This window comes from Aristolochia californica, unplaced genomic scaffold (genome assembly GCF_029961685.1).
Source record: "Aristolochia californica isolate CCGP_79_NKW_82.1479 unplaced genomic scaffold, dmAriCali1.0.hap1 SCAF_2, whole genome shotgun sequence".
Lineage (NCBI taxonomy): Eukaryota > Viridiplantae > Streptophyta > Magnoliopsida > Piperales > Aristolochiaceae > Aristolochia > Aristolochia californica.
Window position 1 is genome coordinate 5,984,052 of NW_027181881.1, and position 58,428 is coordinate 6,042,479.

The 58,428-nt window shown below is 37.6% G+C and overlaps 5 protein-coding genes and 1 pseudogene across 5 annotated transcripts; 5 read left to right on the top strand and 1 right to left on the bottom strand.

The window, feature by feature from the left end:
* Positions 1–1,046: 1,046 nt before the first annotated feature.
* Positions 1,047–2,339, top strand: LOC137957224 (probable aspartic proteinase GIP2). The gene has a single exon (XM_068804970.1). It carries the CDS (start codon positions 1,047–1,049, stop codon positions 2,337–2,339), a length of 1,293 nt encoding a protein of 430 aa, XP_068661071.1.
* Positions 2,340–15,799: 13,460 nt separating this feature from the next.
* Positions 15,800–17,133, top strand: LOC137954826 (probable aspartic proteinase GIP2; annotated as a pseudogene).
* Positions 17,134–28,017: 10,884 nt separating this feature from the next.
* Positions 28,018–29,408, top strand: LOC137957047 (probable aspartic proteinase GIP2). The gene has a single exon (XM_068804750.1). The coding sequence runs from the start codon at positions 28,018–28,020 to the stop codon at positions 29,350–29,352; it is 1,335 nt and encodes a 444-aa protein (XP_068660851.1). The 3' UTR covers positions 29,353–29,408.
* Positions 29,409–35,002: 5,594 nt separating this feature from the next.
* Positions 35,003–36,494, top strand: LOC137957092 (probable aspartic proteinase GIP2). The gene has a single exon (XM_068804801.1). It carries the CDS (start codon positions 35,003–35,005, stop codon positions 36,296–36,298), a length of 1,296 nt encoding a protein of 431 aa, XP_068660902.1. The 3' UTR covers positions 36,299–36,494.
* A 9,892-nt stretch (positions 36,495–46,386) lies between these two features.
* On the bottom strand, positions 46,387–47,649 carry LOC137954827 (chitinase CLP-like). The gene has a single exon (XM_068801731.1). The coding sequence runs from the start codon at positions 47,647–47,649 to the stop codon at positions 46,387–46,389; it is 1,263 nt and encodes a 420-aa protein (XP_068657832.1).
* A 5,373-nt stretch (positions 47,650–53,022) lies between these two features.
* On the top strand, positions 53,023–54,296 carry LOC137954828 (probable aquaporin NIP7-1). Its single transcript, XM_068801732.1, has 5 exons — positions 53,023–53,175; positions 53,318–53,542; positions 53,615–53,809; positions 53,904–53,965; positions 54,038–54,296. The coding sequence occupies exons 1-5, from the start codon at positions 53,023–53,025 to the stop codon at positions 54,294–54,296; spliced, it is 894 nt and encodes a 297-aa protein (XP_068657833.1).
* The last annotated feature ends 4,132 nt before the right edge of the window (positions 54,297–58,428 follow it).

Below are 58,428 nucleotides of genomic sequence, written 5' to 3' on the forward strand. Positions count from 1 at the left end.
AGGCATGGGGTAGAGCATCAAGCTTCTCCTCTTCTCACTCATGTTCCTAATCTATTCTATCATTTCCCACAAGCTCTCTCTCTCTCTCTCTTGTCAACTAGTCATCCCTATCTTGTTCCTCTCTTCTTCTTTCTTCTTCCTTTATTCTCTTCTTCTTCCTCCTCTCTTTTTCATCCACCTTGATCGAGGTTTTCCACTATGGAATCCTACATTCTACAATAACTAAATTTGTAGTCGTCAATAATAACTAACTAGACACCTAGATTTGCAACTTGTGTACAAATAATAATTTTATACAATTGAACAACCAACTCTCAAGTATGCTACATATGCATAAAGAAGGTTGCTACCAAAACGGAAAGAACATGATGTCAAAGTAAAACAAACAAGAACTTGTAATTACTTGTTGTAGTGCTGCTCATTCAATCCCACTATCTTGTACTTGGTACTTATATAAAAATTATCTTCACCCTAATTTAGACGTGAGCCTTTTGGAAAAACCTCAAACTGAGGAAAATCAATCTGCAGGTGAGCTTGGAAGAAAAAGCTAGGGTATCAAGATTTAATGGTAGGTGATAGCAAGGAAGATGGATGTTGTTGAAGAACGGGTCTCAAGGGCCGAGAGAGCTAATGGATTTTTTTTTATCAATAAAAGACTAACATGGACCATGGAAGGGTATGGAAGGGCAAACAGAAAATGACTAGTTTATTCAAAGGACAAAAATAAAGGGAAAAAAAAATAAAAGGGTGTACTAAGTGCTCTATTGTGGCTATTGTTTCCCACCTCTTCCTCAACAGTTAAAAGTGTTGATAATTTGATAAGATGATATACATAATCGGTTTTCTAGAAAAATTGTGAGCCGCTTCTCTGTCAATGGAGTTTAGCTGCCTAAAGACATTTGCTTTAGGGTCACTTTGGCTGAACGAAGAGTTCATCCATTCGGACAAACCGTTATAGCTGCCTGTCATCTTGCACATGCTGCGTGCAAAGTTTAAAAACCAGAGAGCTCGTCATCTTCGCAGTCCCGACCATGATCAAAGCAATCATGTCTTCCTCAGCTTCCTCAATTGCCTCCTTCCTCTTAATCATCCTTTTGTCAATGGTGAGTGCAGCTCCGCTTCTCAGTTCCCTCGCAAAGGATCCGAAGACAAACCAATACACGGCGACGGTTTACGTAAGAACACCTCCCAGACCCAAAACTCTGGTTCTTGACCTCGGCTTCTTCTTCTCGTGGGTAGACTGCGAAAATGGCTATGGCTTCTCTTTCGTCCCCATCTTCTGCAACTCCTCCCTCTGCGCCTCCCTTAACTCCATCGCCTGTTCCAAATGCTTTTCCCGTTCGAAGCCAGCCTGTGCCAATGATTCCTGCGCTGTTTTCCCCGAGAATCCCTTTACTCGCCGCAGAGCCATGGCCAGCGGCATCATCGACTCCCTTGCGCTCCCTCAAACCGATGGATATAACCCTGGTCCCCTTTCAATTCTTCCGCGGTTCTTCCACTCCTGTTCACCCACCTTCCTTCTCAAGGGCCTCGCCAAGGGCTCGTCGGGCGTACTGGCTCTGGGAAGGTCAAATTTTTCTCTTCCAGCGCAGGTTAGTACAGCCCTCTCCCTGCCAAACGTCTTTGCTCTCTGCCTCTCTGGTTCCCCATCAGCTCCAGGCGTCGCTTTCTACGGCACGAGGGGACCCTACTATTTCCTACCTGGAACCGATGCGTCTCTCTCCCTGACGTACACACCGCTCCTACTCAGTTCCTCCGGCGACCCCGATATGATGATTCTCGGCCAACCCTCCCATGAATACTTTATAAATGTCACATCCATCAAGGTTAATGGAAAGCCGGTGAGAGTGAATTCGACGCCTCCGGCGGTCGACAACCAGGGCTTTGGCGGGTGCAAGATCAGCACCGTCACGACTTACACTGTCATGGAAACTTCCATCTTCCAGTCTTTTGCGGCCGCTTTTATCGAAGAAGCGGCACCGATGAACCTGACAGTAGTCAAGCGCGTGAAGCCGTTCGGAGCTTGTTTCAGCACTGAGGGCATCCCGAGCGCAAAAGCAGGACCGGTCGTGCCCACCATTGACCTCGTACTGAAGGGCGAGAACGTGTACTGGAGGATTTACGGCGCTAATTCGATGGTGGTCGTCAAGGACAACGTGATGTGCCTTGCTTTCGTGGATGGAGGAAAGAACACAAGAACTTCGATCATCATAGGAGGTTATCAAATGGAAGATAATTTACTGCAGTTTGATTTAGAAAAGGAGACAATTGGGTTTAGTTCTTCCCTTCTGTTAAGGGAAACTACCTGCTCTAATTTTAATTTTACTTCAAATTTCTAGTATATGATCAGATGTTTTTCCTGGAACTGTAATGTGCATTTGTGTGTGAATGTGATTAATCTTAATTTCTGCTCGATCACTATAATTGCTCTGTCATTGCTTCATGATCCGTAAACAATAAAACATTAGGCAAAGCTGTTGATAAGAAAACTGTAGCCTTCGTGTTCAGTCTGCCACCGCGAGGAACTCGTCTGCTTCGAAGGAGACCACACGAAATCTGGTCTTGGAGTCTTCCTTGCTTAGATGGAAACAAAAGAAACCGTCAAAGCACGGAGTTGACCGGATGAAAAAAATGTGACGTGACATATATATGATACATGCGCCTGTAATTTTCGAAAAATCCCGTTGAAGTGTTACCTGGATTCCGTCTCTTAGCGGCAGATGGTCCCATAAATTCCGGCTCGCACATCTTCCGTTACGAAAGGCAGATAAGTCATTCTGTGGGGATCAGATTTTCAGCAACAGGGCAGTTTTCGTAATTTTCTCTTCTAATGGGTAAAAATGAGGAAGCGGGGTTCAAATCAATTTTCCAAAGTTTGGATATTTAAATATAGGCACAACTCAATGTCCTCAAGATATTTGGAGGTGTATACATAAGTTTCCCACATACATCACATTGATCGATCAATATAAAGTGAGTGATCCATGAATTGAGTGTATTCACTATATTTTTGTTAGAAATGCCTTATTTATCAATTGGTATGATCAATCAATATTTTTTAGTGGCCTCACAAGTTAGTTGAAGGATTAGTGTACACAAACTGGTCAATCATGACTTGAAGTTACTAGCTGAGCAATAAATATATGATTGATCAATGTCTAGGCAATGATTGATCATGCATTGAGTCCTCGCTGGCATGATTTTGTTCGATCATTAAGTCTAATAGGGTGATCGATCACGCTTTATAAATTTTTTATGCCTCGACATGTAGGGTGGATAAGTCCACAATAAATTATCGATCATGCTTTATAGCATATTTTGGTCAATTTTGGTTGATTGATCAATGTTGACATATTGATCAGTCATGCTTTAAATTTCTTGCCAATGCATATTCTAGTTGATTGATCGTTGAAAGATGATGATAGATCAATCAAAAGCCAGTTTGCTATGATTGACTTCAAAGCAAGATAATTTTTATTCCTAAGGTGTTCTTGCAAGTTTTAGTCATATGTATGCATCAACTAAACACAATTTTGAAAAAAAATTACTCTAAAGCTCCATACCATACATGTGTTTAAATAATTGGAGTTTAGTGGTTGTCTACTTACAAGCTAGAGTTCTTGAGATGTTTATACGACTTAAACTCTAATCTTTAATTTTCTGCTCTGGTTCTTTTTATAAGTTATTCTTCTCAACAACAATCTTTGACGTCGGTTTGCTTCAGGTCTTGACCTGACAACTTGATGGAACAACCTTTTTGTCTTGAGTTTGGTATAGACCACATAATGTCCGTGTTGGAAGGAACGTGTCTAACTACACAAATAACACCATTAGTAGCACACTTCAAAGCTACCCTATATGTTATCATCAAAATAATGGAGATCAATATGATTCTACTCTAGGTCTAACAATGTTTTCCATGTAAGTTAGATCTCTACTTCAAATATTTCTTTCAACAAAGAATTTTTCAAATCTCTTACCAATGATTTATGGTCAAACAGAACCAATCAATTGAATCATTTGATTTTAAAGTGAATCCTTTTTTTGCTTAATAAGAAGTGAAAAAAGTTCGATTTCAGTTTAACCTAGTTAAATTGGTCATTTTTGTCCATTTTCTTATAAAATTGATTTAAACAAACTAGAACCAAAAAGTGTTTGCCTCAAAATCTCCATTCAATGATGTTTTTATGATGACAAACAAGTAGAACAATTATGTGCCGTGAAAGAATTTTTGTTCAATCAAATCCAAGTGAAGAGCATTAATTGTATCAAATGTTCGAACAAGAAAGATCCTTTGAACAAAGCTACCACAATAGAAAAGTTAAAGATGAGGCATTGCTCGAACAAGAGTATAATATTCAAACAACACACATTGGTAGGGGTGGTATAGAGTCGAGCCTAGTTCGAGCCTGCCTATGCTCGAGTTGGGCTTGATTTAAATATTTCAAATTCAAGCTCGAGTTGAGCCCAGCCTCGAGCCGAAAATTGTAATCGAGCTCGAGCCCAATAATTTTAACCGAGTTCGAGCCAAGTATGAGCTCCAACCTATATTTAAAACTTTGAATAAAATACATGTCAAATAAACGTTATATAAAATTATGCATAAAATTTACTTAAAATTGGGCATGACCTCTACAAATCTTAAGAAATATGAAAAATACAACTATGAAAAGAACACATACAGTGGATAACCTTGGACAAGGGACATAAATATAATGCCTATTGCAATCTATATCATATGGAACAGGAAATCCATGCTCTTGCAAAGCCTGCATCACATAGACGTCACAGAGAGAAATCAAGAGTTGATTCTTGTTAATAACATTAAAACAAGACAAAAAAGAAAGAAAGAAGAAGAGTAACAAACCTTCAAAAAAGCATATTCTTTGAGTGCAGCAAGCCATAACAAGTACAACCAGTTATAGCTTTGCCGGTGCAATAGATAATCACACTTGGATTTGACAGCTCTGAAAGAGATTCTACCAAGCCTGTGCAACTTCATTGCCAAAGTTGTACCATCTTTTGTTGCAATCTCAAAAATGTCTTCAAAGAGAAAAAAAAAAAAGGTCAAGGTTATGCAAGAGATAAAAACATAGGAATTATTTTGAGCAGAAGAGAAATTGAATGAATGGAAAGAAACATGACAACATCAATAAGACCTTCTGTCAAGGAAGGTCACCTAACTCTTTGACAACACCTATTTGATGACCAATAGCTGCAAATATGCCCCTATTAATCAATTTTTTTATTACAAAAAAATCATATCCTAGATAGGTCAACTGAAATCCATCATTTGTAGATATACCAAAAGTATAGTCATGAGATAATAGAATTAAGCTTCTAAAAATACAATTAAGTACCCAAACAAATGTAGAGAACCACATTTTGATGAGTCATGATGCATCAGCTTGTGTTTGAGTAAATTCTTCAACACCTTGTATCTGCCTCCATGCCTGAATTCAAAAAGAGTTAGTATCAACATAGATTAAAAAAATGTGCTTGTTTGTGTGTATGTGCACACTTGTATTTTAAGTGGGAATCCATGTAAACTAAACACATAACTAGAGAGCCAAAAGAGTGTTTTAAGAAGGAATCCATGTTATCTAACAAAAAACTAAGAGACAAAAGAATGAAACATCGTGGCATATAGTAGGCTAGTTAGAATGAGCAAATCACCATACTGAAATGGTGCAATATGAGCCACCAATCAGTATGTAATCTAACTGATTTAATAATGATGACAATGATCATGGACATATGGTCTTTCATGAAATTAGATAAGTGAATTTAAAGATTCACAACATAAGTCCAAATGCTAGTTATTTATAGAACAACTTCCATACCCTCTATCCATCCCTCAGTGCAAGTCCTATATACTTTCAAGGAGAGTAGAACTCCAGATCTTTGGTGAAATAAAGGGAAGGTAAAATTTTATAAAATCAATGGAGTTGGTTAGACAGCAAAATCAGTCTTTTTTAAAGTCCTAGACCCATTCACTGTTTTCTTTGTTCTATTATCTTTTCATCTCTGTTTTGTTTCGAGAAAACTGGTCGACTTAGAAAGGCTTTCACTGCCCTTTCCCCAAAGAAAAAGAGAGTATAAATTACTCCTTAGACTAGGCATAAGTTACCCAACTTCTTCCAAGATAATTGCCACTAGCTCTCTTAACAGAGAACAGATCAATCGAGTTCCCGTTTGGTCTCAAGGGGGGAATATTTTGAAGGCAATGTCAGTGACTAACGAGCTCCCGAATAAAAATAAAAATAAATAATATAAAAAATAAAATAAGAAGAAAGGAAGAAGGACTGACTGAATTACTGAATTTAATTTAGTCCAGTGATGTGATCAACCAGCATGGCAGGAATAATTAATGCAACAATTCAAAGAACAAACGGTGAAGAAACGAGTAAAACGCATAAATTCAAAAACATCAATCTAGATAATAGTACGATGGCACCTTACTGTTAAGGTTACCCAACATACAAACTATGAAAAAGGTAAAATTTTCCCACACATAAATTTCTCAATCCCATCTCAACCGAGGTTAGAACACTAAAATAATCCTTCAAAAAATATCTGAGAGTGTTACACACGATATGGAAGCGTTCCTGTGGAAGCAGCATATGAAAACAGTAGGTTTGAAGATGAAGATGAGTGAAGAGGATGTGAATCATGATTCTTCCGGGGTTCAGGTTTCATCCCATAGATGAAAACATTCGTGTCTTTGTGCTGGAAGCCGGGAACGAAAGGGTGAGAAATGAGATTCAAGCGATTGCGATCCTAGCTCCCGCACTCTCTTTGGATTATGTAAATGAGTAGGCTTGTGAGCTCATGAACTGAACCAGCGTGAGTTCAAGTTTGGCTCATTTGATTAAACGAATTGCAACCTGATCTCAAATTCGATTTGAGATCGAAAAAACTCGAACCGAGCCAAGCCGATGTCAAATCGAGCTCAAGCTACTCGTGAACCGGCTCGGTTTGATGCCACCCATATACATTGGCAACAACTTCTAGAGAAAGAAGAATTTTTGAACAAAGGGATTGTTCAAATAATGAAGACCGAAAAAAAATTCTGTTGAAATGAAGATTGTTCAAACAAGAGCAATGTTTGAACTATGTGAAGCAACAAAAATTGTACTAAAGAGGATGTTTGAACAAGGGCATTGTTCGAACACTGTGAATTAAAAGAGATTTGGTGAAAATGAGATGTTAGAACAACAACAAAGTTCAAACAAAGGCTCATGATTTGAGGATTTGGAGATTAAGGGATGTCCAAAAAAGGTTGAGTGTTTGCACAGACGCACAATGATAAGGCCTCATTGCACATGAATGCTTGAATAGTCAAGTATGTTTGATTAGTGGAAGTCCATAACGTTGCAAGGGGATATTCTGAGCCTCAATTTAGCCACTATATGTAGGTCATTGGTATCTGTAAGTGACCTACCATTAGGATCGATAGCTCAAACCAAAATTTTTAAGTATTTACTCATATTTTTACCTATGATTTGGCAGATGTTATAAAAGGATAAAAAATCTATTTCTAAGCCAAATAACTCCACTTTAGACTATTAAAGACTGGTTTTAAGTTGATTTTCCAAATCAAAACAAGAAGAGCATGCCACATTGACTAGGAAGCTATCCAAAGCGACCAAGAGTGCCTTTAAACCATCTTTGGTTATGAATTTTGGATAGAAACAACTAAATCTTTCGGCCTTTCAAAAATAGCTAAATGCATTGATCTTATACTATGAAATTAAGTTTGTACTAATTGTTTTGACTGCTGATTCCATGCACTATTCTTTAAAATCAAATCTATACTTGTACCATATTATATTGTTTCCCAAAAAAAGTATTTGATTTTGCTTCCCCATTGAGTTGGCTTTGGCATGCTCAAAAGCACACTAAGCTATTTAATTTGAATTCGTTATGTGCACATGTATAACTTTAATGATCATTTATGCATCCATTTTGAAATCAATCTAGGTTCAAAAAATCTCATGAAGGCTTAAATTTATCACCATTCTCCATTTGATGCATTTTACAAGGGCTGCATTTTCTCTTATGTTTTAAATTTTTCCTGTAAGAGCTTAGCACTTTCAAATCAACTTGTTTGAAAATTAAATTGAGTTGTTCTCATAAAACAAAATGCCTCGTAGCGGAGTGGTATGTTTATGCGTGGCTATGTGAAATTAACCTACTTGAAATTTGTATTTGGACTTAATTGTAAGCAAGTAACCCTTGCAATGTGATTGGTCAAATCTCGTCAAGGTAGGACTAACCTTCAACTCAATCTCTTGAGAAAGTTGTTGCTACTAAAGTTGATGTGCAAAAGCCCTAATTGTAGGTATAGACTGTCAAGTCTATTTATTGTTGATAAACCTTATGCATGTCTAGGCTTGACTGCCTACTTCGATGCTATAATCTGTGTTAAAGTCTAGGCTAAAAGCCTAGTGTTTTGTAACCAATGTGAAGGTGTACTGTGCGAATTGTTGTTGTGGTCAATTGCATAAATCCCTATGTGGGTGACATTATAATTTGACCATTGTGGCAATATGTTCTAGATATCATTTGACTTTTTTACATAGTGAATTCAATCCCAAAGTGCAATCGCAGTAGGAGTAGATATAGCAACTTGAGTTTGGGTTCTAAACCCTTAAGTATCAATTGTGTGATTGTTACTATTTTCATTGGACTTATTTTACAATCTAATTGAAAATAGATCCATCATAAAAATGGAAGATCACACATAGCTAAACCTTCAAACTTAAGGTACAATGAAAACTTTTGGAGCTTTAGGACAAAATTGCATAGTCTACTTGTTTTATCGATGCATATATGTTTTAAATTTGTTAGAATCTTTTAAGATAAATAATCATGCTTTGAAAACACACTTAGATATCTAACATTGGATTGATTGATTAACATTTACCAATGATCGATCAACTAGAATGCGCATAGCCAAAATATAAAGCATGATTGATGATCCCTTGTAAATTGATCAATCAATGATGCCCAAGCAATGTCAAATTATGAAGAATGATGGATCAACCACTTGACATTGATCAATCATATAAAATTTTTCCAACAAGAGATACAAAGCATGATTGATTATAGGAGCATTGTTGATCAATCATAATTGCAATATCAAACCAGTAAGAATTTTGATTGATAGATCAGTCCTTAGACAATGATCGGTCAACTTAACTTGTCAGACTCAATGAAAAGATATTAATCAATCATACCATCGATCAATAAACCTTTTTTAGACAAAAATATAATCGTTACACTCGATTGATAGATCAATACTTTGCAATCATTGATCAATGACATGTCAACTTTTTGTAACCGGACATTTAACAGCTAGCTTGGCTTGGGGAACTTATAAATACCCTACAAATGTTCTTTTTGAGAAGTGTTCAGCATTTATTGGCATACCTACTACAATCTTATCATTCAATCTTGAAATTTCGTCTAAGTTAATACTTAAGAGATAGAGATCCTTGTTTTGCAAAACCAATCAATTTCTCTCAATTTTTTCATGTGCATTCATTTAGTCAAGCTCCAAATCATCATCGTTATGCATCAAAGGAAGGGAGAAGGGGTGTCTCTCCAAGTTTATAAAGGGTGTAAGTTTTTCTTTGTCCTTGTAATTTTTTTATTTTATTTGAGAGGTTCATTTAGAACCTTGAATCTAGATTGAAGAGCTTGTTAGAGCTAGAATTTAGCTCAATCTCAATGGAGATTACTTGTAATCGTATATTTGAGCATACAAGTGGCATAAATGAGAGCCGAAATCTCTTTTGCATAGATCCAAGTTAATAGAACTCATATTAATAGAATTTTCTACACAAAGGTTCTTGGGTGGTGAATACCATTAAGGGAACATCAATAACAAAAAATCTGGTGTTATTATAGTGTGTGCACGCTTTACCTTTACTTTCATTTGTATTTATTTTAAATTGTAGACACTTGCTTATAATTGTAAACACTAAATTCCCTCCCACACCCCCCCCCCCTCTCTTGAGAAGCCACTTGGACCAACACCTTGTGGTTGTTTTATTCTCTAATTAAGCTACAACTACCAATATCATTGTTAGTTTAATTTATGTTTCATGGCATATCGTCATTTGACATTGGATTTATGGACTCAAAGTAGATTAACCTCCATAGATCATTTGTATAATCCTTGGAACAATAATCAAAAAAGTTCTTCTTGTTTCTTCACATACCCTATGATGTATGTGCCTGGAAACTGAGTCAATTGCCATCTCAATCTTTTAAAAATACAAGTCATTGTGCTCAAACTTCTTTTTCTATCATCGTCGTCATACAAATAATTACTTGAAAAAGGCAAATGTTGAGTGAGTGGTTTCTTGATTTGATCCTCTTTAATAGATCCCATCCACTCTGTTAGTGATTTTGTCCAAGCTTTTGATTATTCTCTTCGTTCATAAACTAGTTGCATTAACTTCAATCTTACCTTGTCAATCATATGAAGTTTAACAATGCATGTGGTTGTAGCATCCAATTATTAAAACTCTCAACCACAACAGATTTCATTTGTCCATATTGCCTTCCATAAAAAACATTTTAACCCAATGTTAAGGCTCAAAATTGGCTAACCAATCATATGCATTAAAATAATTTCTCTAATAGTTTTCATGTGAAGGCTAAATTCATCAATACTAGTTGAACATGCAACATCACAAAATAGTCCTTCAATCAACCTTTTTGCATCTTGCATAATATAACTTCTTAGAAAATTCATTAAACCTCCCTAATTTAATACAGTAATAAATAAATAAATAAATATATTAATTTATCAATAACAAAATATATAATTTTACGTATTATTAATTAATAATATATTGACACAAAATGTAAAACCATTGGTTTAATTAATTATAGCAATGGGATAATTAAACCAATTAATTATTACAGTTTATTATAAATTAATATACTAATTACATGTGACTACAATAAAATTTTAAAAAAATTAAAAAAGTAAAAATAATTCAAAGTGAATATAATAAATAAATAAATTATTTAATTGAACTGAATAAATAAAAACAATTTTTTAATTAATAACATACCATGAATTGTTTACATAATTAATAATATATTTTTATAAAACTAAAATTGGATTTGTTTAAATAATTATAAAAATGATTAGTTTAAATAAATTAATAATATATATATATATATATATATATATATAAAAAATTAAAACTGAAAAAAAACATGCTTCAAAATGAACCGAGTTATTCGTAATGCCTTGGAATATAACAACGAGTTCGTGCATAAAAGCAAACGTTTATGCCTTGGAATATAACAACGAATTCGTGCATTTAAAATCATCAACTTACTAGTTTAGTACATACGAACGATAACATACATGTTCACTCCACATGCTAGTCGCTATGTCATCTCAAAATTGTGTGGCTCTAGTGGATTCTAATGCACGCCGCCTCCACATGGTTGTTGATAGGTTGTCTTCATCCCCAAGACCATCGCTATCATTGCCATCTTCATCCTCATTTCACCTGCAAATTAGACCTCATCACCTCCTCTACCAAGCTCATCATCTGAATCATCATCTTCCAATTCAAACATATCATTGTAATCCTTTTTACGTATAATTGTGTAATATGCAACAAGCCATTAAAATTTTCATCTCGATCTTATAAAATGGAGGAGCGCCTTTCAACATTTGGAATCGAGCTTTTAAAGCAACAAAAGTTTGTTCAATAGTATTCCTCAGATATGAGTGATTTCGGTTGAATAACTCTTTATCATTTCTAGAAAGGTTGTCTCCAAATTCTTGTAGATGATAACGAGTTCCTTGATATGGGGCCAAAAATTCTGGCATATTTGCATAACCAGCATCAACAAGATAATATTTACCTACAATACAAAATATATTCCACCTAAGATAATTGAAGATAAAATAGAACAAAATTACTACTTAAAAATATATTATTTACCTTTAGGTAAAAGGACTCTATCTCGACAAGTCAATGTGTCCTTCAGTACACAGGAATCGATTGCTGATCCCTCCCATCCAACATGTACATAAGCGAATTGCATATCAAATGTACATGATGCCATCACATTTTGTGAGAGATATCCCTTTCTGTTTCAGAAGCTTTGTTGTTCTTTAAGTGGGATGTTTGCTTTGATATGAGTTCCATCAATAGCCCCAATAAAATCCTAATTATATCATTTTAATTAATACAAAATAACTCTAAATATTAATCTAAAATTGTTCATTAGATGTCAAATGATGTTACCTTAAAATACGGAGAAAACATTAGATTGTTTAAAATCTTCGAGTGAGTGTGTTTTGAAGGACGTTCAATGTAATCAGACTGAAGTTTGATAATAGCATTCAACACCTTATTGAAATACCTACTTATGGTCCAGTTTGATCGATCAAACATCTCTACTATGACACTATAAGTTTGTTGTTGACCAACAGTTATCTTTATGGGTGATATAAATCATTTACTATAAAGTAACTCTGCCAATTTATGAAACACAATTTGATTCATCCTATAAATTTTTTAAAATTTAACAGATGATTTCGCTAATGCCTTTTGCAAATAAATCGGACCACCAATCCCACGAGGACGTAGTGTACGTCTATTCCTATAGCTGAAATAATATCTTCACATCATGTACCTAAGACATGTGAATGCTATCATACATACAATCTTTTTTTTTGTTTTTCTTAATATCCATGGAAACCTGCAAATACAATCACCATAAGCACAACGACAACTATAAAAATAATTCATGTTTCTTCCTAAATGTCATAAACACAAAAACATACCCTTATCATCAATCATAGCCTATTTTCAATCACACCTATATACAATCATATCCAATCACACATCCACAATATTCATCCACACAATAAGAATACAACAATCATGAAAACCCAAATCTTATCCATATTGACATTCATAATCTATTAACGATAAGTCTCATAATGTCATAATTAAAAAATATAATTAAAATTCAAAACAATCATCCCAAAGTAGCTCGTTACTAAATTTCATGAGAACAATATTTAAGCCACTGGAGTCACTCTTCCACTGTCATATCCGTCAACATGTTCCTCTTAATTTTCGTATCCAACCATTCAGGAGCTCGAAACCTCCACTCTATTGGAATGCCGGGGATTTCTGCTAGGGCTGTAATCCATTTCTTTTCGTCGACTTTATCATCATCCGGTTTTACAACATCACACAATACCGCAACAATTTCTTTCATTGTATCAAGGAATATGAAACTGTCATCAGTGGACATTTCAGGTCGCTTTCTATGATGACTTGAAGTTGACGGGTTACCACTTCGAGACTGATCAAGTGTCAACTCATTTTTTGTAAAGAATGGTGATGGAGTATTTCTATCTAAATCAACATCCTCGAGCATGTCCAAACATGAATTTTTTCCTCGTGTCGGACATCATTGGACATGTCTACGTTAGTTTGACTTACTGTCCCCATGGCTATTGAGTTTCCCACAACCAAAACCAATTTGTCATAAAGGGCAGACTTGTTGTCTATACTTTTCAGCATCTTTATGCTCCTACAAGAATAAAACATCATTTAGACGGCTTATAATAGAGTTTTAGTAATGCGGAAAATGTACAAAATATTTTATAGTACATCATAATTTATTGACCTTAATGTAGTCTTGCCATACAAAATCACATGCAGTAACTCGATGTGTGGTTGCATCCCAGCCGAACTCAATAGTGTTGAGATAGCTCATTACTGTTTGGTAAGTTTTCTTCCATGATTTTGTTCGATTCTTGAGCTGCTCAACAATTTTTTTATTAGTTGTGTCTTCATTGAACCTATTGACACAGTCCAAATACACCTCATGCTTCCAAACCCCATTGGGCATCTTGTTCCCCATATTGATTTGCTCAACCAAGAGATCGAGCATTTTGTTGTCATCCTCGAAGGTCCAAATGTCAGATGATCGAGGAGTTTATTGTCTTCTTCTAGCCATTTATAATCTAAATCTGAGATGGTCCTCATGGACAAATTTTTTATCAGACAACCATTACCCGTCGTAGCAACTAGGGACACATGGAAACACAATAAAAAACAAAACAAAATACCATGTGGTGGATATTTATAACATCCAAATCTCCTCACCACATGGCAAGAGAATTCCATAGCACTTCAAACATATTCAACAACATTCTAAAACACTTCAAAATTAATCGAACTAATTTCATTGCAGATGACTAGAACAATGCAAAAACACACTCATCAAGTCCAAATTCATCGGACACCCCTAGTAGATCTCCATATGACTTCGGAATCACTACGAACAGTACATCGTCAGTGATGGAGGTTGGGTTTCATTGGTTAATGGACGCCCGTGTGGGCACCTCAGCCTTGTTAGAACTGGACTAGACACCCTAAATCCTAAACCCTAATCGCCCTAACAAATTAAAATAAAATCGAGACCTTAAAACCCCTAAAGCCCCAAACCCTAAACACTAGACCTTAACAGCCCTAAAATCCGCAAACCCTAAACCCTAGACCTTAAAACCCCTTAAATCCCCAAACCCTAAACTCTAGACCTTAAAACCCCTAAAAGTCCCAAACCCTAAACCCTAGCCGAGTAAACTAAAAAATCAAAATAAACCCTAAACCCTAGACCTTAAAACCCCTAAAAGCCCCAAACACTAAACCCTAAGCCCTTAAAACACTATCACCCCAAAAATCGAGTACCCTAATTTTTTTTTGAAAAAACCATAAACCCTAATTACAGATCTAAAGACCTTAAAAACCCTAAAAGTTCCAACCCCCAACTCTAATCCCGAAATTAAACCCTATCACGATGAAATTGAACCCAAAATCGCATAAACCCTAACCCTAAATCCCACAATTAGGCCACAATCAAGATATATTACGCACAAAAATTAAAATTAAATCAAATACATCACTAAATTAGTTGAAAAAAAATTAGGGTTTCAGCTTACCTTTTGAAATTTTGGGAAAACCACTACCAAATAGGGAAATCTAAGCCAAATTGAAGAAATCGATGCATAAATGTCGAAAATCGACGAAAATCAGGGAGGGGGGGAGGGACGCTTCAAGTGATTGATTCGGAAAATAGGTTTGAATCCAAATTTTTCAATTTTTGCCTGAGAAAATGAATTGACGTGATTAACTTGAAGTGTAATTCATTCTACACTAACCCCTTAATCTAATGAACTACGTAATGCGGGAATAATTCATCTCACTTCGTGTTAGACTAACCCCCCTCACTTAATACCTGCATAAAACTTGAGTACGGATATTGTATAATGAAATTGTGTTTTTCAATATTAGATGGTATTTTTTAGGCTAACACCTAACAGATGTCCTAGTGCTAGGATGACCGTTTGACTTGATCGAAAAGTACGTTCATGGTCGCAAGCACATCTTGCCAGCTACAGAAAAGAGCCATATCATGGAAGTGCGTAATGTGGTTACAATCTTACAAAAACGAGCCATATCATGGCTCAGGTGTCGCTCGGCCGGACTCTTCCCCGAATTTTTTTCACTATCATCTTTTGTAACGATACAATAACTGGAAGCTTGAAGCCTCCAGGTACTAACATGGCGCCGTACAACGTCAAAAACCCTAAACCGTCTTTTATCTCTTCCTGAAGGAGCTGACGGACAAAGGCCATCGTAGAAGCGGTAGCACAATTTCTGCAGTATAAGAGGTCAGAACCATTGCGAGTACGTCTCGTCTTCTCATCCGATCACTGTCATCTCTCGTCGCCATGGTTTCTTCCCTCCATTTCCTTGTTCTCTCTCTTTCATTGCTCCTGTTTGTGCCCTTATCCCATGCTCGATCACTTGCCGGGCGACCCAGGCCTTACTTTCGACCTCATCAACTCGTAATTCCAGTACGCAAAGACACAGCCACCTCCCAGTATGTGACAAACCTCAGCCACAGGGATCCCCCGGTTCCCACAACGCTCGTGGTAGACGTCGGTGGCCGTTTCCAGTGGGTCGACTGCGAAAGGGGCTATTTTTCGCGCGGCTACCGTCCGGTCAGATGCTTGTCGCCGGAATGCGCACTCGCAGGTTCCGCCGGGTGTCACAGCTGCCTTGCCCGTCCCAAGCCAGGATGCAACAACAACACGTGCAGCCTCTTTCCTGAGAACACGGTTATCAACTTAAACGCCGCCGGGGAGCTGGCTCAGGACCAGGTAGCTCTCATGTCTTATAACGGGTCCCACGCAGGCCCGCCTGTCGTCATCCCTGACAGCCTCTTCTCCTGTGCCCCCCTCTCCTGACGAGAGGACTCGCATCTGGTGCGAAAGGAATGCTGGGACTCGGGCGCTCGCGAATTGCTCTGCCGACTCAGTTGACGACTTCCCTGGGAATTCCTCCCATATTTGCCATGTGCTTGTCGCCTTCCAGGAGTTCCCCGGGTGTGGTGTTCTTCGGCGCTGGCCCCTACAGTTTCGTCCCCGGCGAGGAGCTCTCCAAGTCGTTTAGCTACACACCACTAGTTATCAACCCAGTTAGCACGGTCGGGGGTCCGACTCAAGGGGAGCCCTCCGACGAGTACTTCATCGGAGTTCAATCGATAATGATCAGCGGGAGACGCGTTCCGTTCAATGAATCCCTGCTATCGATCGATCGCCAAGGTCGTGGTGGAACAAAATTAAGCACCGTTACTCACTACACTTCTCTGGAGAGTTCCATCTATCATCGCTTCGTGAGGGACTTTCGTAGAGAGGCTACATCGATGGGTCTTACTCGAGTGAGATCTGTGTTACCTTTCGGAGCCTGTTTCGGCACCAGAAACGTAACCTCGCACAGGACTGGACCTTCTGTGCCGACCATTGACCTCGTGTTAGATGGAGAGAATACAACATGGAGAATTTTCGGGGCGAACTCGATGGTGCAAGTGAGCAGAGAGGTTCTGTGTCTGGCATTTGTTGATGGCGGGACAAATCTGAGAACTTCATTGGTGATAGGCGGATATCAATTGGAGGATAATCTTCTCCAGTTTGATCTGGTTAACTCCAGGATGGGGTTCACCTCGTCTCTGCTCTTCGCTCAAACCAACTGTGCTAATTTCAACTTCACAACCAATGTCTAAAGGGATCTTATGGTACGTATCGAAGGGCGCCTTAGCCTCTTAAACATGTATGAAAAACTAAATAAAAATCCATGCACGGTTTGTTGGTATCAGTGGCACTCGAGGAATTTTAAGAAACCTCTCTAAGCTGATTAACAATTAAGGCCATTTATGAGTATACATTTGTTAGACAGAATTCCATCCAAGGGGCTGGTTTCCACTAATCACATAAAAAGTGTTGATGGGGCCTATCTCTATATAAATGGGTTTTATTTAGGGAATTTTATTATATTATCCATTTTTTTTACAAATATTAATACAATAACCAACTTCCAAACTTAATATAAAAAATACCCCCTTTGACCGATCGGTCAACTACACATGTGTATAGTCCAAGGTGAAACGTCAACTTTGACACATCATCATATCACATCAGCAACTGAAGGTTCAGTGCCATGTCATCACACATGGCATCATCCATGTAAGATGACATTTCATCATAATGCCATGTAAGCCCTCTTTCAACCCTCGGATTTTTCTTTCATTCGCTCAAGTGGGAGAAATTACATCTGAGTTTGGGAAAAATGGAAACTCAGATCGAGGAGAGGGACAAAAATTCAGAGAAAGTGAGCAATGATCAACTCCATTTTGGTTCCTCTAATGTAAGAATTCGGTCCAAATATCTTTTCTGAGGGAGAAGAGAATGTGAAGGATTTTTCATGGGTTGTGACATTCATTGGTTGCTGGTTTCTTCTTTCTCCTGGCATTTTAGTTTCTTTCCTCTTGCATTTGTTTTTCTAAAAACCCTTTTTGTATAAACACATGGGTAGTGCAATCTCGAGTGGAGGTAATTCTGGGGCTGTTAGTTCTTAACTGCACATTTGTATGACGACTAGTGATATTTGTTTCTTGAGGGTTTGTTTGAACTATGGACTTGAATTCGACCATAGCTGGTGGAAGCTCTTAGTATCTTCATTTGAATTTCTTTCTTTTGTTATTATTTCTTCTCTTCAAATCCTGACTTCCCCATAAGATTTTTTTTTTCCATTCCGTTATCCATAGGAATCTTGGAGCCTCCTTTATTACTGTTTTTACCTTAATCCTGTCTCAAGAGAATCGCCATGGACTACACATCTAGCTTAAATTCAGAAAGTTCCCTTAGCACGAGCAATACTTTCAGTGAGGATAATTATCATTTTTATGGCAGAGCAACTAAGTGGTAATATGTATCTTTTATATGTGAGAATAATTGGTTAAATCTCTTCATAGCTTGTTTAAGATCCGAACATAACGAGTCTTACAATCCGAGAATAATTTGTCATATGATCCGATAATAACGGATCTTTAATTTCAATTTCAAACGGGATTCGTTCCCTTATATGTAGATATAATTTGAATGTATTCCTTATTCGGAAATAAAGAAATTAACAAGGTATGAGAGCGACGATCCTGAGATTGTTGTTTCTATTTTTTTCTCGTCTGTCTCGTTGCAACTTCCAATTCCGACGACATTTCCGGTGAGGTCCAAACCCCCGTTCGACGGATGGAGATAAACCTATGCTAATCGTCAAGAGATGTAACTGGAGCTCTTTTATTCCCAACCAAAGGCCTTTCCCAGATCCGGCCGCTGAACTGTCCCAGCCACCTCACTTTCCGGCCTTCCTCTGTTGTACAAACGATGCTCATAAACCGTGCTCCGACACCTTGCATCGTCCTGCCACTGCGCCTTCCGACAGCCATTTTATTTTCCCTTGCGCTTTGTCTGAAGAGAAAAAAAGAGAAGACAAAATATTTACGGCACCACCTAGGTGCTAATACGTTGAATTAAATCAGCGTTTTTCATAAGGTCCGAGCCAAGCCAAAATTAATTGACCCGAAACCCTGAGCTGAGCCGTGCCAAAATCATTTGAGCCGAAACACTGAGCCGAGTCAAAATCATTTGAGCCGAAACACTCAAGCCGAGACGAAACATTGAGCCAACCCACATCAATTTTCTGCCGAATCAACTCAGTCCTAAGGAGTCTAGCTCGAAATCCCGAGCCGCAGTCTACGCACACCAGCTTCCAACATGGATATCGCTAGTATTACATCCAACTTTGCCAATCTCAATCACCCACTATATCTTCATCATTCATATCAACCTGGGTTGGTTCTCGTACCACAACTTCTCACTGAGGATAATTATAGCACATGGCGTCATTCCATGACTATGGCCCTCACAGTCAAAAACAAATTTAGTTTTGTTGATGGATCTCTCTAGCGACCAGACAGCAATACCGACAATGAATTACAACAATGGATTCATTGTGATAACCTTGTCAAAACTTGGTTATTGAGTTCAATCTTTACAGATATTGCAGCAAGTATATTCTATTTTGATGGAGCACAAGCAGTTTGGAATGAATTGTACGACCGTTTTTCTTAGGTAAACAGCGTCCAATTATTTCACGTTAAAAATGAAATACATGATTGTGTACAGAATAATATGTATGTTAGTTCATATTTCAAAAAACTCAAAGGACTATGGGATGAGAGAGCTTCTCTTTGTCATATCTCACACTATCGTGGTAGCTCTATGAAAGAGGAACTATCCTATCGAGAAACATAGAAAATCATAAAGTTTCTCATGGGATTAAGTGAATCCTTTACTACCGTACGTGGAAAAATATTGACAATGGACCATTTGCCTAAGATTGGCAAGGTTTATTCCCTAGTACTCAAACATCAACGACAGAAAAATGTACCTGATAAACGGATCATCATTCAACCTGAGGCAGCAACTTTCGCTATCAGAAATTCATGCAAGAAAGGTGGCTCCTCCACCTGTACAAAATGTCATAAAGACGGTCACCATGCTGGAAATTGTCGGGCACATTTGAAATGCACTTATTGTTGTTTGAAGGGTTTCACCGTTGATTCATGTAGAAGACTCAAGTTTGCATAATCCACTAAGCCCATAGAGAAGAAGAACATATCCAACTCCTTTCCTTTTACTTAGGAACAATGTCAACAAATATTACAAATGCTCAGTCATAACAAGTCATCAAAGACAAATCATGTGGGTAACTCCTCTGCTCATGACAAACTTTCAGGTAAAACACTTTACTTCTCCTCTCCCAATAAGCAAGCCACATCAATCCTAGATAGTGGAGCCACTGGCCATATTGTTTGTTGTCATACATTGCTTACGTCTTGGTGAGCTGTTATGAACAAAACAATGGAATTACCAGATGGTTTTTAGGCTAATGTTACACATGTTGGTCAAGTCGTTTTCTCTTCTAGTTTGGTTATTCACAATGTTTTATGTGTCCCAATTGTCCCATTAAACCTCATTTCCATTAGCAAGCTTCTTCATCATTCTCTTTGCATCACCATGTTCCTTACCCATTTTTGTGTCATACAGGACCTACACTCAGGGAAGATGATTGGGACAGGAACTGAACGGTAGGATTTCTACTACCTTGATCATCCAAAACCATCATCATGTTATTCCGTACATTCTCCATTTGGTATTTGGCATCAATGTGTCGGGCATCCATCACCTCAAGTATCTGTCTCATTTCTGTTTTTAAATAAAAATTCTTGTAGTTCAAACAATTGTCTAGTTTGCCCCCTTGGCTAAACAAACTAGATTGTCATTTGTAAAGGTCATGAATTCACTCTTGCCACTTATTACTTATCCAAAGGCATTATCCACCAAACCAGTTGTATTCACACCCTGCAACAAAACATGGTAGCCGAACGCAAACATCGACACCTGCTAAACATGGCCCGAACCTTACTTTTTCAAGCCCATCTTCCTAAACGATTTTGGTGGGATGCCATTTTAATGGCTGCTTATCTCATAAATTGGACACCTACCCCAGTCTTGCAAGGTAAAACACCTTATGAACAATTATTTCATATTATCCCCACTTACTCTCATTTACGACTTTTTGGATGTTTATGTTTTGCCTCTTCTCACGCCCACAAACCATCCAAATTTGATGCACGTGACATCCATTGCATTTTTCTTGGGTACCCTTATGGACAGAAGGAATATAGGGTTTATGATCTCCAACTCAATAAAGTATTTATCTCTCGAGATGCTACTTTTTTTTAAAAGAAATTCCCTCTTAAACATTTCTCCGCTGCAAAGAAGAGTCTCATGTTTCCTCCTCCTATAATGTCTACTATTTATGATGGCCCTCTACCAAACATACCCTTTCTTAACTCTCTATCAGACACACCTGCTCAGTCACCCAAGTCCTGACATTCCCAATGTTGATCATACTTCTTCCCCCAAAATACCTTCTCCAACTACAATGCCACCTCCTACTCGTCGCCCCTCTAACAAGCCCATTAAGCGACCTAGTTTTCTTCAGGATTTTCATGTGGAAGCGACCCTACCGTCCCGACTTGAACAATCTTCTGCCTCCAACGTGATCACCACATCAGGTACACCTTATGACCTCTCTCACGTTCTTTCTTATGCTCGGTTATCCCCATCTCATAAAGTTTTTACCACTTCATTAACCGTTACAAAAGAACTCATAAGTTTCTTATAGGCCATGAAGGATCCTAAATGATGTCAGACAATGCATGATGAAATTCAAGCCCTCCAGGCTAACCACACATGGACGCTCATCTCTCTTACACCTGACAAGAAACTCATTGGATGTAAATAGGTATACAAAGTCAAGCTCAAATCTAATGGCACCGTTGAGCGTTACAAAGCTAGCCAAGTGCCCAAAGGATACAACCAAATTGAAGGACTTGACTATGAAGAGACGTTCGCCCCAGTTTACAAGTTGGTTATTGTACGTGTCCTACCGAGTGTTTCTGCTATTCAAGGATGACATCTTCACCAACTCAATGTCAACAATGTGTTCATACATGGTGGATCTTGATGAAGATGTCTACATGTCACTACCCCTGGTTTTGGGGAGACTTAAGTGTGCAAACAAAACTAGTCCTTATACGGCTTGAAACAAGCTTCTAGACACTGGTTTTTGAAGTTTTTCACAGCCCTCAAGATTGTTGGGTTTCATCATTCATAAGCAGATTATTCTTTATTTGTCCAATCCTACAAAGATAGTTTTATAGTAATACTTGTGTACGTTGATGATATGATTTTGGCAGGTAATAATCTGCAACATTTTAAAGATGTAAAACAGTTATTATCTAAGCAGTTCAAACTTAAGGATCTTGGTCAACTCAAATAGTTCTTAGGCATAGAAGTAGCAAGGTATTCAAAAGGGATTTCCCTCTTCCAAAAGAAATATGCCTTGAAGATATTAGAACACGGTAGATTTCTAGGAGCAAAACCTACGAGGTTCCCAATGGAACAAAACTTGGCTCTTACACAATTCGATGGTGAACTCCTAAATGATCCTTCGTCATACAGGTGTTTTGTGGAAAGATTGATCTACTTGACCATCACTTGACCAGATATGGTCTATGTCGTCCATATTTTAAGCCAATTTATGGAAAAAACCACGTACACGACACTTTAAGGCAGCACATAGAGTTCTTTAATACCTGAAACAAACTCCAAGACAGGGCATTTTATTATCCTCTACAAGTATACTCCAATTAAATGCATTTTGCTATGCAGATTGGTCTCGTTGCAGGGACACAAGAAGGTCAGTAACAAGGTATTATATATGTCTTAGACAATCTCCCATTTCGTGAAAAACAAAGAAGCAAACAACAGTGGCTCGATCAACTGTCGAGGCAGAGTATCGTTCCATGACTACTACATATTGCGAAATTAGCTGGTTGAAGAACGTTTTGAAAGACTTGAAAATCGTACATACTCAACCAGCCATGTTGTATTGTGACAACCAAGCTGCTCTACACATCGCTTCAAATCCGATCTTTCATGAGCAAACCAAGCACATCAAAATTGATTGTTACTTAGTCCGTGAAAAGATTCAAGCAGGGATGATTAAGACAGCCCACATACGAACCAACGACCAAACTATAGACTTATTTACAAAGGCATTGAGTTCGTCCCAATTTGAGGCATTACTCGACAAATTGGGTATCATTAACATATATTCCAACTTGAGGGGGAGTGTTGAAGATCTGAACATAACGGCTCTTATAATTCGAGAATAACTGGTCATATGATTCAACAATAATGGATCTGAAATTTTAATTTCAAACGGGATTCGTTCCCTTATATGTAGATGTAATCTGAATGTATTCCTTAATAGAAAATAAAGAAATTAACATAGCACAGAAATAGATTTAGTTCCTGATGTCATTTGCCACTTCAGTCTTGGAGGTGTTGGTCTCATTGATTCTAATAAGGTGTTCAGCACTGGAGCAATTGTTACATATACTATGTTTGAAGGTTATATAGAGCAGGTTTAGAGGTATGGGAACAAGAACTCATAAAAGCTAGACGTAGAGTTCTTTAATTTGTCATGAGATCAATTATATTACGAAAGCCCTTTTTAGTAGGCTCAGATCAACTTTTTATCTTAGCATTTCTAGTCTTTTGTCTTCTTTTTGTTTGGCTGAATTAGGGAAAGGTTTTACCTTTCTTTGAACTAAACGTCATCTTGTAGAAATCACTAGGGCTTTTTAAACTTCTCATCAAGTGGTAGGATATATGGGAACCTGAAATTTGTACTGAAATTGAACCTCTCTCTCTCTCTATTTCTCTATCTCGCTTTCTCTCCTTATATTTATACTATTTGGTCTAGATATGGATTTATTTCTACAAAATCCTTTTTTCTCTTTTTATGTCGATGGCAGTTTGAAAGCATTTGTGAGAATACAGTTATTGCGGATGGTACACAAAACTAGTCATTTGACTTCGTTCGGGTTCTTTGATCTAGAGAATGGTCTGATATTGGAGGCCGTCAGAACATGGAAATACTCATGTCTACATTGCTGACCTAGCTAAAAAATTTGGACTTCATTTCCTTCAAGCAGATGTTGTTTCATTTTATGGAGTAATTTCTTTCGTCTGATATATTGCAGCATGTTTAACTTTAGATGCCTCATTGATGCTGCTTTGTAAGCAAGATTCTTCTTAAACAGTTAACCCTTGGTTTTATCTCCACATTTCTTTGACAATGATTCGACGCTCCTCTCTGCTTCCCTCTCGTCACTCGCTCTCTCAATGCTCCTCTCGCCGACGTGTGCTTCCCTCTCGACACTTCAGAGCCTCAACGCCTTCATGTAGCCCTCTCGTTGTGCCTAGTTCCCTCTTGCTCAGCCACTACTCCCCTGCTGCCGCCTTGCCCTCGACGACCACCTCTCAGCTGACCTCTCTTCCTCTCAACCCAGTCTTCGTCTCAATCATGTCTCTCACTCTTGTTTTCTGTTCCCCTCTGTTCATCCACTCATCGCCCCCTCTCTCAAAACCGAAACTTATCATTTCATCCTTTTGTTGCGCCCTCTCCCAAAATCGAAGCCGTATTGAACTTCTCTCACCCTCCAAACCCGAATTTCAGAAGCCGATTGAGTATGGCAATTTTTAGGGTTTCGGTTAATTGAATCTAATTTCTGAATTTAATTATTTTATAAATTTTAATTTAGGTATATAATTACTATAAATATTATACGTATTGATTTTTCATATGATTTACAATTTAATTTCAGAATTTTTGTTAATAATTTTTTTGTCAATAATAGATAAATTATATTGTGATTTAAATTGAAGTTATTACTAAGTTTAATTGAAACTTTATTGAATTGATCTCTGTATTTATTAATTTTTTTATTTTGATTTATAGATTTCTATGCCATTGAATGTTGAATATGATTTCGATAAATTGAGCAGATTATTCAATAATGATGATTTTGAAAGTTGTATTTTATTTTTGTTAATTAAATGATAATTTTATTCTCATGGATAATTTATTAAAGTTGATTTCTGTTTTTAATACAAATTTTAATTTTGTGTGTTTAGGTTCTTCCAATATTTTAGGGATTAGGGTTTGAAACCGTAAACCCTCAACCCTCAACCCTATTCTCTAAACCCTTTTACTTGTGATGATCATTTTCATTTTTTTTATGGTTGGTTGATTGGAGAGTTATCGGATTTTCATTATGCATTTAAGATCTTTTTAAGTATTCCCTAAACTTGAACTTACATTATCAGAACACAAATTCTTCGAATTTTTTTTCCACATATATTGGGTGATTGTGTCAATCTTTGTAGAAATGAATTCCTAAGCTAAGACAGAGGGGCAGGGGTAAAGATAGAAGAAGAGCAGCATTGAGGGAAGGGATAGGGGATTGACTAACAATCTAGATTTGGATAGGTGATCACCATGATCGTTTTGTATTGTAGTAATTTTTTTTTCTTTTTAGTTTTGGCTTATATGTTACAATTTGAAAATGTCCAACGTATGATCTGTCTTGTTCAAATGATAGAACACAACTGTCTTATGAAAAAGAAAAAACGGAATCTCATTTTGATCTCTATCAAGCCGATAAATTTTGTTACCTCTGATCTTTTTCAAGGATTTATATAGTTGTAACAAATATTAGTTCCTAAATCACAAATATTTATTTGGATTATGGTTGACCAAATGTTTTGGATCCTTTATTGGTATTATGTAATAAGAAGTTAAACTTTATGCAATTTATGTTTCATGTCAGTTGTTGTAGGTTTTCCATCTCTACCAATGATAGTTTTGTATAGTTTGTTTGGATTATAGTCAGTGGTGCTGTAAAGGACTCTCTCTCATGGTATGTTTAAAATAGGATGTTGTTAGAATTGATAGGGTTTCTTATCCAAATGCATTTCTTCACAAAGAATAGCACACTAATGAATACATGTAATGGCTGCAATGATTTATCCATGGCCCAATTTTATCTTCAGTTTAAATACTTCCTTACCTATGTGTTTTCTGGATCTTCATAATAAACACAGTGGATAGCTTTCACATGAGCAACTTCATGTGCCACTAATGATCAAGAGTCACGTCTCCGAGTTCCATGAGCATAACACCAGTGAAAATTTTGCTTTTATTTGTAAAATTATTTGATTAGTGAAAAACTCTCTCTCTCTCCCTCTGTCTCATTTCATAAAATAGATTGAATGAAGAAAGCTGAACAATTATTGAATGAAATGTGTTTTTTCTTGTGAAACGTGAACTTTTATGCGTATACTAGGGTATTGTTCTTTGCATTTTGTACATACTTTAGATGAAAGAAATATTTGTAAAATCCAATATGCTAAGTTTCTTATTGTTGAAGATTTTACAAAATCGTTACATGTTTCTGAGATTTTATGAAAGCCTTGGGTATTTTTGTGATATCCGAAAAAATTTTAGATCTTCTTGAACCTTGCATTAAGTTCACTTTAATACAAAAAGCAAATATTCAAAGAGCACACTTTAACACAAAAAATCCCGCCTTTGACACAAAACAAATATTCATGAGTCTTATATTACATATTATTTATATATTAAATATTTTAATTAAACATATTTTAAATCGATCATGCAAGGTGAATTTTAGAAGAAATTTTTAATTAATTAATATATAAATTTTACATTTTCCTATAATAAATATAAGATAACAAAACGTGCAGTAACAAGTAAGATTTTTATATACTAAAATAATTTGTTTGAAAATATTTTTAAAATTTGAAAATGTGTTAATCAGATTTGAAGATGCTTTTTTAATAACTAATATATATTTTATATTTTATTTCAATAAATCAAAGGTAACGAAACGTGTTCCAAAACATCGGTTTTTTATACAACTTTTTTTAAAATTATTTTTAAAATTATAAAATATCTTAATTCAATAATTAAAATGTAAAACATTGTAGAAGAATATTTTTTTAATTAAGTAATACTGTAATTTTTATATTTAATTATTATACATAACATGTAATAAAACATGTACTGACAAATAATATTTTTGAAAACATAAATAATATTTTATTATATAGATTTCAATAATAAAAAATCTTAAATTGATAATAAAATGACTTAATTACAATATTTTTTTAAATTAATTTATAAAAAAATTGATATATTTATTACAATGAATAGAATGAAATGAAATTTGGTTCAACAAAAAACAATTAAACACTAAAATAATTTTTTAGATGTTTTTAATAAGAATAATATTGATAATTAAAGGTGTTAATCCAATCAAAATTAATTTTTACAACTTCATTTTATTTCATTAAAAAGAAGCAAATGAAACGTGAGACCTCGTCTTTCGCCAACCTTATATTGTCTACGACCGAGTCAATTTCATGCATTTAGATTTATCATTTTCAACTTCGAACTTTGACAGGTTTGTCGTCGTTTTAATGATCTTCTTCTCCATAATCTTTTCGTGTCTCACCTTTGATCATGAAAAATTTTCTAAGGGCACCGTTGGAATACAAATTATTACTCAATTTCGCTGTTTATACACCGACGTAAAATCAGAGTTACTTCCCTTCCGAGCTTCAATGGCCGCCGCCCTACAGAAGGCCCACTGATTATCGTAACCATTTAAGAAATTTATCTTGTTGCCTGACATCAAAACTTTCACGTACACGGTTTTCCATCCTCGAGAAAAAATAACGTTTAACAGGGAAGATTTCGTCACTCGTTCCATATTAAAATCCATCATCTGGAATAATCTTCTTCCTGGTTTTGAAATTGAGAGAGGAATGCACCTAGAAAAGATTGTCTACATCTCTGGGCGTTAACGAGCGTGTGTATTATAGTTTATTGACCCGTAATTGGTAAACAAGTCTCTTCGTTCAAAGTCAAACCATCAGAAAAAGGGTTACCCCTGTTCTTCTTTAGTGGCCTCCAACAAATAATTCTCCCTAGGCTGCTCGCCGTCGTTGAATGGAAAAAGGGGCACGAATCCGTACCTGGAACTGACTATATAAGGATCGTCACGGCACCTTCCTCTTCCATCGTTAGCTATAATTAATCTATATCCATGGCTTCCTTCTCTCATCGTCTTCTTCTCTTTAGTTCTCTCTTTGTCTTTTTGGTTTCTCTTTCTTTCGCTCAAACGTCCTTCCGGCCGAGTGCACTTGTCCTTCCGGTTACCAAAGATAATGCTACAAGACAGTACGTGACGAGCCTCAACCAGAGGACACCACTTGTTCCCGTAAGGCTCACTCTCGATATCGGTGGCCGCTTTTTGTGGGTCGACTGTGATTCTGGCTATGTTTCCTCCACTTACCGACCGGCTCGCTGCCGCTCCTCGCAGTGTTCCCTCGCGAACACCTCTTCTTGCGGCAACTGCTTTGGCGCCCCCCGCCCTGGTTGTAACAATAACACTTGCGGCCTCTTCCCTGAAAACACCGTTACCCGGACCAGCACTGGCGGGGAGCTGACCGCGGACGTTGTGTCTGTTTCGTCGACGAATGGGTCGAACCCTGGACGCGTTGCCACGGTCTCTGACTTCCTCTTCAGTTGCGCCCCCACTTCCCTCTTGCAAGGCCTTGCCAGAGGGGTCACAGGCATAGCCGGCCTTGGCCGCACCAGGATTGCACTGCCTTCCCAATTCGCCTCAGCTTTCAATTTCAGCCGCAAATTCGCCCTCTGCTTGTCTTCGTCCAACTCATTCAGCGGTGTTTTATTCTTCGGTGACGGTTCCTATACATTTCTCCCAGGCATTGACGCCAGCTCATCACTTACCTACACTCCTCTCATCATCAACCCAGTCAGCAATGCGGGCGCTACGGGACCCGGAGAAGCTTCCGACGAGTACTTCATCGGAGTAACATTTATCCAGATAAATGGTAAGACCATCCCTTTGAACTCTTCCTTGCTCACCATCAACAACGAAGGAGTGGGCGGAACAAAAGTCAGTACCATCGATCCTTACACCGTCCTGGAGACATCTATCTACAACGCCGTCGTCTCTGCATTTGTCAGCGAGTTCGAATCGATGAACATCACGCGGGTGGCGTCCGTGGCTCCATTTGGGGCGTGCTTCAGCTCGGAGAATATCGGTAGCACCCGAGTAGGGCCGGCAGTGCCACTCATTGATCTCGTGCTACACAATTCGAGCATCTCCTGGAGGATCTTTGGCGCCAATTCAATGGTGGCGGTCAATTCAACGGAGGCGATCAACAACGATGTCTTATGTTTGGCTTTCGTTGACGGAGGATCGAGCCCGAGAACCTCCATAGTCATAGGTGGATACCAGTTGGAAGATAATCTTCTCGAAATCGATCTGGCTTCCTCCAGACTGGGTTTCACCTCCTCTCTCCTCTACAAGCAAACCACTTGCGCTAATTTCAACTTTACATCCAACGCATAGACGAGAGTTGGTCCCTTCCTGCTTCCTGCTTCCTGCTTCCTGTATTGTAGACACGTTACAGCGAATAAATGTCACCACCTCCTGGATGTGGCTTGACAAATATATGAAGTTTGTTCTGTAATTCATATTTAATTCCATATTTTATCTTAAATTCAATATTTCTTAACAAGTCATCTTCAGTATTTTCAATTTTTAATCGTATTTAATAAGATATAGTAGAAAATCTTTAGTCTGAATACTAAGTTCAAATCAAAATATTAGATTTTGTAAGAAATAAATAGTACTCTACCTTGATTGTTTCTTTTAAGATTATCATATGCTGGAAATTTCTTACCTGGAAAATCATCGGCTTCTAATATGTTCCACGCCTCGATCTAATTCTTTCCTGCAATGCCGTCTCCCTCTTTGGATTTCTCCCTGACGCTCTCTCCTCTTTCAACCCTCTCTTCCTTCCTCGATCTACAGGAAATACTCGTTCCCTCTCCTCTCCCTCTCCCTCTCCCTCTGTCTCTCCTCTCCACCGGTTTCCCCCCTACGAGAGAGAGCCGTGGCTTGGACTACGGGAAGACGATCTTTGTGACCGTCGATCCCGATGTTTTGGATTGCTCAATCTGCTTTGAGCCTTTAGTTCAACACTTCCACCCACCTTTCAGGTCTGCCCCTTCATGTCCTTTTAAAAGGCGACTGGTCTATATACTCAACAAACTCTTCGCCAGTCCCTCTTAGAAACCAAGGTAGATTAACTTCAAAATTGGCCGATTCTAGTCACCCTCTGCGGTGAGTCTTCCCCCACTTCTTCTTTTCATCATATTCTTGTCCTACTTATTTTCTATAGAAAATATGTATGCAACTTCTTTGTTTTCTCCAATAAGCAAATTATTTTCTCGTACTTCTATCTATGGAAGATATGTATGTCCCCTCACTAGATTTTTTTTTAGTTAATTTGTTCAAGGAATCTATTCTTATTTGTCCTCGCATCTTATGCCATAACCAAGATTCATCATTTTTTCACCCAAATAGATGACACTAGTTGAGGGCATATCAACTATATTCACAACATAGAGATTTCTATTTGGGAATTTTACCAAAATATCGATTTAAAAAAACTTATTTATGAAAATACCGATGATTCCAACTTATTTGCAAAACTACCGAACTTTGACCGGTCCACTATACATGTGGACATTCAAAGGCGACACATAAGTTTTGACTGCTTACATGTCGACACGTCATCGGTGTAGTATGGTGTTGAACACATGGGGCTGCCACGTTAGTATAGTTGACACATATAATGCCACATCATTACTTGATAAAATTTTGAATAAATTTTTAAAAAATGAAATACATTTTTTATTACCTTATATTTAAAATAATAAATTATTAAAAAATTAACTCTAACTTATTTAACACCATTTAATATCAATTAAAATATTTATTAATTAAAAAAATCGTTACACTTTTTATTTCTTCATATTTTAAAAAATAAAATAAAATAAGTAAATTAATTAGATTTAAAATATTTATAAATTAAAAAATTACAAAAAAGTTATTTTAGAGTTTAAAAATACAATTTACTTGTATACTTTTTATCACCTTATTTACAAAATAATAATATTTAAAAATTTTAAATATTTATAAATAGAAAAAATCTTATACCCATATATTATAGATTTAAAATATTTAAAATTTTAAAAAAATATATAAAAAAGTTATTTTATAGTTTAAAAATACAATTTATTTGTATACTTTTTATCACCTTATCTAAAAAATTTAAATATTTATAAATAAAAATAATCTAACTCTTACCCATTTACTATGGATTTAAAATATTTATAAATAATTTTTTTTTACTTTTAAGTCTTACCCATATATTATCCATATAAAATATTTATAAAAAAAAATTTACTCTTAAGTCTTACTCATATATTATCCATTTAAAATATTTATAAATTAAAAAAATACAAAAAAGTTATTTTAGTGTTTAAAAATATAATTTATTTGTATACTTTTATCACCTTATTTAAAAAATAATAAATTATTAAAAAATATATTATTTAATTTAAAATCTTACAAAACTTTACAATAATTTTAATTTGGCAGAAATTTCATTAACATAAAATCAGAAATTAAATAGTAAATCACAAAAAAATCAATACAGTAATTAAACACCTAAATTCAAATCAACATTATAATTAAATAAAATAATTATATTCAATTAACCAAAACCCTAAAAAATCACCCTCCTAAATCGGATTTGGAGGGTGAGTAGAGCTTCAGTTCAGAGAGAAGGGCGGCCAGAGGATGAATAGAGGGAACGGAGAAGAAGAACGAGAGAGGGGGGGCGTCGAGGGCGAGGCCGAGCGGCGGCAGCAGGGGAGCGGTCGTGGCCTAGCGGCGGCAGCAGGGGAACGGCCAAGGTCGAGAGGCGGCAGCAGGGGAGCAGTCGTGGCCTAGCGGTGGCAGCAGGGGAGCGACCGAGACCGAGAGGCAGCAGCAGGGGAACGGTCGTGGCCGAGCGAGCAGCCGAGGCCGAGCGGAGAGGCGGCAGCAGGAGCGAGGGCGAGAGGAGACGAGAAAGACCGAGGAAGAAACAAAACGAAAAAATTAAAACGAAGGGCTTACGTGGAATGAGCTGACGTGGCGAGAGATGACGGGGCAATAAAGGAAATTGATAATGACGTGTCAAATGACACGCATGTAAAATAATGATGTGGCAGCCCATGTGTTTAACTATCTTACTGCACCGATGATGTGTCGACACGTAAGCAGTCAATACTTACGTGTCGCCTATGTACAGTGGACCGGTCAAAGTTCGGTAGTTTTGCAAATAAGTTGGAATCGTCGGTATTTTCATAAATAAGTTTTTTTAAATCGGTATTTTGGTAAAATTCCCTTTCTATTTCTATGTCCCTCTAGAGCTAGTTCATCATTTTCGTTCTTTACTAAGCATTTGTCCTTTTTCAAATGAGAATTTGTTTCCTTTGTCATCAAATTGACTAATTTTAAGTAAATCTTACATTAACCTATCTACATAATAGATACTGGGTATGAAAGAGGTTGAGGTACTGATTTTACAATTCCCTTGGTGGTACATTTTCTATTGTCTCCAAAAGTTACATGACCATTGTCTTTTGGTTTGAGTTCTACGAACTTCTTCGTATCACTGGTCATGTGCCTCGAGCACCCGCTATCCAAAATCCATACATTTTTCAGTGCTTTAGCTCAAAAACCAACCTACATCACAAGAAATTTAACCCTTAAAGATCCATTTTTAAGTTGGGTCCCTTTGGTATAGCAATTGAAACACTAGGTGATTTTGGCATCCAAACTTATTTGCCCGATGTTTTGTGGGTTACCACAACCCTTTTGGTTGTTTTGGGAACCTAACATTGTTTGATGCCATTTGTATTTTTTATTTGGAAAATGTGGGCATTGTTTCTCACTTTATTGCAATAGTGGCATCAAACGTGAGCAATGGGAACAAACTTCCGATTTTGTTTTTTCTTGTTTTTCCCAACTTTCCTCATTGATGTAGGTTTTTGTGATAGAGCTTTGACTTGTTGTTCTATGTTAGATTTAGGATCCCATGATAAGGTATTCGACTAAGAGGGTGAGAGGGAAGCGAGAAGAAGAGAAGAAGAAAAGGAGAGGAAGAAGGAAGAGAGGTGAAAGATGAGAGAGTGATGGCTAAGGAGATGGGAAGAGAGAGAGAGAGAGAGAGAGTAAGGATGAATTTGAGACAAAAGAGGAGAGACTAAATGATTTACATCTTGCCTTGAGTCTCTATTTATAGTTGATGAAGGAAGTTTACAATAACTACATTGCTCTCAAAAGGAAAAGACATAAGTAGACATACAACATCTTCTCTATTTACACACTTGTGTCATCCTCATGAGAAGAACACTAATTTACACCCTTTGCCATCTCTTTCATGTGGGGAATGTATTTACCTTAATTCCCCTTTGAGATCTCGTCCTACACTCCCCTCAATTTGGACGAATTTTCACTGACTTCTTCCTTATGGTTGCTTTTTCAAGATATGTTCTTTATATTGTGCTTGAGGTCTTCATTTTGGCATCGATGTTTTAGACCTTGAGATGCTCTTGAAGGTTAAGTATCTAAAATATTAGGTTTGCAAGTGATTAGCTCAATTAAGTTTTGTTATCATCAAAAGCAATGTGAGAGTCAACCTATGGTCAATAGGATCATGGGTAACAAAATAAATAAATAAAGTGCTTCACATCATGTCCTTCTACTAGACAAATGAAGTCTTGAAGGGGGCATATGTAGACATGAAATAATCATCAGAATTGGGATCTTAATCATTAACATTGATCAATGATCAAGGTTGAAGGAACCTGGGGACGAATTGATCAATAGTCAAAGTCAAAGATTTTGATGGTAAAATCATTGAGGTTTAAATCAAACAATCTATCAATGCTCAAAATCAGGATCAATAACTGAAATCAAAACCCAATCAACAATAAAGATAAAGCAAATTGTAACAAGGCCATGACCAAGATCAAATCAAAGGAGAAGGCCACCTAAGCATCACCTAAATGTTACATAAGCAAATGAATTGACACATCAACGTCACATAGAATCATAAGCAAGTTTCACCCAAACAAGGAAGGTTGCACTTGGGTGACACATACGTGGGGTCATAGGGAAGTACCATGTAACCAAAGGACGATGATACTTCAATGACAAACGATATCATAGGAATACTCCACCTAAAAGAAAGGAGGTGAGATATCCTATTCATATGTGAAGAAGAAAAGGTCTTCATGTGACTTTTATCCTATATGTGTACCTAATCAAGAGGAAGGGGAGAAGATAAGGGAGAACAAAAGGGAAAAGAAAGTGGAGAGAAAAGAAAATAAAAGAAAATAGACTTCTTTTCTCTTTTGTTTGGATGCCATGGAAAATGAGAGAAAAAATAGAATAGAAATATAGTTTCTTTTGTTTGGATTCACATGAAAAAAGAAAAAGAAAAGAAAATTAGTAATATTTTAAAAATTTTATAATTAAAATTTCTCTTAAGTTTCTATTTCTTTTCTTTTCTCCCCATATTCCATTATTTTGTGAGAAATAATTATTAAGTTAGAGAAATTAATTTTATTTATTTTTTTTTTCTCTCAATAATTCTCTGTTACCAAACAACATAAAATCCTTTTTGTAGGTTCCAAACAAACCCTTCATGTTTAACTCGTTAATCTCATTCCATGTGTGGAAGGGAGCTAATCCTTGCCCAAATGTTAAAAGTAGATGATTACTGAAATTAAATTAGGATACCAGGTTTAAAATTAAAAATTAGAACCACTAACTTTAGAATTAAAAATTAGGACCACATGACCACGCACTTCAAAATTAAGACCGACCAGCTTTTAAAATAAAATAATATAAAATAAAAGTAGATCAGAAGACCAGTTTAGTCATTTTCAAACCCGACGAAGGGCAAAAGCGTAAAATCAAGAGAAAGATAAGAACAGCGGCCTATCCGTATTCGAGTCGATCTATTAACTGGATATGCCATTTCCACTCACCGTTTCGCGGAGACTGCTCGCAGCATATGCGAATAAGCTGATTATAAAAGGAGAAAGAGCAGTCTGTTTCAGCTTTCACACTCGAAATCTGCTCTTCTCCGTCCATGGCTGCTTCCCTGAAGCTCATCTATCTCGCCCTTTTCTTTCTGGTCTTCTCCATCGCTCGGGCCAGACCACCACTGCTCGTGCTTCCCGTAAAAAAATTCCCCGCGGCTCGCCAATATATCACCTATGTTTACCAGGGGACACCGCCCATGTCTACTGAACTCGTCGTCGACCTCAGTGGCTCGTCTCTGTGGCTCGACTGTGACGCAAAGTATGACTCGTCCACTTACCGACCTGCTCGCTGTCTCTCCGCCCAATGCTCGCTTGCTAAGGCCACCCGTTGCAGGGGATGTGTTGGTGGTCCTAGGCCCGGTTGCAACAGCGACGCCTGCTTGCTCTTCCCTGAGAATCCCGTCACTGGCACAGTCGGCCGTGGAGAGTTAGCCGAAGATGTCATTGCCCTTCACGCGACGGACGGATTCAACCCCGAGTATACCGTCAAATTCCCAGGTTTCCTCTTTGCTTGTGGATCGACGAGCCTTTTACGAGGCCTCGCCGGAGGTGCCAAGGGAATAGCCGGCCTTGGACGTTCGCGGATAGCTCTGCCGTCTCAACTATCGGCGGAGTTTAGATTCAACAGGAAATTCGCCCTCTGTCTCTCTTCATCCGAAACATCCAATGGTGTCATCTTCTTCGGCGATGGACCGTATGTGCTTCTCCCCGTCGAGGATATCTCCAAGTCACTTACATATACTCCTCTAATCCTCAATCCAGCGAGCACTACCGGAGATTCCAAGCCATCCGACGAGTACTTCATCGGCCTGAAATCGATTAAGATCAACCAGAAACGAATTCCCCTCAATTCATCATTGCTCTTAATCGACAACAACGGCGTAGGGGGAACAAAAATTAGCACTGTCACTCCATATACCGCTCTGGAGACGAGTATTTACAACAGCATTGTAAACGAGTTCGTAAATTCAGCCGCGGAGATGGGAATAGCTCGAGTGGCACCCGTACCACCATTCGGTGCCTGCTTCAGTACCAAGAACGTTGCCACTACAAGCACGGGACCAATCGTCCCCACAATCGATCTTGTCCTACAGAGCGAGCTAGTTTATTGGAGAATTCTGGGAGCGAATTCGATGATATTTGCAGAGAAAGATGTGATGTGTCTGGCCTTCGTGGATGCAGGTTGGAATCCGATGACTTCCATCGTTGTTGGGGGTCAACAATTGGAGGATAATCTATTACAGTTCGATCTTGCTACATCCAGACTCGGATTCACGCAAACTACTTGCGCTAGCTTCAAATTTACATCAAATAGGTCTGTTACGGAAATCTCTGTTTTGTAATTACGATTTACGTCTTTCAAAGTAACATATCAGCTTAGCTTTGAACTGTATAATAGTTCTCGGTGAGGCATTGATACGTTTCCGTTGATAAGTAAGAGAAGAAAAGTGGTGTCTCACGCGGCGAATCGTCGGTTGGATTGAAATTTAGAAAGAGAACAGGTTTTGAGAATTCGGCCTCGGCTTTTGAATAAAGCTGCAATTCATGAAATTCACAGAACCTTATCTCCTCCTGAACTTATCCATTCTTTTCTGTCTGACTCAATATTGACTCAGCGCCCACCGCCATAATCATAATTCAGTCGATTCAAAGCACATGGAAGAGGGAAGCTTTCTTTAAAAGTCAAACGCATGAGTAAAGCTTTCGATTATGATACCAACAACCAGACCATGACGCTGCGATTTGTGGTGGAGATGTTTTGGTATAGACGTCAACAATGAATTTGAATTTAATTGATTTTATTACGTCAGTTGGCTAGAAGACTTCTCAGTGGATGATGTGAACGATTTTGCTTGCATTGTTGTTGATAAGGACAATGATGACAAGGCAGGTGAGTTTGGTGACCTCTGGTGGGTTAGTATCATGCCCCCTCAAGCTTATCGGTCATGCATAGCAAAGTGGTGAAAAGTGTCTCAACACAAGCTTTAGGCAATAGATTAGTGAGAAAATTAGCATTCCACTCATGAGTAGAAATATGTTGAACTTTGATCTCCTTTGGGTGCCACTTTTTCTCAAACGAAATGGTTTCTACAAATATATGCTTGTTGTGACAAGTAACATAGCATTAGCTAAAGAAATGTTATACTTGATGGCCATAGAAAATTATGGGTTTAGAAATAATGTTGAATTTTTGGAAAAGAGTAAAACTTTACTAACTTGTTATAATTTGAGTACATGAGCCTCTATTTATAATAGAGGAAATAAGTAGAATCCAATTACAATTAAATTATCATTATCCCAGTTACATCCAAAATTAAACACTAAAAAATAAGTCCTCGAACGATTGAATAATTGCACATAAATAGAAGACTAACTTAACTAAAACACTTTTAACTGCGACTCATCTATGAGAGCTCCTTCTATAATAATTCTAGCTCTGTAAGACTTCTTGTTGTGAGAGTCATGTGAGTTTCTTATATATCTGCTCTTCAACACTCCCCCTCAAATTAGAGTTTATAACTTCAACTTGCAATGAAAAGGATTTTAAATCATCAACCTTTATTGGCTAAAACTTTTATCTTTATGCAAAAACTTCATCTTTTGTGCTCCCCATTTCTTGAATATTTTCTTGGCTACAAAAGTGAATAATACCATGTATTTGTACGTTTTGGATAATCAACCTACCTGGGTATACATAGTTGTGAGTAAGAATATAGCTTAGTCCGTGTATGTGTAGCTTGACCATCTTTTGATTGAGACAATGTCATCATCTGATGATAGAAAAAAGAGGCTTACCAAATCTTTGCTGATCTAAAACTTCGTGGTATTTGCAAGTGAAGATTCTCATGTCTATGTATGGAGATATGACAGCGATTTTCGGCCAAGTAGAGGAAAAGGGACCAACATAACTATGCCATATGAACATTTCCACTGTCAAGATGTGTCAGTGGCTATTCCATGGCCTAGCATTAGGGGTGGTTTCGAACCGAGCAAGCTCGCGAGCGGCTCGAGTTCGGCACAGTTTGATTCGTTATCTATCGAGCTCGAGATCCAAAATCAGCTCATTTAAATTAACGAGTTGAGCTCGACCAGAGCCAGGTTCGGCTCGCCGGCTAGCGAGCCAGCTCATTAATTTAACGAGCCACTATTCAGGAATCCAGAAAGATTGAGAGGTCAGGGTGATAAAAGAGGTCGTCGCATTAGTGGAATCGACGATGACTCGGACAGCAATGCGACTCCACCTGATGACCGCAACCACAAATCCTTTTGGAGATACATCCAGAAAGCCCTCCATAGGAAACATGACCAAGGGAAGATGTCCACAGAGGAGCACGATGACTATCGGGAAGCGAGGACATTGGGGAATCCAGAATGTCGTCCGGAGCACGGGTATCTTTACTCTCTCATGGAAACGTTTCTCAGACATGTAATGCATGGCTCGAGGAAACCCCGGGACATGGCTTTGAATAACCAGAAAAGCTTGAAGAAAATAGGCGAGAATCTACGAACATGGAAGAGCAAAAAACTAAGTCGGTGGCAAAACCTCCATAGATGAGGTGGTGTTAAGCTGGTGAATAGAAAGAAGCCCCGCATTGCCTTGGGATCGCACGAAAAGAGTTAAAAATGGAGACTGGTTTATATAATTACACAAATCATCAAAACACTCACATTTCACAAAATTGATTCTTTGTGGCGACTGCAATTACATATATATAAATCCACATTAGAAGCAATAGCCGATTGTGCTGAAAGAAATCTCTGCAATGAAATCCCAACATCATCCAAGCATAAATCAGTGACCACGAGAAAATCATAAACATCATTTATCTATTTAAAAGGGAATTATAGTACATTATCCATTTTTTTGTAAAATAAAATAACTAACTTTTGAACTTATTTGAACAAATATCCAATTTTGACGGGTCAAGTATATACAGTCAAGGTGACATATAAACTTTGACCGCTTACGTGGTACCATGTCACCATGTCAGTGGTACCATGTCACCATGTCAGTGGTACCATGTCACCATGCCACATCAGCACCTGAATAGTCTAATGCCATGCCATCGATCACATCATCGGTAAGCCACGTCATCCTCCATATAGGATGACATGTTATCTTCCATGTCATTGAATGGCATGTAAGCCCTTCACATCAGTTTGCCAATTTTTATTCAGGTATTATATACATAGATTATGCCAAATTTTAAGTAGAGGTCATGCCCAATTTTATGTAGAGGTCATGTCCAAATTTATGTAAAATGTATGCATAATTTTATATATAATTTATTTGATATATATTTTTTGAAAAGTTTTAAATGTATGTTGAAGCTCGAGCTCAACTAGAACTCGATTAAATTTTTGGGCTCGAGCTCGACAACAATTTTAGGCTCGAGACTAGGTGCGGCTCGAGCTCCAGTTCTAAATATTTAAATCAAACTTGGCTCGAACATAGGCAGGTTTGGGCTCGGCTCGGCTCAATGACGCCCTTACCTGGCATCTTCCACCCTCAAGAATTTTATAATAGTGAGCAACATCAAAGGGGAATCCAGCACTGATAGTTTATGTGTAGATAGTAATGATATGTGGCTAGTGAGGATTGTAATATTCAAACCATTCATTTTATTCTGTAATATCCAAAATTGTAGAGTAGAAGCATATGCAAAAAATAATAACCAAAATAGCTTAATTTAATAGATTCTTTTAAAATTCATTTCCCACTGGGTGAGGATAGACCCTCCAAACATTCAACTTTTATATTATAGTTCATCCAACAAGGTTAGAGAAATGCCAAATTTAGACATGAAATGAACGTTAAACTTTGGTTGTTGAGTAGCTTGAGCAGACCTGTCATAACATGATCTCGTTTGTTATGCTAATATATTGAATCACTTTGTCTTAATTAAATATGCATCATAGAAGGGCATATCAGTTTGAAGTCAAAGTTTTACTTAAGTTGGAGAAAGATTTTTAATTGAATGCCAAACATAATTTGTGATCTCATTCTAACTGTTCATCGTCATTGAAATTTGAATACCATATTTTGAGTTGGAAACTCCCAAATGCTCTTCCTGCCTCAAACACCAATGGTGCCTAAGGAACCCGGTTTCAGGCCTCATAGTTATAGGTTGAATACAGTGAATAAGACGCAAATACCATGAGTTAAAAAATAAGGGTGTCTTGTAAAAGATGAGATCTTGCTCACAAAAGTTGGAAGCACACATCTAACTAATAAGAAATCAAAATAAGCATTTTTTGAAGCACTACAAAACAATGTTCTCCCATATTGACAAGTTTATAAATGTCTCATGATTGAAGAAAAATCCAATTACTAAACAAGGAAAGAGTGTGCAAATTTATTGATGGGAGAGGATGTTTCATATGATGAACAATATGTTGCAACCTTTCTCAAGGGAGTATAACTTTGTGGTGAAGGAAACAAAAAAAAAAAAAAATTTGTTGAAACAAGCATGAGATAGATGGACCAACTAATGCAACAATATTCATTCAAAGAGTTCTTTCAATGAGTCACTTTGTAGTTTTCAGTCAAGAGAAGTGAATCCAACTTCTTTTCACTTTCAAAATCAATTAATTCAAATTCACATTACAGCCATCTTGTGTCTGTCAAACTCTGGTGGTGGTGACATTGATTGAGACAATGTCATCATCTGATGATAGAAAAAAGAGGCTTACCAAATCTTTGCTGATCTAAAACTTCGTGGTTTTTGCAAGTGAAGATTCTCATGTCTATGTATGGGGATATGACAGCGATTTTCGGCCAAGTAGAGGAAAAGGGATCAACATAACTATGTCATATGAACATTTCCACTGTCAAGATGTGTCAGTGGCTATTCCATGGCCTGGCATTAGGGGTGGTTTCGAACCGAGCAAGCTCGCGAGCGGCTCGAGTTCGGCTCGATTTGATTCGTTATCTATCCAGCCCGAGATCCAAAATTGGCTCATTTAAATTAATGAACCGAGCTTAACCAGTGCCATGTTTGGCTCGCCGGCTTGTGAGCCGACTCGTTAATTTAACGAGCCACGATTCGGGAATCAAGAAAGACCGAGAGGCCATGGTGATTAAAGAGGTTGAAGAACAAACTTTCTATCATCTTCCACAACCACCATCATCACCACCATCATGGTCGTGGTAGTAGTGGAATCGACGATGACTCGGACAACGATGCAAAGCCACCTGATGACTGCAGCCATAAATCCTTTTGGAGATACATCCAGAAAGTCCTCCATAGGACACATGACCAAGGGGAGATGTCCGCAAAGGAGCACGACTGCGATCGGGAAACGAGGACATTGGGGAATCCAGAATGTCGTCCGAAGCACGGGTATCTTTACTCTCTCATGTAAACGTTTCTCAGACATGTAATGCGAGGGTCGAGGAAACGTCGGGACATGACTTTGAATAACCAGAAAAGCTTGAAGAAAATAGGCGACAATCTACGAACAAGGAAGAGCAAAAAATTGGGTCGGTGGCAAAACCTCCATAGACGAGGTGGTGTTAAGCCGGTGAGCAGAAAGAAGCCCCACATTGCCTTGGGATCGCACGAAAAGAGTTAAAAATGGAAACTGATTTATATAATTGCACAAATCAGCAAAACACTCGCATTTCACAAAATAGATTCTTTGTCGTGACCACAATTACTTATATATAAATCCACTTTAGAAGCAATAGCCGATCGTGCTGGAAGAAATCTCTGCAATGAAATCCCAACATCATCCAAGCATAAATCAGTGACCACGAGAAAATCGTAAACATCATTTATCTATTTAAAAGGGAATTATAGTACATTATCCAATTTTTTGTAAAATAAAATAACTAACTTTTGAACTTATTTGAACAAATATCCAATATTGACGGGTCAAGTATATACAGTCAAGGTGACATAGACTCTTTGACCACTTACGTGGTACCATGTCACCATGCCACATCAACACCTGAATAGTCTAATGCCATGTCTTCGGTCACATCATTGGTATGCCACGTCATCCTCCATATAGAATGACATGTTATCTTCCATGTCATTGAATGGCATGTAATCCCTTCACATCAGTTTGCCGGATTTTATACAGGTATTATATACATAGATTATGCCAAATTTTAAGTAGAGGTCATGCCCAATTTTATGTAGAGGTCCTATCCAAATTTATGCAAAATGTATGCAAAATTTTATATATAATTTATTTGATATATATTTTTTGACAAGTTTTAAATGTATGCTGAAGCTCGAGCTCAGCTCGAACTCAATTAAAATTTTTGGGCTCAAGTTCGATAACAATTTTAGGCTCGAGACTGGGCGCGACTCGAACTCAAGTTTGAAATATTTAAATCAAACTCGGCTCAAACATAGAGAGGTTTAGGCTCGGCTCGGCTCGGCACGATCCCACCCCTACCTGCCATCTTCCTCCCTCAAGAATTTTATAATAGTGAGCAACATCAAAGGGGAATCCAGCACTGATAGTTTTATGTGTAGATAGTAATGATATGTGGCTAGTGAGGATTGTAATATTCAAACCATTCCTTTTATTCTGTAATATCCAAAATTGTAGAGTAGGAGCATATACAAAAAATAATAAGCAAAATAGATTAATTTAATAGATTCTTTTAAAATTCATTTCCCACTGGGAGAGGATAGACCCTCCAAACATTCAACTTTTATATTATAGTTCATCCAACAAGGTTAGAGAAATGCCAAATTTAGACATGAAATGCACGTTAAACTTTGGTTGTTGAGTAGCTTGAGCAGACCAGTCATAACATGATCTCGTTTGTTATGCTAATATATCGAATCACTTTGTCTTAATTAAATATGCATCATAGAAGGGCATATCAGGTTGAAGTCAAAGTTTTACTTAAGTTGGAGAAAGATTTTTTAATTGAATGCCAAACATAATTTGTGATCTCATTCTAACTGTCATCGTCATTGAAATTTGAATACCATATTTTGAGTTGGAAACTCCCAAATGCTCATCCAGCCTCAAACACCAATGGTGCCTAAGGAACCCGGTTTCAGGCCTCATAGTTCTAGGTTGAATACAGTGAATAAGACGCAAATACCATGAGTTACAAATAAGGGTGTCTTGTAAAAGATGAGATCTTGCTCACAAAAGTTGGAAGCACACATCTAACTAATAAGAAATCAAAATAAGCATTTTTTGAAGCACTACAAAACAATGTTCTCCCACATTGACAAGTTTATAATGTCTCATGATTGAAGAAAAATCCAATTACTAAACAAGGAAAGAGTGTGCAAATTTATTGATGGGAGAGGATGTTGCATATGATGAACAATATGTTGCAACCTTTCTCAAGGGAGTATAACTTTGTGGTGAAGGAAACAAAAAAAAAAATTTTGTTGAAACAAGCATGAGATAGATGGACCAACTAATGCAACAATATTCATTCAAAGAGTTCTTTCAATGAGTCACTTTGTAGTTTTCAGTCAAGAGAAGTGAATCCAACTTCTTTTCACTTTCAAAATCAATTAATTCAAATTCACATTACAGCCATCTTGTGTCTGTCAAACTCTGGTGGTGGTGACATTGATTGAGACAATGTCATCATCTGATGATAGAAAAAAGAGGCTTACCAAATCTTTGCTGATCTAAAACTTCGTGGTTTTTGCAAGTGAAGATTCTCATGTCTATGTATGGAGATATGACAGCGATTTTCGGACAAGTAGAGGAAAAGGGACCAACATAACTATGTCATATGAACATTTCCACTGTCAAGAAGTGTCAGTGGCTATTCCATGGCCTGGCATTAGGGGTGGTTTCGAACCGAGCAGGCTCGCAAGCGGCTCGAGTTCGGCTCGGTTTGATTCGTTATCTATCGAGCTCAAGATCCAAAATTGGCTCATTTAAATTAACGAACCGAGCTTGACCAAAGCCATGTTTGGCTTGCCGACTTGTGAGCCGACTCGTTAATTTAACGAGCCACGATTCGGGAATCAAGAAAGACCGAGAGGCCATGGTGATTAAAGAGGCTGAAGAACAAACCGTTTGTCATCTTCCACAACCACCATCATCACCACCATCATGGTTGTGGCAGTAGTGGAATCGACGATGACTCAGACAGCGATGCGACGCCACCTGATGACTGCAGCCATAAATCCTTTCGAAAATACATCCAAAAAGTCCTCCATAGGAAACATGACCAAGGGAAGATGTCCGCAGAGGAGCACGACTGCGATCGGGAAACGAGGACATTGGGAAATCCAGAATGTCGTCTGGAGCACGGGTATCTTTACTCTCTCATGTAAACATTTTTCAGACATGTAATGCGAGGGTCGAGGAAACGCCGGGACATGGCTTTGAATAACCAGAAAAGCTTGAAGAAAATAGGCGAATATCTACGAACAAGGAAGAGCAAAAAATTGGGTCGGTGGCAAAACCTCCATAGACGAGGTGGTGTTAAGCTGGTGAACAAAAAGAAGCCCCGCATTGCCTTGGGATCACACGAAAAGAGTTAAAAATGGAGACTGGTTTATATAATTACACAAATTAGCAAAACAATCGCATTTCACAAAATAGATTCTTTGTCGTGACTACAATTACATATATATAAATCCACTTTAGAAGCAATAGCCGATCGTGCTAGAAGAAATCTCTGCAATGAAATCCCAAGATCATCAAGCATAAATCAGTGACCACGAGAAAATCATAAACATCATTTATCTATTTAAAAAGGAATTATAGTACATTATCCAATTTTTTGTAAAATAAAATAACAAACTTTTGAACTTATTTGAACAAATATCCAATTTGACGGGTCAAGTATATACAGTCAAGGTGACATATAAACTTTGACCGCTTACGTGGTACCATGTCACCATGCCACATCAACACCTGAATAGTCTAATGCCATGTCATCGGTCACATCATTGGTAAGCCACGTCATCCTCCATATAGGATGACATGTTATCTTCCATGCCATTGAATGGCATGTAAGCCCTTCACATCAGTTTGCCGGATTTTATACAGGTATTATATACATAGATTATGCCAAATTTTAAGTAGAGGTCATGCCCAATTTTATGTAGAGGTCCTATCCAAATTTATGTAAAATGTATGCCAAATTTTATATACAATTTATTTGATATATATTTTTTGACAAGTTTTAAATATATGCTGAAGCTCGAGCTCAACTGGAACTCAGTTAAAATTTTTGGGCTCGAGCTCGATAACAATTTTAGGCTTGAAATTGGGCGCGGCTCGAACTCGGGTTTGAAATATTTAAATCAAACTTGGCTCGAACATAGACAGGTTCGGGCTCGGCTCGGGTCGATGCCATCCCTACCTAGCATCTTCCACCCTCAAGAATTTTGTAATAGTGAGCAACATCAAAGGGGAATCCAGCACTGATAGTTTTATGTGTAGATAGTAATGATATGTGGCTAGTGAGGATTGTAATATTCAAACCATTCCTTTTATTCTGTAATATCCAAAATTGCAGAGTAGGAGCATATGCAAAAAATAATATGCAAAATAGCTTAATTTAATAGATTCTGTTAAAATTCATTTCCCACCTGGAGAGGATAGACCCTCCAAACATTCAACTTTTATATTATAGTTCATCCAACAAGGTTAGAGAAATGCCAAATTTAGACATGAAATGCAAGTTAAACTTTGGCTGTTGAGTAGATTGAGCAGACCAGTCATAACATGATCTCGTTTGTTATGCTAATATATCGTATCACCATGTCTTAATAAAATATGCATCATAGAAGGGCATATCAGGTTGAAGTTAAAAGTTGTACTTAAGTTGGAGAAATATTTTTTAATTGAATGCCAAACATAATTTGTGATCTCATTCTAACTGTTCATCGCCATTGAAATTTGAATACCATATTTTGAGTTGGAAACTCCCAAATGCTCTTCCAGCCTCAAACACCAATGGTGCCAAAGGAACCTGGTTTCAGGCCTCATAACTCTAGGTTGAATACAGTGAATAAGACTCAAATACCATGAGTTAAAAATAAGGGTGTCTTGTAAAAGATGAGATCTTGCTCACAAAAGTTGGAAGCACACATCTAACTAATAAGAAATCAAATAAGCATTTTTTGAAGCACTACAAAAACAATGTTCTCCCATATTGACAAGTTTATAAACGTCTCATGATTGAAGAAAAATCCAATTACTAAACAAGGAAAGAGTGTGTAAATTTATTGATGGGAGAGGATGTTGCATATGATGAACAATATGTTGCAACCTTTCTCAAGGGAGTATAACAAAGACGAGGAACGATAAGAAGAGGAAAGAGGAAAAGAAGGGAATTTTTTAATTTAAAGGAAAAGGTTGAGGTGGCGCCAAGATGGAGAGGTTGTGCAAATCATATTAATAAAAAGAGTTCTCACGATGCTCGAGACATTCGATCACGCAAATCAGATAGATTGATCTACATCAGAGGCATTGATCAGCTTGTAAAATTAAAATTGGAACAGGTGGTTCTGAAGAAAAATAAGGTAGAACTAAAACCTAGCCTTGATTTGGCTAGGTCAAACAACAAGAAATTATTCTCTAATTGGTAAGATCCGATCACCGCCGCTTGCTGAGCTTTCTCTCCTCCGTTGACGACCGCCAAGCACGCCACATCTTCCGATACTTGTTTCATGGAGTTGGCTCCGAAAATCGTCCAGTTCTGCCCGTTGGGCAGGATCAGATCGACCTGAGGGACTGGCAAACCCACCCGTGTCGACCCGAGCTTGCTGGTGTTCAAACAAAGATCGAATGGCGTCACTTTGGCGGCACGAGGGATTCCATGGGTGGCCTTGGCGAACGCCTTCAGAACCGCTCTGTAAACGTGGCTCTTCAGTGTAGTGTAAGGTGCCACCGTGCTGAGCTTCACACCACCACCGCCTTCGGCGTCGAACATGAGCATGCGGGCCAGGAAACGGACCAGTTCTCCGTTGACGGCGACGGCCTTTACATCGATGTAGTAGCCGGGATTCACGGGATTCTTTATCAGAGGCGTGAAGGAAAGAAGGTTGGTGACGTCGAGTCCTGATGCCGGTAGCAGGAAGTAAGGACCGTCTCCAAAGAAGGCCACACCCGCCGAAGAACTGGTGCCTGGCAAGCAGATCGCAAATTGTCTTTGGATCGAAAGATCATTGGCAAGCTGCGAAGGCAGTGCAACTCGAGAACGGCCCAGCCCGGCCATGCCGGCAACACCTGCAGGGAGAGATTTGAACAGAGACTTTGGAGCACACGCGGAGACGAAGCGGGGAACGGAGGTGGGTCTTGTGGGGACCCGCCCATCTGTGGCGGAAAGAAGGAGATCGGTTCTGTAGGTTAAGTCCGCGACGGCGCAGGTCTGTGTCACACTGTTGAGAGGTGCGGCGGAGCAAGTGCAGGGATGTTTGTTGATGGAGCCGGTTGCCTGACAAAGGGGACTGCGGAAGGTATTAGCAAACGTACAGTAGTGGGAGCGGCAGGGGATTAAAGGGTGGCGCTGGTGACACTCCGACCACAAGAGATTGCCTGTTATGTCCAACACAAACTGCTGCTGCTGCTGCTGCTTATTCAGCGGGATTGTATACAAAGCAGTACGATCATCTTTGTTGATGGGTGCTACAAGAGCTCTCGGATGTGGAACAGCAGCTTCTGAAACGGAAGAAGAGAGCAGGAAAAAGAAAGTGCAGAGCGCAGATCTGAAGAGCTTGTGATCGTCAGTCATCATCTTCCTAATGGCGAATCACAGGGGAATTGGAGGATGGGACGAGAGACCAGCAGAGTAAATCGTTCAAATATATAGAGAAAAAATAAACAAAAGAAGAGTTGAGTAAAGCTATCGAGTTTGTTCATGATCGAGGAGTGTGTTAAAGCCAGTCAACCCAGACAATGTGGCCTTATCTTAAAGTCAGGTGGATGTGATTGGTATCTGCTGGATGGGAGAGTATCGCGCTTCGCTCAATACACGTTGATTGGTGCCACATGACCTCATTAATTGTGGCTTCCCTAACTGGTCGGCCATTAGCAATTGTAAGACTTACCACCGGACTCGTAAACGGTGGACAAGAAACAAGGAGCAAACAAACCAGATAATGAAGACAGGTTGTCACCCTTACCTCCAATGGACACGACTTCGTATATTGGAGTATTACCAAGATTTTTAGTCTTATGGGAGACTTTTAGGCCTAATTGAGGAGACATTAATTTCGAGAATAACATTCTATAATGTTCCTTTTCTAAAGGATAAGGGTCACAAATTTACTTAATTATTTAATTATTTTTTATTTAAAAAAATTTATTAAAAAATATTTTATTAATTTTATTGTTTTATAATGTTTTGCCATTCTTGTATGAATATTATGTTATGTTTTTTTATTTAATTATTTTAGCTATTTATTATCATATTTTTTTATTTTAAATTATCTATTTACTTACTCGTTAACCTATTTATCCACAAGTAAAAGGATAACAAATCACATATTGAACATACTTTTATCCATTCAAGTGAAACGAGCGACAAAATAAAGGTTCGATAAATGGAAGACATATTACAATTACAATTAAGGATAAATGGTTAGATTTGTAATTTTACTATAAAAAAAATTATCTTTGGTGCTAGTTTTAAAGTATATAAAAAATTGGCCTTTTTGAGATTTCTTCCCTTACGAAGAAATATAATTTTACCTTCTCAGTACATATTCTATAATCTTTGTAATTACGTGATTTTCATTAATCACTCAACTCTCCATATATAGTTTGTAAAACGGCTATTTAAGCCGACGATGTGAATGAGAAAATATGAAAGAAATTGAAGTTGTATTCTTTAGTTGGTATCAGAGCAAGAGAATCCTTCTCCTTCTCCTTCTCGTCGCCAAAGAATAGTGTGAAAGTTCTATCCCATAGTCTCTCGTTGCCAAAGAACAGAGCGAAAGCTCTATCCCGAAATTTCAGTCACCGAAGAACAGAGCGAAAGCTCTGTCCCGTAATCTCAATCATTGTTCGGAAGTTCCGTTGGTCGCCGCAGTCGAACCACCACTCAATCTTCCATCAAACATCAACCCAAACATCGCCGACGACGAAAAACCGCACCAGTGTGTCTGGACAAAGATGAATCGTCGTCCCTACTCCAGCGGACCTTCTGGACTCCGCCGACGACGAAAAGCCGCACCAATGCATCTGGACGAAGACGAATCGTCGTCCCTACTCCGGCGAACCTTCTGGACTCCGCAGACGATTGCAGCCAAGCAACATCTCGGCCTTCCAGCAAAACGCCATTGTCGTCGACGTCTCGACGAAGAAGATGAAGGTAAAGGAAAAAAAAATTGCTTCCGTTAACTTAGGTCCCGCATTTTATTTTTCTAGTGGGTTGCCAAATTGGACAATTTCTTGGACCAGACCGGACCGAAACTAAAAAAAATGATAAAGTCTTATTCAGAAAGCGGACCAGACCAGTACCATTTTATAATACAAACTTTACGCAAAATGATAGCCACTCAGTACCATTTTACAATACAAACTCTATGCAGTGACAATGGTGGAAAATTTGTTAATCAAGGTTGAAAGAATATCTAGATGATCATGGTATTAGTCATCAAACTACTTGTCCATACACCCCTCAGCAAAATGGGGTTGCAAATCGAAAGAATCGCAACCTTCTTGAGGTTGTTCGTGCTTCCTTATTTGAAGATCATATGTCGGGTAGTTATTAGGGTGAAGCCATCACAACTACAGCTTATCTTATCAACCGAATACCCTCGAGTGCGTTACAATTTAAGACTCCCTTGAGTGTTTTTCATGAAACTATAAGTTCACTGGCTATGCCAAATCTGCCACCTAGAGTTTTTGGGTGTGTAGCCATTGAGAAATAATTGGAACCTCGAGCTCTCAAGTGTGTCTTTATTGGTTATGCTCAACATCAGAAAGGTTATTGTTGTTATCATCCTCCCTCTCACAAATTAATTATGCCAAGATTCTTAATTAATTAATATACAAAATTTATATTTTTATTATAATATATAGAAGTTAATTCAATATATGCCAACAAATAAGATTTTAAAACCTAAAATTAATATTTAAAAATATTTTTTAAATTACAAAAGAACTTAACTCAATATTAAAAAAAGTAGAAAAAATTATGTTGATGTGGTAAGTCACTAATTTGGCATGTTGACAACAACCATGTGGCACTGATGCAGTAATTGATGATGTGTCACATGATGTGGCACATTCATCTTCGGGATGGTGACATGGGGAATGATGTAGTGCCATGTGGATGTTCAATGTTGACGTGACACATTGGACTTTCCATGTGGACTGTTGACAGGTCAAAATAGGGTATTTTTTAAATTAAGTTTGGGAGTTGGTTATTTTCATAAATATTTTAAAAAAATAGCTAGTTTAGTAAATTTCAAAATAGGGAGGGGTAGGGGTGGCATCGTATTGAGCTGAGCTCGAACCTGCATATGTTTGAGCTGGGTTTGATTTAAATACTTCGAACTCGAGCTCGAGTCGAGCCCAGCCTCAAGCCTAAAATTGGAATCAAGTTCGAGCTCAAACCAAGTTCAAGCTTGAGCTCAAGCAGAGTTCGAGCTCCAACCTACATTTAAAACTTTACATAAAATACATGGCTCAATTTGGGTACTGAATTTTGTGGGCCTTGGAGGTTCATCTACTCGAAGTGCCAAGTCAAGGTCCATGCACCTCAATGACAAGAGAATTTTCTCCTTCCAATCAGTAATTGTCTCCATTAAGAGGAATAATATAGGAAGAATCAAAATTTGGAAAAAATAAAGTTTGAACAACACCAAAATAAACAACATGCGTACTAAAACATGAAATGAAGCCAAATATTGAATATTTACCTATGTAAATAAATTTAAACAAATAAATCAAATGTCATTATAATATTTCTTGTGGGCTTAGATTTTAACACATAAGCAATTTTTATCACTTTATGATGGGATCAAAATTTGTCTGTAAAGGAATTTTCTCGGTTTGTGGGCAACTATAATTATTTTTTTTTGAAATATTTCTTTCTCATCTTGGTTAATTTCTTAAATATAACATTTACCCTATGGGGTTAAATTATTATATCTCCATTATTAAACTCATTTTTATGTCATTAACTTTATGTGACTAAGCTTAATGTCACTAGACATTTTCATAATTAAAAATATTATACTTATTAATCAATTATTCAAATTTTAAAAAATGACACCAAAATAAGTGACTAAAATTGATGCCAATTATCAATTCCTCATATTTAGGTCAACCAAAAATATGCATAGAAAATTAAGTATGCGTTAAAACCTAAATAAAAATTTTCATAAGAGAAATTTTTTCATAGATATGCATTTATACATTTATATATGCATGTAAAATTATTTAATTCATATGAATTAAATGAGAAATGGCATAAAAATATACAGATTTTCTAGTTATTCAAATATCTATTAAATGCATCCAATGATAACACTTAAGGTAAGATGGCTTAGAGATTATTTTCCAAAAATTTAAGTTGAGGTCGTGGGTTTAAATCCCTCCCTCAACAACTTTTTTTTTCTATGTTTTTCTTTAGGATTACCGAGTCGGTCGGGCCTTCGCTCGAACGACTTAGTTGTGTGGTTTTGAACAGGCAAGTCGCATCCAACTCAGTCTAAACCAACTCATCATTTTAAAGACCACTTCCGTTCATATGACTCATTTAATTTTTTGTTTTGTTTCTGCATATTGGAGGTGGCCTTCAACCTCCACGCGTAGAGAGCAATGCCATGCGTTGACCTTCGTCACCACCTAGACACTGGCCACCACCTAGACACTGGCCACCATCGTAATCAACGCCTGTTGCAGAGCCAAGAACGTATGATGGACAATGCACAAGGAAATCTGTGACCGTTGACATCACAATTGGCGCTCAAGCAATGCAGCGATTGTCTCAGTTGAGGATTGTTCATGCCGGGAAGCTGGGTCCATCGACTTGTCGTCACCGGTGTGCAAATTTGGCCCACATAGCTCCTAAAAAAACTGATTTGCGTTCGCCGGACATTCGTCAGTGCACACAATGCGCAACCTCCGGTGGCACACTTGCGCCTCCCTCAACATCTGCCTTCGCTCCCGCGTCCTAACTGCCGACTCCCGACTCCTGACTCCTGACCCTTGGTTTATGTAAATGAGTAGGGTCGTGAGCTCATGAACCGAGCCTCTTTCGGGTTTAGTTTGTTTACTTACACGAGTAAACCCGATCTCGAATTCTATTCAAATTGGGTTTATTCGAATGAAATCGAGCTGAGTTCGGGCTATTGATGAACCGACTTGATTGATCCCCCCTTCCCCATCCCTCTGCCATCGTATATTGACTGATTTAAAGGGGGGTCAGAGGGGGATGCCGCTCCTCCCCTTTCTAGTGGTGGTGAGGGCTCTCGCTGCTATGTTGAAATGTCCCTCCCCAAGCAGAGCGACCTAGTTTCCAAGCCGGGCACCTAGTTCACCGGTTAAAATGGCAACCCGGCATAATCAGTCTGAATTTATCATTTCTCCGGGCTAGTTTTACATACCCACAATCCAAACAAAGAACGAAACCCAGGTCGTGTGGCCAGTTTAGTCCAATTTTTATAACACTGATATAAACTTTCAAGCAATCAGACGAATAGGTCGATGATAGCGGAAACAACTTTATTGCATTCGCAACCTTGCTTCACATTGTCGTTTATAGATGGGCAGTGTAGAATTTACATTTGTAGACGAAGTGAAAAAAATGAGTTTTCCGTCGGTTTTCTGCCTTGATTCTAAAACCTCTTTGAGCAGATTATTTTTGGAAGGAAACTGGTACGACCGGGATGAACGCCAGAAACGCATGAATGGACCTTCATTTTGGGGCTAAACATGAAAAGCATGATCCTCCGGTTCTCCCTCACCTGCTCCCAGAATTTCCTATTGTAAGCTGGAAGGTCGTGAACGATTTCTTCTTCTTTTTGTTTTGCTTCTCACTAAACAAAATAAACTCTACCTGCGGTTAACTCCTCCTCCTGCTCTACATTAACATGCCCAAATGCGAACCCGGAATCTTTCGTTCCACCATCGCGGTAAAGGTGTCCAAGTCGTCATGGATCTCAACAATTCGAGAAGCAGCAGTTGTAGCACCGGAGAGGATCGAGAAATGGGCCCTAACGCCGACCTCAGAGACGGGCATCAGTCACTACTTAAGAATCGGAAGCTCTGGAGCATTTCCCCGGCGGCACTCGATTCCATGCGCGTGGTACGATTACAAAGAAGCCCTTCATAAAATAACTGATATTATAGCCAGAAACCAGTTTGTGTTTCTGGAGAATTGTTTTCATAGTGACACACTGGATGAGGAGAAAGGATAGAAATTCTAACGAGATGATGATGACTGGCAGGTGGGAGCAGAGTTTCTGGGGACATTCTTCATGATGTTTCCTGTTTGCGGAATAATAGCAAGCACAAAGATAGCGGAAGGTGCTGTCGGCTTATTGGAGTATGCGTGCGCTGGTGGCTTTGCGATACTGGTGGTGATCTTCGCCGTCGGACCCATCTCCGGTGCGCACGTCAACCCCTCCATCACGGTAGCATATGCAGCCATCGGCGAATTCCCCTGGTCCAAGGTATATTTGTTCTTCTCCCGACACTTCCGAACAAAAGGATAAAAAATAGTACTCAAAAGGATGAATTCGTAGGTTCCTCTCTATGTATCGGCGCAGACTGCGGGGTCGGCAGTTGCCACATACGTGGGGATGATGGTCTATGACATGGAAGCAGATTTCGCCAACACTCGACCCCTTCGTGGTCTTAAGATGGCTTTCTTTTCAGAACTCATCGCCACTTCCCTCATAATGTTCTTGGGAGCATCAATGTCTGACAATGCTGAAGCTGTAAACCTCACTTCTGCTTTGTAGTATTCAATTGTTTGCTCCCCTCTTCTCTAATTTGTTGACAAAAGACAAACATGGAACTGTTCCGTTGCAGATTGGACAATTAGCGGGGTTCGCGATCGCAGCAGCCATTGCACTTGCAGTTTTGATTACAGGGTGAGAACTGAACCGATGCTCAAGTTTTAGCGAAGGATCTTGTGTTAATTTCTTGTATAATTACGATGCCAGGCCAATCTCAGGAGGATCACTGAATCCCGTGAGGTCGTTGGGGCCTGCAATTGTTTCTTGGAGGTTCGAGAGCTTATGGTTATACCTCACAGCTCCAACTATTGGAGCTCTTGCTGGAGCTCTTCTCTACAGATTACTGAAGCTTCAACCCAACCAGCAGTCTTCGACTACAGCACAAACTGAGGCTACCCGAAGTGCCGTTTTTGGAAGTGTCATCTGTGAAACGAATCTCTCCACTCACGGGCTCACCGCCAATTAAAGAAGAGCTCTCGCTCTATATATGCATTTTCAGTACGTTTAAAGACGAGAAATTCATCCATGTGTGGGATGATGAAGATGATCGAAGTGGATAATGTCATGTAGTTTATGATCTTCGTTTTTTGGATTAATTAATCCTTCATCTATAACCTCAAATTACTAAGCCCTGATTCAATAATTGAGCTTTTTGGTTGGTTCAGACTAATGTTGGTAAAACATTTGGGTGAAATGACTCTTTAATTAAGTATTTATTTGGCATAAACTCTTGTAATTTTTCCAAACGAATCTCTATTTGGGGGCTATTTGAAATTTGAGTTTATACTTAACAAAATTTTAGATGGGTTTGCAAATTATGCTTGGACTTTGAAATCAATTAAATGTGCATAGCTTGAGAGGCATGGTTTGTTTTTCTGAAATAAGCCTATTGAGAGACATTTTGGTGGGGATTAGTGTAAGCAAATAACCCTTGCAAGAATTTGACCAAGCATTGCATAGGCAAGAATTTTCATCATCTTAATTTACTGAGAAAATCAATGTAGCTAAGGATGAGCTTTTGAAAATCCCTGTGTTGGTTTAGATTTGTATAATCTACTTTGTTGTTGAAAATCCCTTTGTAGATATAGGCTCGTGTAGCCTAGTGAGCTACCGAAAATCCTTTATGGTTTGTTGCTAAAATCCCTTTATACATCTAGATTTATGTAGCCAAGTGACCTGTCGAAATCTCTTTATGGGTCTAGGTTTATGTAACCTATTTTACTACTTAAAATTCCTTGGTGGGTTTTAGTTGGAGAGTCTAGCAACCGTAAATCTATGTGAGAATAAGTGTTCTAAATTTGTTGTTGTGGCCAATTGAGTGAAGTCACTATAGGATAGTATTATAATTCGCCCTAGTGACAATTTGAGGTATATTCTATACGACCCCTCCGAACATAGTGAATCAACTCCTTAGAGTGGATTAGTAATCCGAGGAGAGGAATGTGAACCGCTCTAAATCTTGTGTGTTTTAGTACTTTTTTTTTATTGTGTGTGATCCTTTGCTTTGAAATCAATCTTGGACATTGAAATTATCCAAAGGCAAATGAAATTAAGTAAAAGAAATAATTTTCAATTGGTTAAGTATACCATTCCTATTGATCAAATTAGTGGTAAAACTAACAAAATGTATTCGCCCTCGTAGGACCTAACAATAATACTTAATTTCTAACTGTTAGTTCAGTTTACTAATAAGATCTTACTGGTCAATCAATATTTTTAACCACTAGATGTCAAAATGGTTAATTCAATCAGGTATTGGATTGATATATGTATGTTCACTTAATTGAAGGTAATGCATCTATCCATTCATGTTCATTAGTCAATTGAGCAAAATCATGGGGTCTTATTCATCTATTTTATTTTTAATTGTATTACTTATGGGCCTCTTATCAAACAATTCATTAATTAGTTGAAGACAATCCATTTATCAATTCATATTTTGATTGGTAATTAGGTTAAGGGATGGAGTTTTAGTAGTCAATTACACATAATTTTACTACAGAGTCTCTAGCAATTAATTGAATTACCCAATTAAAATTTTATCAAACAATTCAATCAATTAATGGAATCTTATTTCCCCAATAGGTAATTGAGTTAACATATGGGTTCCTACTAATGAATGACCTATAATTTGCTACTAGGTGTCTTAAAGTTTGAATTTATCAAAATTTTATGGTCAATAACCTTATCATTACATTTTTTTTACAAATTTATATACTTAGGGCTAAAAAAAATTTCATATGGTCCAATTGTAATATTTTAAATTCTTTTGAAATTACCTAAGTACCGTTATTTAGTAAAATTATAGAAGAACCTTATTGGTTCAATTTTCCTCCAATATACATTACTTTTCTAAAAACATACTTCATGATCCAATGCCAAAAACTACACAAATAATCTTTAAAAAAATCAAAATTTTGTCTTTTACTCTACAAATGGTAGAAGAAACTACTGAGAAATACACCTATAATAAGCTCAAGTGGGAGATTATGATTTGGCTTGAACAAATTAAACCAAAAGTAAATGAACTTTAGCCAATGAAAAATTTGCTAGGAAAATTCAAAATTCATTGTGAGAAGCTCTCCTAGCAAACTAGTATAATTTGCTTGCAGGTGGAACTTCTGCCAATGAAATTATAAATTTGCTATCAAAAATTAAAATCTTTGCTGGCAAATCTAGAAATTCGTTGGCAAAGATTTTAAACCTCTGCCAGCAAATTTATAAATCTCCTTATTTACAATGATTACAATGCTTCAAAAGGAAAAAAGACATAAAAGAACATACACCAATTTGCATAATTACAACTCTATGTCATCTCTACGAAAGTTCTCCTTTTTTACTAGCCATATCACCCCTACACACATGGATGTCTCTTAACACTCCCCCTCAAGTTGGTGTTTGTAACTTCACTTGTAAATAATCTTGGTCAAGAAACTTTTGTGCTTGAAAAAGAAATTTTAATTACCTTTATTTGATTCATCTTATTCTTGTTCAAATCTTGTTTGTAGTCTTCACATTGTTCTCATTTTGTCTCCCCCTTAGATATTCTAGCTACATAAAACTTGATTACCACAACACGTGGAATTCTTCATTGTTGGTTACCTCTATCTTATATTTCTTTTTCTACTTCTCCCCCTCAAACTGGGGATCTCTTTGTTCTTTACCAAGAGACCCAGCTTGCAAACCATAATGGTGAGAGAAAAAAATTCACTCGTAGCATGCAAAACATAATGGTGAGAGACCCAACTCCACACACCAGTCAAAACGATCATAGTTTGAAACACACTCAGCTCAATTTCAATGGTAGAAAAATAGCCCAACTTTAGGGCACAACAAAGAGACTACTCTCTCAAACACAAATCACCTCTTAGGTGAAGAATGAAAGACTTAACTTAATTTGGATGTTGGGCACATTCCTATACTTTTTAGGTAGTGGGTCTAGGCATTACTCTGAAGTGATATTATTGAAAACAAATTGAAAAAAAAAACTTTGAGAAATTAAGGGTGTGAATAAAAAGATAATAACACTCATACTTCAAAAGGAAGGAGGCGCATAATGCAGCTCTTCATACTTCCAAGTAAGAAGGAGGCGCATAATGCAGCTCTTCATACTTCCAAGTAAGAAGGAGGCGCTTTTAGACCAATAAATGGATATAAAGTAATCAACTTTGACTCAAAAAGGGAGATAAAGAATAATTCCTCTATGAACATGATGATTGAGGAAACTTAAAAAATATGTCTTCAATAAGAAATTTTTGAGATGGAACATAATGAAAGAAACTTTCTAAAAATAGACTTCTCATATAAGGTAATTACATTTTAACACACATTGACCAACTTGGAAAGAAAATATTCAAGAGATAAATTCTAGAATAAGGGAGATTTAGGGCACTAATATTTAGAATTTAGAATAAGGAAACAAGACTTTCTAATTCAAAATTTTCAGACTTTATTAAAAAGGAAACTAAACTCATATAGGGAAAGACTTCTCTTAAGGAAACTAGTGTGATGTGAGATCAAAAAAAAAATTAATGAAGGAAAGATACTCAAGTTGGTAAAATCTTGACTAGATTTTGAAAACAAATAAAATAGTTAACCAACATTAGAAACTCAAAAAGTGAAGCAAAAAAATCATCTTAAATTCGGATTTTCACATTGGAAGGAGATATTCGCATTCAAAGAATCAAATATCATGCTAGTATCCTATTGTATACGAAGATCTGAATTCTTTGCTTTACTTTTTTAGTAGTTGTTATTGATTAACAATATAAGAAAAGTATTTCATGATCAACCCTTGGAAAGTTTTTGTTTGTTAACTAACAATATCTGGAAAAAATATTTAGAAGATCATCTTATTTCCAGAAACTTTCCTTGATTTATTGCAACTTACCAAAAAAGTAGTTACTTGATTTAATGCTGAAAATTATAGAAGTATCTGTGTAAGGAAATTCTTATCTAGGATCATATTCAAAACGTGTGTTTCTTCTCTGGTTATGAGAAATCCTTACAGCATATTAACAACATGTTGGAACAGCCCTTTGTGTATTTATCCCCTCTTTGTTGATTTTTAGGACACCATGGATTTAGCTCATGGAGGA

What these genes read in the sequence shown, in the direction of transcription:
- LOC137957224 (XM_068804970.1), top strand. Translation starts at nt 1,047, where the DNA reads ATGTCTTCCTCAGCTTCCTCAATTGCCTCCTTCCTCTTAATCATCCTT.
- LOC137957047 (XM_068804750.1), top strand. Translation starts at nt 28,018, where the DNA reads ATGGCTTCCTTCTCTCATCGTCTTCTTCTCTTTAGTTCTCTCTTTGTC.
- LOC137957092 (XM_068804801.1), top strand. Translation starts at nt 35,003, where the DNA reads ATGGCTGCTTCCCTGAAGCTCATCTATCTCGCCCTTTTCTTTCTGGTC.
- LOC137954827 (XM_068801731.1), bottom strand. Translation starts at nt 47,649, where the DNA reads ATGATGACTGACGATCACAAGCTCTTCAGATCTGCGCTCTGCACTTTC.
- LOC137954828 (XM_068801732.1), top strand. Translation starts at nt 53,023, where the DNA reads ATGGATCTCAACAATTCGAGAAGCAGCAGTTGTAGCACCGGAGAGGAT. An exon ending in CACTCGATTCCATGCGCGTG is followed by an intron (nt 53,176 to 53,317) that starts GTACGATTACAA and finishes GATGACTGGCAG; the next exon opens with GTGGGAGCAGAGTTTCTGGG. An exon ending in TGTCTGACAATGCTGAAGCT is followed by an intron (nt 53,810 to 53,903) that starts GTAAACCTCACT and finishes GTTCCGTTGCAG; the next exon opens with ATTGGACAATTAGCGGGGTT.